Below are 72,089 nucleotides of genomic sequence, written 5' to 3'. Positions count from 1 at the left end.
GATATGATGTTAATCATCCTCCTGCATCTCAGCGTGCTGAACCAATGAATGTGTCGTCTCCTACTCTTCAACGTGCTGAGCCTCTAGATATACATCCTCTTTGTTATATTTCTCCTACCACGAATCCTTCTCAGAAGTCTACGGTCCCCCCACCTACTGCTCCAGTGAAGGGGAAATCCGCCAAAGGTGTTGCGTCGAAGGCTGATTCATCAAGAAATCCGCCAATCAAGAGGAAAGATTCGGATATGAGTCCCCCGAAGAGGCCATCGTCGGATAAAGTTGATGATTCTGACGCGGCCCCAGTTATACGAAGCATCTCGGTTGGTAGAAAGAAGGTTATTTTTAAACACATAGATCTCGAGGCTTTCAAGGTAAAGCATGAGCTCGAAGCTTTCGACGTTAAGTTTTATGCTCCTGATGAAGATCTCACTTATGAGTTGATTAAGAATTATAAGTACGATGACTTTCATTTGCTGACAAACGTGGGGGCCTTCGAGGCTGGCCTTATGTTGCCCATGTACAAGTTGGGTGACTCCTTTTATTACGACATCTTGGATCATCGTGAGGGCTCTACTCCACATACTCATTGTCGCTCGGTGGTACGCTGTCTGGGAATTACCTTCGGTCGCTTAAGGAGTGCTACCTTCGGAGTAAGGGGGAGACGATGATGACCTTCTACGTTCCTAACCCGGCTGAGAGAAATTGGTATACTCCTGAGAACTTCAATGCTTCCTTAGGTGACTATGTTAATAGTAGGAATCGTAAACCATGGAGCGTCGGTCTTCACATTATTCCTGCTTCCCAGGGTGAGGTTCGTCACTTGAGTGAGGTGAGTGGCTCGAAGCTTCGTTACGTCCCTGGTACTGAAGGAACTTCTCAGCGAAAACTTTTCCCTTCCCGAGAGCGGCTCAGGCGTGATCATGATTATGAGTGGCACGCCACCGTTATTGAGGTTGTCGGTCCTTGGGCTTATGGTTGGGTACCTGGTCAGCATGGATGGCGCCCTGTTGCTGGTAGTCATCCTCGTGATAGTGCCCCAGCTCGTTATGGTAACTTCTGCCCTTGGAAGTTAAATTTTGATGGTATGGAATTTGAGTATGCCTTCGATGCTGCCGATGTAGACGAAGAGGAAAGCTCCGATGCTACCCTTCCTCCGAAGGATGTTGCTAATGTCAAGGTATGACTCTTTGTAAGTTTATAATGTATATATTTTCCCCTTTTATTCTTAGTTTTATTTGGTCGTAGTACGGAGAAAATTGCCTTCTTGATAACACTGTACTATATCCTTAGATAACAAAGAAGAAAAAGATAGGTCCGGTTCAATCTTCCACCGCTGCTGTTGAGGAGACTGAAATTCCCGATGAGGTTACCATCCCAGTGAACGATGAGTTCGCTGAGGAGGAAGAGGAAGATACCGATGATGAAGAGCGTACAGGTAATTCTCCTCACAATTACGAGGAGGGTGAGAAAGAGATTGCCCCTAACGGTCAAGGAGATGCTGGCCGTGGAGCTAATGCAAAAGAGATTGCCCCTGGCGGACAAGGGGATATACCCGCTGACGAATATATATTCCCTCCTCCTCCGACTCAGAGGAACAAATATGTTGATCTTCAATCCACGATCCCCACTGGATTGGGTCCCGAATTCTCTTTTGGCAAGATCCACTCCTCTGGTGGGCGGGATGACCTTGGTGCTGCTATGGGGTTGGCTTCAGACTTCTTCCTGATCCCTCCAAATGATGAGCGGGACGTTCTTGGAGAGACTGGCGGAGAAAAATTAACTGAGATGGAAGAGAGTTCTGCAGGTGAAGATGCCGATGCCCAGGCTAAGAGGAATTCTGATGCTAGAAAGAACGATGTTGTTGATGAGGCTGCTGCTGAAGCGTCTTCGGAGGGTTTTGAGAGGGCCATGATGCAATATGGTTATGATGATACACTTGACTGGATGATGAAGAAGAATTTGATGTTCGTGTCAAACCCTGCTCCAGTGATCCCAATAGAGAAAAGTTCTGATGCTTTCACCCGTCAGAAGATGCAACTAACGTCCCATGATGAGGTTGCGGAGATCTGGGAGAAGGATTTGGGATCTACTTCAACTAGTCTTTTAGTCGATCCTCCGTCTTCTTTTGCTGATATGATGGCAATTGCCGATGGGTACCACTACGGTTTCCCTCAGCATCGGATTCTTGAGGTAAGGCGTTATAAATTCCCTATGAGCCAAGTGATCTAATGTTGTGGATTTTTTTACAGTTATAGCTTATCTTGATATTAATGAAGATGATGAGAAGCGAACATTGTAACCATACCTTGTACCATTTCTTCAAGGCGAAGGCCCTTAAGTTGGAGGCGAAGCTTCGTCACATAGAAGGTGAGTTGACCGCTGCTGAGGCGCTCATCGCTGCTAAGGACGAGGAGATATTGGAATTGAAGAAGCGGCTGAAGGGGAAAGAATGGCTTGGTGCTGAACAGGAGAAGCTTCGTAACAAGCTCGCACTGGTTCGTAGTGATTTGGAGAAGTCTCGTAATGACGTTTCGTCTTTCAAAGGTTTGTTTTCTCCTCTATTCTTTTCTTCGTTGCTCCCTTTCGTCTTCTTAGTATTCTGTCTGAGTCTCCCGGCCCTATCTTCAGCGGTCGATATTCGAGAATTAACCTGGCTTTGGAATGAGAAGACTCGTCAAGCTTCTCGAATTAGGGAACTAGTGGAGAAAATCAAAGATGAGGATGACAATTGGAATGCTCGGGAAGGTAAGCATAATGAATTTATGGCTCAGTATCGACAACGGCTGGAGAAGATGGTTGATATGCAGAATCGTTATAACTCTGATCGTCTTCAGTTTGATGGTGCTTTGTTGTGGAATCGTGAGAATCTACGTGAGGCTCGTGAGGGTATCTCTCGTTTAGAAACCAGGGTGGCGAGCTTGGAAGAGGAGATGCATCAAGCTCGTTCATCTCATGATCCTGAAGCTCGGGATTATATAGAGCGGCTCGTTCGGGAAAGGGATGATGCCAGAGCCGAGGCTCATGACCTTAGTAATGCTTTAGATGCTTCTCGGGCAGATGTCGCTCGTTTAGTGGACTCTGAGAAGGATCTTGAAATAAATATGTACATGCTTACTAAGGAGATAGAAGAGATGAGTAATGAAGTCAATCACCTTCGACATTTAGACTCCATGAAGCAGGTAGAGTTGGATGAGTGTCAGTTTGCCCTTACAAATCTTCGGTTGGATTATGAGAAAATTTCGGGCGAGTATGATTTTCTTGACGAAGCCCGGAAAGCTGTAGTTAATGAATATGAAATAGCTTCAGCTAGGGTCGAAGATATACACTTGTTCGGTCATGAATAGTCTTCGTAATTTAGATTTCTAACCCATTTGTGTTTTCTTTTTCAGATCTCGAGGGACAGCTTAACCTCGCAAATGAAAGGCTTGAAAAGGCTCAATCTTCCATAGCGTACCACGAGGGTCAAGCCAAGTATTTTGAAGGTCTAGCAGGATTTAGGGATGAAGCGGCGAAGGAATCAGCCAAGGAGGTGGCTCGACTGACATCTTTGTTGTCGCAATCTGAACTCAAAGCCACCGTTATTACTCATAAAGATCGTTGTCAGCTGGCCGAGGAGATTAACAAGACTTTGACTAAGATCGAACAGAACCTTCTGAAGGAACATGATATTGTTAAGAAGTATCCTCGTCGTCCTATACCTACGCCCTTGACTTACTCTTCAGGTCCTTCTTTGGGGGGAAGTGTTCCTTCATCTCAACCGAAGGATCCTGCTGATCGAGTCGAGTCTTCCAAGGGGAAGTATACTTTTATGTATGTTATATAAATTTGATCTTTGTTGATTACTTGGCTCCAGGCCATTTTTTGTTGTATCTTGATTTTCTTGTTGAATTCCTCGAACTTGTAATCAACTTTTATGGAATGGATCATCGTTTGTTGGGATATGTACAACTCTGCTTTTCCTGCATCATTAGTTTACTTGATTTTTAGGCAGTGAGTAAGTAAATATTGAAAATTAGGTAAATAATAAAAAGTGTTTGACGGCAGTAACGAAGGTATGCACCTTCGTTATTGACTTTGGACCTGTCACCCAGCTGGCTAACCCTTGGCCAGAGGATCACCGAACGGTGGGAGTTGATGCAGCGTTCCCGGATGTATGATGCGTTTATTAAAAATATTTACATGCACCCATTCCGCTGAACCGTTATATTATCGATCGTTTGGGTATCTCTTTCTGCTGCAAGCGTTCTCCATGGTCGGACACTTATAGACGCTAATAGGGGAGTCTCGAGAGATTGTACATGGTTACTTTCCCCAATAGAGTTATTTTGCAAAAAAATTTGTTCAATTGATAAGGTGAGGTCTGCTATTCCCCATCCATAGATAGAAACATGTCGAACGTGTACGCTGTCTTCTTCTTCTGATACTCTTCACGCAGATGCAGAACTGCGCTGCTTTATGGATAGTATGGCTTGAGATATTTAGCGTTCCATGGGTGACTGAGGACTTCTCCTTTCAGATTACGCAGGTAGTAAGATTCATTCCCGGCGATGTCGTGTATTATAAATGGTCCCCCCCATGTTGGTGCTAACTTTCCCCAGTTTTTCTCTCGCTGGTATTGTGGAATGGTTCTCAACACATATTGTCCTTCTACAAAGTTTCTAAGCTTAACCTTCTTGTTGTATTCTCTGGCTAGCCTCCGTTGGTAGTTCTTCATCCTTTGCAATGATGTCTCCCTCCTTTCTTCTAGATTTTCGAGCCTTTCTAGCATCATATCTGCCGTGAGATTATTCTCCCATGCTTCGGTCTTTGTGGTTGGCATCATAATTTCTGTCGGGATGACTGCTTAGGCTCCATAGGTGAGGAGGAACGGTGATTCACCCATGGCGGAACTTCGTGTTGTTCGGTATGCCCATAGTACGTTGTGTAATTGCTCGCACCATCGTCCTTTGTGTTCGTCCAATTGCTTCTTGAGGATAAGACCAAGGGTCTTATTTGTAGCTTCAGCCTGGCCGTTACTCTGTGGTAAATGGGGGTTGATTTGTTCTTACTAATCTTGAAAGTGTCAAAGAGCATGTCTATGTTTTCCCTTGTAATTTCTTTCCATTGTCAGAGACAATTTCTGCGGGAATGCCAAACCTGCAAATGATGTTCTGAAAGATGAATGTGAATAAGTCCACGTCTCGGATTCTAGCTAGGGATTTGGCCCCCACCCATTTGCTGAAGTAGTCTGTGGATACGATTAAGAATCGTCTTTTACCTGACCCTTCGATCAGGAGTCCAACGATGTCTATGCCCCATTTCGATAATGTCCAAGGACTATCTACAGAATCTAGCTTCGTCGCAGGAGCATGAATCTTCTTGGCAAACCGCTGGCATTCATCGCATATCCTGGACATCCTTGCGGCATCTTGTATCATCTGTGGCCAGTAGTACCCCTGCATTTTGCTTTATCCGCCAAAGATATCATTCCGTTGTGGTTACCTGCGTCCCCTCTATGGTTATCTTTCAAAATACGATGCCCTTCCTCTCTTGATAAACATCGTAGTAGTGGTCCGAGGAAGGATTTTTTGTACAGGACTCCATCACGAAGATCGTATATCTCTGCCTTTGATTGTATCTTTCTGGCTTGCTTCAGGTCTGCAGGTAGCGTACCTTCTTCAAGGTAGAGGTGAATCTCGGTTCTCCAGTATTCTTCGCTGCTAAAGTCCCCATCTTCTTTCGCCCTCGTCATGATATCATCTTCGATGAAATCTTCAGAAATATCCTCCCTTACGTTGCCGTCATCAATGTCCTCCCGTACATCGTCTTCACGATTCGTAGCGAAGGACTGTTGTGGGGTGATTGAAGGTTCATATACTCTTGTTACTTTTATGTCTTTAACGCTCTCATATTTCATCATGGATGATATGTATGCCAAGGCGTCAGCATGCCTGAGATATTTTCTACACAGGTGTCGGAACTTGATGCTTGATATCTGGGAGGCTAAGGTCTGAACCAAAGCCATGTATGCGGAGAGGGTGTCATCGTAGACGTTGTATTCTAGTTCTATTTGCCGAATGACCAACTGAGAATCACTTGTTAGGCGTACATCCGTTATCCCCATTTCTATTATTATTATCCGGAGGGAATGTACTATAGCTTCGTACTCTACGATGTTGTTGGTATGCCCCTTGAATTCCAATCTTATTGCATACACGTTCCTGTCTCCGGTGGGAGAGGTAATCACGATGCCTATGCCTGCGCCCTCTCTATTCCTCGACCCATCGATGAATATTTTCAATCTTCTTTGGCTTGAGGGTTCGAGTATATCGACTGGATCTTTCCCGTCCTCTCCTGCTTCTAGTATGTCTTTCACTTCTTTGTCGTTAACCAGAGGTAAGTCCGTCAAAAAATCCTCTAAGACTTGTGACTTTTGGGAAGTTTGGATCTCGTGGATAATGTTGAATTTATCCAGATGAGTGTTCCATTTTGCTATCCTTCCTAATTTCCCTGCGCTCTTGAGGAAAGCTTCCAACGGTGCTTTACATGGGACCCGAACATGATGAGTCAAGAAATAGGTTCTTAGCTTTTGGGTCGCCCATACTAATGCTAGTATGAGCTTCTCAATCTTCGTGTAATTTCTTTCCGCCGGGTTGAGAGTCTTGATGACGTAGTAGATTGACTGCTCAACCTTCGTGTTAGTTTTGACAAGGACCGCGTTGACCGCATCTTCGGTTGCTGCTATGTACATGGCCAATACCTCATCGGTATCGGACTTTTGGAGGATCGGGATCGTGTCAAGGTATTCTTTTATCTCCTGGAAGGATTCCTCGCATTCGGCGGTCCACTCGAATTTGCTTTTTTTTTTGAGAATGTTGAAGAAATGTTTGCATTTTTCTGATGACCTGGCGATGAATCTTCCCAGAACCGCTAGGGATCCGTTGAGCTTTTGGACTTCTTTCAGGTTCTTCGGGGATGACATTTCCACGATGGATTGGATCTTTGCGGGGTCCACTTTGATTCCCCTCTTCGTTACCAGATACCCGAGGAATATCCCTGAGGTGACGCCGAATGTGAATTTTTCTGGGTTTACCTTCATGTTGTGTTTCCTCATCGCTTCGAATATATCCCTAAAGTCTTCGTGGTGGTCCTTGCGCACCCTTCAACAGCTTCTACCAGCTGATCGATGCTTGGGAGGGGGTAACTATCCTTCGGACAAGCCTTATTGAGGTTGGTGAAGTCGATGCATATTCTTACTCCTCCATTCTTCTTCGGTACAATGACCATGTTCGAGATCCGTGTGGGGTATTTCACTTCCTTGATGAGACCTGCTTCTAACAGTTTGCGGAGCTCTTTCTCAATTGCCTGGTGATACTACGACACTAATTTTCGTACTTTCTGCCTGAAGGGGGGGGGGGGGGGGCGTGCCTGGATATATATGGAGTTCGTGCTGAATTATCTTCGGATCAATTCCTGTCATGTCTCCTAATTTCCACGCAAATATGTTTGTGTATTCCATGAGTAGCTTGATTAGAGCCACCTCTCTTTCTTTGTCCATTAAAGTCCATATTTCCGCTATTTGTCTACGACTTGTAATGTAAAGGGTTAAGATAAATTACCCAAATCCATTACTAAAAAGATCCTTGAAATTTAGTATAACTTAACCCCCATAGTTTCTGAGATGTTAATGTTGATTGAAAGGGTTGAAAGCAACAAGTTGCTGGAGATACAAAGGGAGTTTAAGTTTTGTAAGAAACTTGATAAAAATCTGATTGACTAATCAAGATAATAAGTGTTTAATTGATAATAATAAGATCTTCTTAAAACAAGAAGACATAACCTTTATACAGGCTTACGTGACTTGAATAGGTAAAGAAAACTAACTAAACCAGGAAAGCTAACTAAACTAGGAAATCAAAGACTTGAAAGACAAGTAATACTCTAATAAGAGTTTGAGAAACAAATTGTTAGGAAAATGTACTACATAAGTCCCCCCTTCTTGAGTAAAGCTCTCCCTAGAGTTAAGCAGAAAAAAAAAACTCATTCTCTCCATAAAACATGAAAATTTCTTGTACGTTGAAAATATTAGAAATATTACAATATGTTGGAAGATCAATGACACAAGCATTATCACTGATTTTCTTAAGTATCTTGAATGGTCCATATACTTTTTCATCTTTGTTTTGTTATAAATTCCAGTAGGAAAGCGTTCTTTTCTTAGATGAATCAACATTAGTTCTCCTTCTTTGAATGCCTTTATACGTCTATGTTGATTTGCATCTTCTTTGTACTTGTTGTTAGAATCTTCAAGCTTCGTTTTTACTTCTTGATGAATTTGTGAAGCTTTATCTAGCATATTATCTTCTTTTGCATTTGATTGCCGCAGTTTTGGAAGTACTACCAAATCTAAATATGGTTAGGAACCTTATAATACGTAATTTCAAAAGGTGTCTTACTTGTAGACCTATTAACTGAGGTGTTAAAAGCAAACTCCATATGTGGAAGGAGAGTGTCCCATTGTTTGTTTTTGCCTATAATAATCTTGGATCGAATCAGATTCCCTAAAGAACGATTTACAACCTCAGTTTGACCGTCAGTTTGGGGATGAGCAGTTGTGCTGTATCGCAACTTGGTTCCCAAACGCGTCCACAGTGATTTCCAAAAGTAACTCAAGAATTTAGTGTCTCGATCAGAAGTGATTGTCTTAGGAACTCCTTGTAAATGAACCACTTCCTTCAAAAATAGATGAGCAATATTTCAAGCATCTGTATTCTTCTTGCAAGCTATGAAATGATCCATTTTTGAATAACGATTTACTACAACCATAATAAAGTTATTACCTTTTGAAGTACGTGGTAAACCGAGTACAAAATCCATGCTAATATCAACCCAAGGAGCATCCGGAACTGGAAGAGGAGTGTGTTTTGGATAGTTCCCTTGGATTGTTGACAAACCATACCATTTTATACTTATTTATGAACATCTCGCTTTAGGGAAGGCCAAAAATAACGTTCTTCAACCAAAGTTATGGTTTTATCACGGCCAAAATGCCCACTAATTCCACTGCCATGTAATTCTTGAATCAAGTGAAGTCGTAAATAACATTGTGGTATACATAATTTATTCTCTTTGAAAAGAAAACCATCCCGAATGAGGTAATTATCTATACTGCCTATAAAAGAACCACACTTTTCGAAAAGTGACTGAAAATCCTTATCTTCACTATATATATCCTTCAAGAAATAAAAAGATAAACTATCATGTTTAAGAGTATAAAGAAGATGAGCTCGTCTACTCAAAGCGTCAACAACTTGATTGAGTTTACCACTCTTATGTCGAAAAGAAGATGTATACTGATTGATAGTACATAACCATCTATCATGCATTATGTTAACTTTTGCTGAAGTTTTCACAAACTTAAGAGCTTGATTATCAGTATTCACTATGAACTCACTATGAATAAGATAAGGATGCTATTGTTTCAGTGCTTGAACAAGTGCTATCAACTCTAATTAATATGTAGACCACTTCTTTCTGGTATATGAATTATTCTCACTATAATAGGAAACTGGATGATCTTCTTGAGACAACACAGCTCCTATACCAACAATATAAACATCACAATGAATTTCAAATGGTTTTTCAAAATTTGGCATAACAAGAACAGGTGCACTACAAACTTTTCTTTAAGAAGATTAAAGTTCTTATCAGCTTCTTCTGTCAATTCGAAATTGTTACGTTTCAAACAATTTGTAAGTCCAGCAGCAATGGTACTGAAATTCTTCACAAATCTCCTATAAAAATAAGCTAATCCATGAAAATCGCGTACTTCACGAATATAAGTAGGAGTAGGTCAATCAACAATTGCCTTAATTTTGGAATCATCCACAGAAATGCCAGTACTTGAAACTACAAGGAATGTAACTTTGTTGGTAAGGAATGTGCACTTCTTATTATTCACATATAGAACATTCTCTTGTAATGCTTTAAACACTTGAGATAAATTTTCAAGATGTTCTTCCTCATTAGGTTTGTAGATTAAGATATCATCAAAGTATACGGAGACAAATTTTCCCAGAAAAGGTTGCAAAACTTGGTTCATGAGACGCATAAACGTACTAAGAGAATTAGATGAACCAAACGGCATTACGAGCCACTCATATAAACCTTCACGAGTTTTAAATACAGTCTTCCATTCATATCCTATGCAGATACGTATTTAATAATATCCACTTTGTAGATCAAGTTTAATAAACACTTTAGCACCAGAAAGCATATCTATCATGTCATCTAGTCGAGGTACGGGAAATCTATATGGTATTGTTACTCTATTCAAAGCTCTACAATCTATACACATACGATGTCCACCATCTTTCTTGTCTACTAAAAAGGCTGGGCTAGCACAAGGACTTTTACTTAGTCTAATCAATCCTTTTTGTAGAAGGTCATAAACTTGTCCTTGTGATATTTCATGCTCTTTTGGACTTAATCTATAGTGATCCTGATTATGAAGAGAAGTTCCAGGTATAAAGTCTATTTGATGTTGTAAATCCCTTAATGAAGGTAAAATATTAGGTAATTCAGCAGATAATAAGTTTTGTACCTTGCCAGGAATCTCCACCATAAGTTTAGTAGCTTCATGAGAACTCAGATAATGAGTTTATTGTAAAGATCTAGCAATAGTAGCAACTAAAGTAGTTGTCTGCTCCTCTGAGTGCACTCTTACTAAAGTATATGATCGAAAAGTCCATAACACCTTTGTGAAACCATCATGAACGAAAGTGTATGTATTTTCATAGTAGTTATGAACAACACAAATGTTATACTGCCATGGTCTTTCCAAAAGTAGATTTGCTGCATTCATATTAATTACGTCATAAAGAGCATGATCTTCATATCCAGGGAATGAAAACTTTACCAAGCACTGGTGAGTTATCTTTTGATTAGAAGAGTTTTTTATCCATCCCACAGAATATGGATTTGGATGAAGTGTAACTGGTAATCCCAGTTTCTCGACTAACTTTGCAGCTACATAATTCTTTGTACCTCGACTGTCAATGATTATGCTACAATATTTTCTTTTAATAGCATACTGAGATTTGAAAATGCTATGTCTTTGTGAAAGACATGGTTCAGTAATCAATATTAGACGTATTACACCAAGAAAATATGCATCATAAGATTCATGCGCATGTTCATAATTTTGATCATCATCCTAAAATACATCTTCTTCTTTTGTTTTCTCTTGAGTTTCATTAATATATGCACGAAACTTGCGACAATCACTAGAAGTATGACCATTTTGGTTGCACTTATTACACCTTTCTCCTCTAAATTTGGAATAAGGATTAGGAGGCTTGGATATAGGAGGAAACTATTGCTGATATTTATTACCTCTAGCATATTTGTTTTTCCTATATATTTCACTGAGATATGTTTTTATGCTATTAGCTATTCCGTTGATTCTTCTCCAAACAGGAACCACCGATTTACAAATCTCATTAACCACAGAATTTAGTGAGCGGTCTGGAGTAATATCTCTATGTTTGGTAGCTTGAGGTGGTTTAGCAGGTGTGAAAAGACGAGGGTACCCAAATATACCTCAATCTAAAACTTTTCCTACCTATAAGTCCTTTGTCCGAAAGTGATTGTCTATGGACTGAGTCGAGACAATGCAACTAATCGGTTCACACTTCGTGTGATCGTCTATGGATACGAGATCGACACAATACAACAACAAAGTATGTTAACTTGATAAAAAGGTTCGGACTTAACAAAACACAATAGGATTAACTTATCAAGTAAATAGGAATTAACGTTTGTGTGATTTACTTTAATTATAATAAAACAATTATAATACGGAAAATAAAAGTAAATGACACAGCAAGATTTTGTTAACGAGGAAACCGCAAATGTAGAAAAACCCCGGGACCTTGTCCAGAATTGAATACTCCCAGGATTAAGCCGTGATGAGCACGCAAGTGTGACACATTTTCACCCATAACTACATTCGCTATGACTAATTTAATCACTAATAATCTTGTTTTAAGTCTTTTCAAGGAAATAAGCTCTTTTGGAAAAATAGCTCGAAAAAGTGTTAAAGGCAACCAGAGGAACTGATAAAGGCACCCATCATTTCAGATACGAGCACCCAACAAATGGATAGAGGCACCCTCTTCTTCTTCATTTGAAACAGATTCACATAATTTATGGGAGATCTCAAAGATTTAAGGAAAAGATATCTTATTGCCTATTATACAGGAAGTTTTCATATCTTGAAGTTAAAAGAGATAATATATTGATGAGTTTGTTTTTATTGAAAAGGAGAAAGAAAATTTGTGGTTTTATTTATAAATAAAAAAAGATAATATCTCCAGGATTTTATTCTAGCAAATAGAGGAAGATGTGTGATAAATGGAGAAAGAAATTATTCCTGGGATATCTTTCATTAAAGAGAAGATCTGGTGGAGTTATGGAAGAATATTTTGAAAAGATGTTTGAGTAATGGGTTGTTGTGTATAAATAAGGTGCTAATAGGACCAAACAGGTATCCGGAGAGGGGGGAGTTTTGGAAGAGAAAAATAGTTGCGTTTAATTTTTCTCCTTTTCTCTTCTTTGTAAACACCATTTGAGCAATAAAAATAAATTTTGAGTGTGTTTTCATCATGAGAAGCTAAACCCCATCACTGGGACGATGAAGAAAGCCGAATTTCATACATGGTAAAAAATTTACTCTCTATATGACTTTTGCACTTATTTTAAATTGATTTATGATTTGAATTAATTAGTTATTATTTTATTCGATGGGTCATGCTTGCTTAAATGTTTGATGTCCCATGCTTACGATTTATAACTAATGTTTTGAGAATCTACCTTGGCAAAAATAAGAGTCAGTATATTTTATTTATTGAGCGATAATTGTTGATAATGAATAATTGAGCCTTATGATATGAATTCGGTGGAATCCTAGTCCCAGTAGGTCTCTTTTATTATTTTCGTTAAACCTTTAAATTTAGTCTTCACAAATCTTAGAGTTCGAATCTTATATTACTACAACAACAATCAAAAATCTTACCATTTTGGCGCCGCCGACGCGGATTTATTTTTAGATTAATTTTTATTTATTTTGTAGAGTATTTTTATTTCATTTTAGATTATTTTTTTTCCTTTTATGCGTTTCTTTTCGTATTTGTTTTCAGGGACTTTTTGAGGATGACGACTTCTTCTGAGAAGACGTCACCTAAGATGACGCTGGCGGAATATAAGCTTAGAAAGTCAAATTATCAGGAAACCTCATCTGATATGACGCTTGTTGAATATAAGCGTAGGCAATGGTATGGAGTTTCTGCTCCACAAGAGGTAAGTGAAGAATCACCTTTAACAATATATGAGAAGTATTACAAACACACACCGCCTAGTTTGGGTTAAAGATTGAGAGTTATTGAATGTCAAAGATTATATGCTGATGAGGATGAATCTTGTAGCGACTCTCTGTTCCAAACAGAACATATAGATGACTCTGTGGATGATTGTGTGGATGATTGTGTGGATGATTCCATAGATGAACCCATCCCACAAGATAATTCACCCAACTTAGAGGTTGTTTCTAGATCCCTAGACTTCCAAAAGTTTCCAAATTTAGGGTTAGAATTGCGTGCTTCTAAAGTGTTGTTGGATTACTTTGCATCTAAGTACCCAGAGGACTTGCCTATTCCTGATATCGTGCATGAACCAATTGATATTTCCCCAGTCCCAATAGTATCCCCATATTTTGTTCTATACTCACTTCCATGTGAAGTAAAAATTAGGTTTGGGGGTAATCCTCTATTTCAGACAGTTTCGATGTCACCATATTTTCATAGCATAATTGTGAAGCTGTCGTTTGTTAATCTTTGGGGATCCATTTCTGTACATTCCAGTAGGTATATTTATTTTATTTTTATTTTAGTTTACTTTTTGCATTTCCCATCTTAATATTTGCGTTGGATGACTCAATTACATTGAGGACAATGTAATTTTTAAGTGTGGGGGAGAGGTTAACTTTTTACTTTATTTTTTCAGGAAATTCCTTGCAAATCATGACCAGCTGTGTAGTGGGTCTCTTTATCTTTATCTTATTATATGACCAGCTGTTTAGCGGGTCTAAAATATATATATATATATTATGATTGTTAGGGTTATGACCATCTATGAAGCGGGTCTTTTTCTTTTTTCTTGCGTGTTATGACCAGCTATTTAGCGGGTTATGATTGTTACGGTTATGACCAGCTGTGTAGCGGGTCTTTTTCTTTTTTTCTTGCATGTTATGATCAGCTGTTTAGGGGGTCTAAAAAAATAAAAAAATTGATATGACCAGCTGTGTAGCGGGTCTCTTTCTCTCTATCTTATTATATGACCAGCTGTATAGCGGGTCAATTTTCTGTTTTGCTCGAGGACTAGCAAAATGTAAGTGTGGGGGAATTTGATGAGCACGCAGGTGTGACGCATTTTCACCCATAACTCCATTCACTATGACTAATTCAATCACTAATAATCTTGTTTTAAGTCTTTTCAAGGAAATAAGCTCTTTTGGAAAAATAACTCGAAAAAGTGTTAAAGGCAACCGGAGGAATTGATAAAGACACCCATCATTTCAGATACGGGTACCCGACAAATGGATAGAGGCACCCTCTTCTTCTTCATTTGAAACAGATTCACATAATTTATCGGAGACCTCAAAGATTCAAGGAAAAGATATCTTCTTGCCTATTATACAGGAAGTTTTCATATCTTGAAGTTAAAAGAGATAATATATTGATGAGTTTGTTTTTATTGAAAAGGAGAAAGAAAATCTGTGGTTTTATTTATAAATAAAAAAAGATAATATCTCCAGGATTTTATTCTAGCAAATAGAGGAAGATGTGTGATAAATGGAGAAAGAAATTATTCCTGAGATATCTTTCATTAAAGAGAAGATCTGGTGGAGTTATGAAAGAATATTTTGAAAAATTGTTTGAGTAATGGGTTGTTGTGTATAATTAGGGTGCTAATAGGACCAAACAGGTATCCGGAGAGGGGGGAGTTTTGGAAGAGAAAAATAGTTGCGTTTAATTTTTCTCATTTTCTCTTCTTTGTAAACACCATTTGAGCAATAAAAATAAATTTTGAGTGTGTTTTCATCATGAGAAGCTAAACCCCATCACTGAGACGACGGAGGAAGCCGAATTTCATATATGGTAAAATTATTTTACTCTCTATATGACTTTTGCACTTATTTTAAATTGATTTATGATTTGAATTAATTAGTTATTATTTTATTCAATGGTACATGCTTGCTTAAATGTTTGATGTCTCATGCTTACGATTTATAACTAATGTTTTGAGAATCTACCTTGGCAAAAATAAGAGTTAGTATATTTTATTTATTGAGTGATAATTGTTGAGAATGAATAATTGAGCCTTATGATATGAATTCGGTGGAATCCTAGTCCCAGTAGCTCTCTTTTATTATTTTTGTTAAACCTTTAAATTTAATCTTCACAAGTCTTAGAGTTCGAATCTTATATTACTACAAAAACAATCAAAAATCTTACCAAGCCGCTACACAAAATTAAACCAACTTCGTATAGTTGAGACCAGGCAACTAAACCTATAGTTCACCTAGTTCCGTATGTATTCCCACGCCTCCAACTTATAAATAAGTCGCGTACTTGGAACAATTCCTTTGGTTCGTATTCCTTTGGTTCGTATTCCAAACATTAAAGGAACAACAAATCTGGTTGGTATCAACTCTCTTCAACCAAGTGATATGAGTCGGACAAAGTCTCTTCTGTTTATCTTAACATAAAGTCCTTCTTCAGGTCCTTAGATCTATCTTATGTTCAATTACCAAAGTAACCGTTAAGATTTTGCAATCAACACTATTAATCACAAAGAATTGTGTTGATGCCGATCTACTCAATTAATCAATCCAATTCTATCACAAGGATAAAACCGATTATTAATTGGATCCTCTTTTTATCGAAACAAGTATTGTGTAAGACTATGAACCCATAAATCAGAAATCTTCAATATCTTTTTCGTCTTCAAATCTTTCTTAGATCTTCAATAAACACCTGCACAAAATTGCTTGAATCTCTTGTGATCAATCACGCACAGAACGGAGTCTGTTAACAATGGATCATCACAAGATCGTCTTTAAAACTACAAACAGTCTAAAGATCTCTGCCGAAACTCTGAACTAGTTTGAGTGAATCTTATATCATAAGAGAAGATTCTCAAGCATAAACAAACTAGGTGCAATCAAAGTTCAACCACCGTTAGTCAATAAAATCAATGAAAACAAAAGATAAACCACAATTATCTAGTTTCCCACCAATAGTACTAATAGAGCTTCTCAATCCCAAAGAAGAAGGTTACTCTCCTCTCCAAATAGGTTGCTTCACCAGTAGCAGCACAAAAAGAGGTAGTTTGTTGTTACGAAGGATTAGTTTGCTAGAAATGCAAACTTCAAGTATTTATATACTAGGAAGTTTGGACACCAAGGAATTTCCAAAACCGAAAATATTCTCAAGATATTCATTAAAGCACAAAAATTCGGTTTCCATAATTCCTGGAAATGCTCTGTCCAAAAATAATGACCGAAAACTCTCAGAAAATATTTAAATAGTAAATGCACATTACTAATTCTTATTTTCCTAAAAATGAAATTAATAACCTTAATTAAAAGATTCTTAACTTATTTGTGTTTCGGTCCTGGGATTCTCTTCCCTTAGCTATTAAGGAATAACTTTGAACAATTAAATAATAAACATTCACAGCACGTGTTCAAAGTATGTCGAAATCCTAACTTTGTAAGTTCTCTTTTATACTTACAACTTTGAAACCGATTTGCCACACTTTCAAACAAGTTTAGAATTGGTTCATCTGACTTTCAAGAGCTATGCGATTGATCAAATAACATTCAATTACAAATCATGGGTGTAACGGTTCTACCAAAAAAAGTTTCGGTTCTACCTCCATGTTAGCACTGTGCATAGTCACACTATCTTTCCAAAATTCGGTTGACTAGGTACTAGGATCGGTTCCCCACATATATATGGTATTTAACTTGAATTTGTTGCACATGTCCACAGGATCGGTTCCCCTTTGCCTAAAAACGTGTTGTACATGTCCATAGGATCGATTCACCTTTCTGCTATAAAACCGCTGCATCCTATACAAGGATCGGTTCCCCTTTGTGATGTACTGCACCTCTTACTAGGATCGGTTCCCTTTTTCCCAGTTTTGATCAGACATAAAATCACAAACCCGATCATACCATCTCAGGTGATTACTGAAGATCGGTTTCACTAATAAAAGTCATACCAATACATAAGTCAGGCCTTTGTGAATAGTTTTACCAAGAACACAACAAGTCATGAGCGGTTCTACTAATCACACATATTGGTTTTTTATAAGATAAGCAATGAATAACAAAACCAATACCACCTTGCGATTTACTTTTTGATTCACAAACCAAGTTCATGAATTTACTTCCTTAGAACACATGTAAACATTGTTCCCTAGGATGAAATCCTCACCTCATACCCATACACAATCACAATAGCATTTAAATGATTAAGGCGATGTCTTATCTACAAAGTTTAATGGTTAAGCAATAAATCTCGTATTGTATTCCTTAATACTATGTCTATCTAGAGTTCAAATATGCTTCGCAGTTTTGTTTTCAATATGAACGATTTGAAAGATACGTCAGGAAATGAAACAATTCAAGTCAAATGTCACTAAACTCAAGCGGAAGGATGATTGTTATCATTGTAGCTCCTTGCTTCTTCACATCTTTAAGTCTTCGCAATACTTGTAATATCTCATATCCTAATACTTTCAAGCTAATCTATACGAAGTTGACTCTAGTACATAATCAAGCGACTCTTAACATGAGTTTTGATTCACTAAAATGTGACAACCAAACTTGACATACCAACGCTTGGTGAGTTCAACCGAGCTATGCTCTAACAAGGTGGAACATCAATTAATGATGATTTTTTTTGTAGGGAGAGGTGTTTGGTTGTATGAAAAGTTTGTCACTGGTGTTTGTTGACTGGGTCGACTATAACTCCTTTCTTGAGCATAATAAGAACTATCTTGGCCGCCATAATAATGATTATATTGTTTTGGAATCATGTTATAGCGTTGATAACGATTTTGACGTGGTTATGCCTGGCTAGAAGTACTAAGCACACGTCTCTCAATCTTAATAGCTTGTTGAATAGCCTCAACCATCGTATTGAGTCATTCCTTGTTGTATAAGACGATTTAATACTTCTATAAAACATAAAACTAAGTGTTCTTCAGACTCATTCAGTTGATTACGTGCAATTAAACTATAAAATTCAGCCACATACTCCTCAACAAGCCTAGATCCTTGTCGATAATTTTGAAGTTTGACAAATAGTTGTTGTCTAAAGTCTCTAGGTAAAAACTTATCTTTAATTAAGCTTATCATCCCAAGTACATATAGGCGGCTTACCATATTTAAGTTGATCTTCACTGAATTTTTCCCATCAAGCTGCAACTCCACCTTTAAGTTTATAAGCCACCAATTTCACCTTAGAAGAATTAGGTACCTCCATGAATTTTAAAAACGCCTCTACTTCATAGAACCAATCCATCAGCTCTTGAATCCGTAGACCACCATGGAAATTAGGAATATGTGCTTTCAACTTGTATTCTGGTAGAGTCCCATAAGGATTCAAACCAGATTTCAATCTTCTATCTTCAGTCCATCTTTTCTCTTGTTCTTCTTCTACCTTATCATTTTCATCACGATCAAGATTCAAAACTACTAGTTTTTTGCTTGGATTGTCTAGGAAACTCTCAAAATGTTTCTTTTGTTTAAGTTCACGTAGAATCTCCTCAGGAGCATCAGTATTGCAAAGAAAAGAATTTTTCTTAAAGTTTTTTTGTTTCATATTCTTTATTCTTTTTTTTTTTCTCCTTCTAACTCGGGCATGGTTTCATCTTTAAAACCAATGTGTTTCCATAATTTGAGTATGAACTCTTCATGTATTCCAAGCTTTGTCCCGGGAGTAATTTTACTTATTTCAAACTATGTTTTAAGCTCTGTCATGATAATAGCTTTAAGTTTGGTTGTGATATTATTTTCAAGCTCAACAAGATCAGCTTTTGTAAGAGGTTGACCTGCCATTGAATTCTCTGGAAAATAAAAACTAAGGTTGTTGAGAAAGTTTTTTTTTTAGGGTTTGAGTTGCGGAAGCGATTTATGGATCGGTTTATAGATAAGAATCTAAAAACGTTGGATGTGGTACCAATTAATGTAGATTTACACGGTTGAAAGCAACAAGTTGCCGGAGATACGAATGGATTTTAAGTTCAAAGAATATCGGTAATTCTTAGCCCATAAAAATTTCACTTATTTTTGAATATATGCAGGTTATTGTGATGTTGAAACTTGGTATGAAGAATGAGTTAAAAGATTGTTATGTAATCTTATATCTTTATCTTTTAATTCATGTATTCTTCATATGTATTAGAGTTTTGTCACTAAAACTGACAAAGGGGAGACTGTCAGAGCATTGCTCGGTTGAACCCGCCAAGCATTGGTATGTCAAAGTTGGTTGTCATATTTTAGTATCAAAAATCAAAATTCGCTTGATTAGATTACTAGAGTCAACTTCGTTAGATTAGACTAGGAAGTCTAAAAATGTTGAGACATACAAGTATTACTTTGAAGACCTGAAGATTCTGAAAACGTATCGAGATCAACAAACACATCATACTTTTACTTGAATTTAGTAATACAAGACTTGACTTGTTTTCATTTCTATATCATTACTTTCAAGTCGTTTAGATTGAAAAAATAACATGCGAAGTTATATACATGAAACTCTAATATTAGAGACTTGATCATCTTATTATGATCAAAATGTCAAGGAAGAATATACATGTTTTTTTATAACTTGGTATATTGAATTACGAAGTACAACATTTATCTTTTGAATTTCGTAACTGCGACATAGACATAATCTTGTAACTTGTTATTAGATTGTGTAATGAACTTAGGATTGATTTCATGCCTATGTTTGATTACATGAGTTTAAGGATGTAGACTTACGAACTTGTTCCTAGTTGAAATAAATCAAATGGATTGGTGGTCCGGTTTTTATTGAAGATCTAAGGCAGGACGGACATATATTGGGAGTCATGGTAGAAGCAATCCTTACTTATATTAAGAACCATGGTAGAACCGATCCTTACCTATATGGGGAACTAAGGTAGAACCGATCCCTACCTACATTGCGAACTAAGGTAGAACTAATCCCCATAAGCAAAATCGATTTATACTGTCACATATACTTTAGGGTTTGTGTGATTTTGGAAAATGGGTTTGCAAAATAGGAAAGTTCAAGATGCCAAAATATTAAGCAATTTGAACATGTGCACAAATCTTATATTTTATTATTCAAAAATATTCCCAGATACTCAAGGTGACATCCCAAACCAAAACGTTTGAGAATTTTTTTATTAAAATTTCTAATATATACGTTTTATTTTTCTATCAAGCAAAACATATCTCTGGAAGATATATTAATTATCTTATATGCTAGATAATTTGAGTTGTAATCCAAAAGGGATTTCGGTATGACAGTGGTCGGAATTAGACAAAACTGAATTTAGGTGCTTATTGCATATCTTGAGAATATTTTTCAGTTATGGAAATTCCTTGGTGTCCAAGGTACCCTGGTCTATAAATAGTGAAGTTTGTTCTTCTTACAAACTTATTCTGAGGCAGACACTTCATTTTGTAGTCACTGTTGTATCCGACTAATAATATTACTTGTAATAATATCTTGAATAAGAGAGTAACCTAAGTAGACGAAATCTCTTACGTCTGCCAGTTTAAAGACTTCTTTTGTAACACCCCGTGTTTTTAGCACGGCGCATGCGCAAAGATGCGTCATGGCAAGCTCCGTTTGCGTGTTAAGAAAATATGGCGCCAAGTAAGGCTTATTGTGAAGATATATTGGCCAAGGGCAAATATCACACCAAGAGAGTACAAGTTGTAAGCTGTATTGGCCAAGAGCCAATCTCGCACCAAAGGTGCTTCAGTCCAGTTGGGTGGCTGGCCTAGAAAAAATTAGCATCAGAGTGGCGCATCAGTGAAGTTATGGACTGCAAGCCCAGGCGCGTGAGGAGAAATTCTCCGGTCTGTCACAGTTCGTATCAGATCAAGTTACGAGATAACTCTAGGGACTGTGCGGGAATGGCTTGTCAGCAAGTATTTTCCTTAATGGAAAACTTTAAGTTGGAGAGTAGGCCAACTTTTGCACGGAAAGAGTTTGTAACTGCTATCTTAGTTACTTTGCAAATCAGTTGAGCTTGTCTAAGTACTGTGAGTTTGCCTGGCCTAAGTGGCACCCCACTTACGAGTGGATATCCGGAAGACCGTTCGGAACGGTAGGCAGACAATAGGACTGATCATCCCCACATGTTGGAAACTGGCCAACAGTGTGCATTGTCAGGCCGGATAGCATCTCACTCACGAGTGACAACCTGGATGACCGTCAGGGACGGTGGACAACTAGATTTTGTTCCATATAGTACTGCACTAAAAGCTTGTCATTTCGATGACATTTTCAACTTTGTGAACTTTAGGGACTCATGGGTGGTGGTATGGGACGCCACCTAGGATATCTTGTTGAGATATCCTTTTAGCAACTGGCCAATTGAGATTCTTGGTAAAGTTGTAGACTTTTTTTGGATTCCTGAGTATGTGGTATGGAACGTTTGCTCAGAAGGTCCTAATTGATTTTCCATGAAAAACTGAAGTAACCTTGCGAGTTTTCTGAGCACATGGTATGTGACCTTTGCTTAGGAATCCAAATCGAAGAGCTTGTCCTCAATAGTTTTTGTTTTGAATTTCGGGAACAAAATTATTTAAAAGGGTGGATATTGTAACACCCCGTGTTTTTAGCATGGCGCATGCACAAAGATGCGTCATGGAAAGCTCTGTTGCGTGTTAAGTCAATATGGCACCAAGTAAGGCGCATTGTGAAGATATATTGGCCAAAGGCCAATATCACACCAAGAGGGTACAAGTTGTAAGATGTATTGGCCAAGAGCCAATGTCGCACCAAAGTTGCTTCAGGCCAGTTGGGTGGCTATCCTAGAACAAAGTTGAATCAGAGTGGCGCATCGGTGAAGTTATGGACTGCGCACCAGGCGGGCCAGGCGAAATTCCCCGGTCTGTCACATCTTTGGGATCAAGAAGCGTCTCCGTTGGTGGGAAATTAGAATCTGCATTGTTATATTAGTTTTCGGTTATTGATTTGATTGATTAATGGTTGTTAAACCATGATTGCTCCTAGTTTGATTGTTCTTGAGAGCCTTCTCTTCTAACATAAAGTCTTTCATACTAGATCAAGGGATTAACTGTAATTCAGATCTGTCTTTAGATATGATGTTGACTAGTGATCATCCATTGTTAACAAATTCTGTTTTTGCGTGTGATCGATCATAAGTTGGAATCAAGTTTGGTTGTGCAGGTATAAAAGAAGACATTGAAAATTTGAAGACAAGAAGACTTTTTATTGGTTTCGTATGTTTGTGCTTTAACTTCGTGCACAAACTTGATTGGCTGGGATCGACTATATCTTGTTTATCTTTGATAGACAATGATGGATAATCGTATTAGATCGACAAGCTATCATTTTGTGGTATTCTTCAGTATCCGAGTTTGATAGTTTGCATACCTAAATCTGGTTATTTCGGTAATCTAAATCTTGGTAGATCTTTCCCAACAAAGGAGTACATTAGATTAAACGAAAGATCCTTTGCTGAACTCAAAAAAAAAATCTCTGATTTACTTCTTGATATTGGAAGAGTACCGAACAAATTACTCTTTTATTGTTTAGGAATACGATCCAAAGGAGTTGAGTGCTTGAATTCTTCATAGTGTCTGAAGTAATTTAACATAGTTGACTCTGTCTTAAGATTCACACGCATTAGCCAGATTGGTTGTAGGCGCAGGGATCCTGAGGAAACTAGGTAACTAGGGGTAGTTTACTTTGTCTCAACTATATGAAGTTGGTAATGTTCTTTGTATAGTTGCTTAATTCTGAGAGTATTCAAAATTGGACTAGGCCCCGAGTTTTTTTTTGCATTTGCGGTTTCCTCGTTAACAAATCTTGTTGTGTATTTACTTTTACTTTCCGCAATTATAATTATTATTTTACTTATAATTAAAAGTAAATATTTTATACATTAATCCAACACTTGGTTTGATCCCTATGGTTGCGTTCACTTTCGAACAAATACTACATATTAAGTGTATATCTTGTGGTTTGGTATCTTCTTGATAGTCTTTATTTATATTAGATCATATAAGGCATCAGACTTATAAGTTGATATCGAAAAAATCATGATGTACTTAGTATTTTCGTTATTTCAGATTTGTTTGGAAATCGAGTAGCAATAAAACTTACATATTCTGACTTCTATATATATTTCAGCCATGAACCTCGAGTATTTCCTCGTTTATATATGAAAATAACGGTCCGCGAGTTATAACCGCAAAGGTGTTCTATCCATACACAAAAACTCCAACAAAACAAATTGTTCACAAAAACCCCATTTAATATAAACTGTCTATATTACCCTTCTAGTTTAAATCACCCCAACAAAAACAAAAACCAACCTCACTTTAATTCTTATTATATTGTCACCCCCAACAAGTAACAAACCACCACCAACAAGCAACACCACCAAACACCACCACTGTCACCGCCACCTTCCACCACCGCCACCGACCGCCACCACCGCCAACGCCACCGACCACCACCGCCACCGCTACCACCACCTTCCACCACCCCCACCGACCACCACCGCCGCCATCTCCGACCACCACCACCGACCACCACCACCGCCGCCACCGACCACCACCACCACTTCCGACCACCGCCACCGACCACCGCCGCCACCGTCGTCGCCACCTCTGACCACCACCACCACCAATACTGCGCAATTGCACCACCACTGTCGACCACCACCGACCAAAACCAGCACCACCGCCAACACCCTCCGTATCGCCATCAGCACCACGACCGCCCACCACCACCACCACCACCACCGACCAAAAATTAGATGAAACCAATTTTTGGTTTCATCATAAATACGATGAAACCGATTTTGGTTTTATCATAAATAAGATGAAACCATAATTGGTTTCGTGAGAATTCAACTGCAAGAAAAATTATAAGAGGTATTATACATGTTCATTAATAGAAAGACATCGCTGAAATGTCAATATTGACATGGTTTTGAATCCTCAGGACCAACAAAGAGATATCCTAAAGAACGCCGACCTCCTCCATAACTGACTCCACGACCCATTATCTGAAGCACCAACAAGATTGGTTTCGTCGACATAAAATATAGAAAAAAAATCACATATTAGATGAAATAAAAACTTCATTCAAACCTCAGCAACATCATTAGTTACAGCTAGAATTCAAACCACACAACTGCCTAAACATTATCACAGGTAATTCAGTTTCATAACATTTTGTAAAGCACCCACCAACAACATTTTGTAACTCAATTTTTTTGTTTCAGACTTAACCTAAACACAAACACCATTTCTTTGATTCAAAGCACATAATCTCCATCACAGCTAGCGTTGTAAATCCTAATCTATAGATATCAAACACAACAACAATTCAAACTCATAAAAAAATCAATTTAAGTAAGGATAAGGTTAGATGAAACCAATTTTTGTTTCATCATAAATACGATGAAATAATAATTGGTTTCATCATAAATAATATGAAACTATAATTGTATTTACCTGTTTCCAATTATCAAATCTAATTTATCCACTCATTATATCAGCTCTTGTTGTATGACTTCACACTGTAATAATGTAATCTGCAAATTATCAACATGGATATTTAAGCGAATATAACGGTAATTGTATTAAAAACTAGAACAATGAAACATATGTATTATTAAGTACCCCATCACTATATTTGATGTATGCTAAATTATAACAAGTTGAATCCATTAGTTCTTACACTTTTGTTCCTGGTTCTTCTGCACAACATAAACATACTTCTGCATAATATAAACATAACAGTTCGTCGATAAAAATTAGCAAAAATTAGATGAAACCAATTTTGGTTTCATCGTATAATATGAAACCATAATTGGATTCGTGCAAAATGTCGATTCAACTACAAGAAAAATTACAAAAGTTACTTATTAAACAAAACGACAACCTATATAAATCGAAAATGGTTAATGTGTAAGAATTTATTACCTTTTTTGTTGTTATCTTGATATCAAAAGTATGTAGCTGCAAATGCAAACAATAAAAGTTAAATTCAGATAAAAAATAAATGATAATACATGTTTACCAGTACTATAAAACAAGTTTAAAAAATTGATTATACAAGTCTAATGTCATCAAATGTTACATTTTTTCCACTTTGTACTACGATTCTCGTCCCCTAATCCAGAGACAGGTTCCAAAATATATAAAGTTAATATATATCATTACGGAAATACCTCTACCCATGAATTACAAAAACGTATGGTACACAATTTATAAGTTTTACTGCAATCTAAGTTTATGGATCAGTGTCTCTTAAAGATAACCATCTCGCAAACCCAAAAATCCCACGACCGAACTTGCAATTTAAACAAATCATGAAATCAAATGCGACTGTCCATCTGCACTGGTAATCAGGTTTCATGATTTATAACATTCAATCAAAATTACACAATGCCTATAGTTGTCAGAAATGCAATTGGTGCAATGTTTCTGAATTCCCCAAACAATTATGAAAAATCAAATAATATGGAGCAACACTACCATTTTTACCAAGAAACCATTGTTTAACATTTGACAAATAAAATAGTGTAATAAGTTTTAAGAATACTTAGCTAGCTTATGATTATTCAAATGAGAATGATTTCATTCACTCACCTGCCAGTATCCCTTTTCACTAATTATAGTGCTTTGGGTCTACACCTCCAAAAGACTATATTGCCTTTATCCTCGTCCTTGGCATATCGATTTAACTAAAATATCTTCACGTACTAGACCTTGAGCAACCATGTTGTGCCTACACAATCAAAAGAATCTTGTTAGGAACAAATCCATTTTTAGCCTCAAGAACTGAAAGTTTTCTTCTTTTTGAAATCGACAAAAATTAGATGAAACCAATTTTGGTTTCATCATAAATAAGATGAAACACTGTTTCCAAGAACTTGCAATCATTGGATATAAATGGATACACATACGAACATAATAACTACATCAGGAAAATTATTTATCCCACTATGCAACTGTCCTTTCCAACACTTTGTTGGTGAAAAAGAGTGTTAAGCAAGTGTTACTTAAAACACATACACAATAAGATAGGGGCGTACAGAGACAAATGATTACCAGTGGCCGGTATTTAAGATAAGAATATCATGGAATCTTGGAGCCTCTACCCATGCGGCATCTGGAACATCGACTCTGAATCCTTTTTTATATCCAAGAGATTCTAGCATAACACCATTTTCATTGGCCTGCCACCTGTACAGAACACACATGAAGGTAGTAGTGATAACCATGATATCTATATCAACTCAACGTCCTCACTCTATCATGAAACAACAACAAAGCACATAATTTAAGAACTAAAAAAGAAAAATAAGCCTTCTACATCACATGAAGACATTCATGTTCAAGTTAAGGAGAGTTTGTGTGTGTGAGCTAGAGAAAATGCAACTTGATTAGAAATATCAAATGCAAACATCATAAATTAGAATCCCACTTTGTGCGACCTGACGCTAGTCAGATCCATGCCTAAGGGATGTACTTTTTTAGTTTTTTCATGAAAGTGCACATTGTAATGTCTCCACTGCACTACAAATAAATGGTAGTCAATCGGAGGATAAAATGTCACAATCTCAACAACCTATGGGAAAACAAAAACAAGATGGACCATGAAATGTTGCCGTACAGGATCAAGCTGATGATATCAAAAGAATGATCTCCACTTGCAATTAAAACAGAACTGCTATAGAAGTAGCAATGTAAGTGAAATATTCATCTGGATGATGACCACAAAATTTAAAATCCTTGTGGAAAGCACAATGTTAATCCAGGTTGCAAAGGTGCTGGTGCAGTTGTCAGACAGAAAAATGAATCATTTTTTTGCTGTAACCTTAAACTTGACTAAATCTCCAATACTACTACATCTAAAATGGAGTATAGCAAAGGAAAACATACACAATAAGAATTTAGAAAGCAAGAAAAAATTGAGAAATTTTTTCAATTAGGGCTTGGAATTGACCCATTGTGAAGTAGTTCTAACCAATGTCTTTAAAGATTCATCCAGTTCCTTAAAAATCTGAAGGTACACATATGCTATATGAAAACGAAATTAGTATTAATTGAAATCAAACCAAAGTTGGTGTGAAGACCATTTTGACAAATCCAGTTTCAGTTCATACCAATTTTCTGTTTCATTTTCAGTTGTCTGTAACGGTGTTGCTTGTTATTAGTGGTGGTGAAGAAGGAGGGTGGTGGTGACAATGACAGGAGGCAAGATTAAAGTAAATTTAGGGCATGAAATTGAAAAAAATTGTTGGATCCAATTCCTCAGACCCTTGTTAGGAACATCACCACTTCATCATCCCTTCCTTGAAAATCGATCTCAATCATCAGTTCGTCACCAACCCATCTCTTTTCTTCTTGTTCTTCAACTACAGTTACATTCGCAACCCTAATTTCAACAATTTCTTCATCTAATCTTACAAAAACATCACAACATCACCAGATCCACCTATATTTCCTTTTGAATTTGAAGATGAAACTATGGTTAAGGTTTTTATTATGGTTGTTGTGACGTTGAGAGGAGTTTGGGGTGGTGATGTTTACGGTGGTGGTAATGGTGCTTGGTGGTGAAGAAATTGAAGGAGGCGGAGGAGGGTTGTGGTAGTAGTGAGATACGAAGGTGCAGTAGTGTGGTCGGAGGAGAATAAAGTTGCTGCTGGTGTTCGTGGAGATCTATTGTTGCTGCTGGTGGTGATTGTGGTGGGGAGAAGGAGACGGAAGAAAGAAGAAGAAAAGAAATGAGAGAAGAAGAAGAATGTAAAAGGATATATTTGGTTTTTGTTCTAAATAACAAACAATAAATTTGCTCATTATTATTTGATTTGGTGTTTTTGTGCCACTTTTTAATGAACTTGTTTTACTTTATTAAAAATAATATGGCTGGATTTTTTATACCACAAAGTTAGCCATAGGTGTTTTGTCCCTAGTATTGTTGGAATAATTTTACCTCTATTTACAATCCGAAAAGGAAGGAAATCAAGATAAGGTTGCTTGGCCTAAACATCAAGATCAAGAAGGACCCTACTGATTGACGCTGGTTGCTCTCCTACATGGGGTGATGCCCATTTGATGGTCTAGTCTGTAAAGGTGTTTCACAGGAAGGGATCAGGATTTGCGGGACTTGGACACTTCTATGGGTCTCTTCAGAAAGCAGCTCACAGCTGTATTGTTCTGCCCAACAAAATCATTATTGGATCTTCATGGGCCGTTGGAGTAAAACAGAACTTCCTCCGGAATGAGCATGTACGATGGTGCACCATGGGGTCTATCAACAGTTGTCTATCTACCCCACTTCTGACTCCCAAGAAGCGAGAATGCTCCAAAATAGATGCATCAATTTTATGTGTCAGACACCGTTGGTCGACCAATGCTCATTAGTCGTCTATTTCATGTGATTTTTGGCATTAACACGTTTTGGAGTTTGGGTACCTCGTGGATGTTCCAGACAAACTTGTTGTGTTTCATGGTCCAAGTCAAGGACAGTTAGCAGCTGACTGTTTGGACCAAATGGTTTAACATAGGTGAAGTGTTTTTGCTCACCCACGTTATAACCATGTCCAACTACAAGCACTGTGTCAGTTAATTCAAACTTCAAACGTAGCTCCTTGTAGATTTTGACCCTTCATTTGATATCTGCTTGTACGGTGAGACCATTTCTGTTAGGTATGGTACGGACTACGGAGTAATATTCTCTTTTGGAAAGAGGAGGAGCCATTAGTCAAAGATCACCCATAACAGTTTGAAAATGAAGGTCGGTCTATTTCTTAACCACACAAAAAACTAGCCCCATTATCTGCCAACTTTAATACAACCCCCTACCGTTGATAGCTCATAAAACTAGTTCACTTCCAACTAGTATGCTTGTATTTTTGTTCCTTAGAACTAAATCCTTAATAACCTTGACTCCAATTGCATGCTCGCAAGGACAATCTGCTCACTGTTTTACTCTTCCAGGCATTTTAGTATAACAACATACACAAGATTTTGTATAACCTTGAGTGCATATGCAGTAGGATATAGGTCAAGTATCTTTGACCGATAATACACATAACTCAACTTAATCGAAAAACATTCTTTTTCTTTTTATATAGAAAGAATACTCGATAGTACAGTACTTGTTATCAAATTAAGATATGGAATGAAGAAATTATCCAGTTTTCAATCAATAATACTGTTGAGTCCACAAGTTCATGCTCCATAATATATTGTGTACCACCGACCACCGTTCCTCCAACGACTAAGACGGATTAACTATGGATAATCAACTGCAAAAACGGAAAGAACAATAATGCGTACAACACGGGTCAAGCTCCATCGATCTTTATATTCAACAGAAGCGAAAAGTATATTATCGAGTTTTGACTTGTTATCCGCCTTACGTGCATAATATATACCCCTCTATTCAACGTTCTTCATTCTAATACTAAAGCACAACAAGACTTCAAAAGCCGGAAGATTTTGGTTTGACAAGTTGTTTGTATATAAACTATATGGCCCATTAGGACCCTGCAAGATATATACAACAAATTGTCTTTGGATTGATTTCCAAGATATCGAGAAAAGCATTTGCGCATTATCGTATCCATCGTCCTTATGTGACTCGGTCATTTTCTATATCATACACATGGATTAAAGTTGTAGGATATATGCAAAACATATATAGGACCAGAGACAATTTTATGACCTTCTAGTTATAGCTAGTTTGAAAGTAAGATTGCATAATAATATGTGGGATCTGATCAATACTAAAGATATGGTGGTATACTAGAAGCTAGTGGCAATATATATAATGCAAACTAAAAAATTTACTTAGCCTAATCCCTACGCGAAAACAAGTTGTGTTAGTGGCGTTGTTAACCCTGATCAAAAGTTATATACTTTTTGTACCGATTAAGATCGTTCGTTCGAGTATAATCAATTAAAGAACATGAACCAACATGGCTAGATACCTGAATATCATTTTTCTAACTAAAAGTACCCCTACAAAAGAACTGATCAAAGAATAGCAATGAGTAAAAGGAGATACAAAAGAAAGACAAACCTCTCTGACCAGAGCTTCTATCTTGGAACAACATAAACTATATAAATTAGTCCGTCCGTCGATCATTGCGAGCTATAGCATATATCTTGAGCATCAGTATACATACATGCGCGTTCCTACATATCTTCACGTCTTAGCTTGTTTAGAAGAGCTGTAATGAGTGCATCCCTCTTCTCTGCTCTAGCTTCTTCTCTCATCCTTCTTTGCTCTTCTCGCTCTCTCCAATTTCTATCCATTAGTAACCTCTCTTTCTCTAACTCTTCCATTCTTTGTCTCCATTCCATCTCCCTCATCCTTCTCTCCTTTTCTCGAAATTCAACGGTTTCTCTCCATTGCGCTTCCATTTGCACTTGTTGTCTCATGAACTCCTCCAGAATATGTTGCAAGTTACTATTATCTGCATTACCAGCGGATGTGCTGGTTGTACTTGCCCCCTTTCCCTTTCTCATTTTCTTTTTAACAACTAATTTTTCTTCATCACTTTCTTCATTATCATCATCGTCATCCGAAGATAATCTAGACCCTTTCTTTCTCATACCACTACTGATCGGTCCACCTTCAGCTTCAAGCCATAACATCCTCTGCATCCTAGCTGAGAAGATGGTTTGGAGCTCATTATAAAATGGGAATTGTTGCCGCATACTTTCTGGCTCAATGGTTTCACAACCCTGTAGAATAATCAAACACATGACATGACCTTATTAATCATTTGATTGTTAGTCCCTTAATTAGTTGATATACTAGATCAAATCACACAATCATATCGGCCGAACAATGAAAATCCCCGTACTTTGTCATTTCATAATGATAGAAATTGGGAATTGAACTTGTTTATAGCTCCAACGCTTAGAGATAGAGAGCTAGGCACCAGAACTCAGCATACATAAAATCACATTATCATTCATTTTCTATTCTAGCTATAATCTTACTAGATCACTGATACTAATCAAACCCTAGCTAATTTGTTTCTAAATCGACCATAACTACTTGGAAATTTGGTAGATGTGTCATGCATATACAGTGGTTTTATTATGTGTTTGCATGCATGTTATCAATAAGAGAAGATTGAAATTTTAGACGAAAGAAAGAAATTAAAGAAGAATAAATACCTTGTATCGGGTAACAAGATTCTTCCACTTGCACTTGCACTGATCCGAGCTACGAAGATAACCCTTTTCTTTCATCTTATTAGAAATGACTTCCCAGAGAAGCTTGTTACGTTTTGTCTCCATGAATGTTTGATCCAACTCTGCTCTTATAACCAAAAACTCCTTCGTTTCTTGAAAACTCCATTGAGGTACCCTACTATCTCCTTGTTCCATACTAGTCATACTATGGTGCTGCTGCTGTTGTTGTTGTTGTTGATGTTGATGATGATGCCCCCCCTCCATGGATCACATCCACCCACACCTAGCTATCACAAGAGATATCAGAAAGAGAAAAGAAGAAGAAAAGGAAAGGAAAGAGTTAAACAAGTATATAAGTTGTTTCTGATCAGGGTATGTATGGTGTGACTGTTAGAGAAGACTATCTATCTAGGGTTTGAAACTTGAAAAAGGAATAATTTTGGTTGTGGGTTTTGAGGTTTAGGGTTTGATGATGGAGCAGGTTTAATATTATTATTAATCTAGTTCTAAGCTTTCTTTTTTATATCTCCAGATGAAATCTAGCGTGTCAAGTGTGAACCCAAGGTGTGAAGATGAGGTCTTGTTCAATAGAGTTTATCAATTTGATCTCTCCTTTTTACCTTATAGCTTTTTATTCTCTCCAAGGCTAAAATAAGTTAGTTGTACAAAACAAAATCTAACAGGCAAAGAAAGGAAAGTGAGGAGAAGAGAACAACAAATTTTATTTGTTGTTGAAATATAAACAAAATCTAAGGGAATCGAATTCTGATTTTCATTTCTCTCTAAAGAGTTTAATGAGAAAGAGAAAGAGAAAACAGTGTGTTTTGGTGGTACAACAAGGCTGTGTGTTGTGTGTCGGAAATTATCTGTCAAAAAAACGCGTTTCTCTCTTTTTGTTGTATTTTCTTTTATAAAAAATTAAAAAAATAATAAAGTTTTCTGATCCACATTTGTTCTCACTACGCTGGTGTGACATCAGGGTTATGTCAGGAGAATCGTGTATTGCAAGTCAAATGTACAGTTGGAGTCCAACTAATGGCAAGATATCGACATATAATGGTTTTTTCTAATCAAAAAAGTGAAAATGACTAAGCTATGAGAGGTATACAGGAAGCTATTGAATGCTTCTTGGCGTTGTCTAACTTGAGGATTAAGTTTCTCTAAGTTATGTCGGTTTCTAGATTATGCGTTTTGAACTTCACTGCTGCGGTAATTGCTTGCTGTTGTTATGTCAATATATTATACTCCCTCCATTCTTTTTTAACAGGCTGGTTTTGTTTAATCATTGAAAATGGTTATTATGACACTTGTCAATAAAAGAAGTGAAGTGAAATGGTGCCCATGACACTTATGTGAAGTGAAATGGTCCACGTGACACTTGTCATCAAAAGAAATTTAAAGAAAAGTGGTCCAAAAAATTAAAGTAATATTTGACTTTCCTAATTACGAAATCAGCCTATTTTTTTGAAACATTTATTTATAGAAACCAGCCTACTAAAAAGAAACGAAGGAAATATCTGATTGTGATGCTTTCGGATCAAATTTCAACCAGTATGAAATTCATTAAAGAAAATTTACAACCCAAGGGGTAAATGATGCCGCAGCAGTTAAATTTGATGATATTACCTCTGTTGTGAAAACTAGGACCTAGAATTGCCAAAACATGGTCCGACAAACGCTTTCACCATCGTGTGCGTGCATCCGCAAGTTCGGCACAATATGAACGCCTTTATATGAACTTACTTGTACGCGGAAATGTGATGATGATCATGGCCCCACGTGATGCGGAGTTGACATTTCGTCCACGTGTCGCACATGCGAGGGAACATTCAAAAGCTGAACACAGCAAACAAAAGCCCACTGATGATGGGGTGTGGCGTGGGTTTTAGGATTAGCACGACCCATTAACAGAATGAAGAGTCGATATGGTCCTACCATTCTTTGTCCGTATTTCCTAAAGAGAGCGACTCTAGGATTAATTGGAAGGATATTGATTAATGCCAGGTAATTGGTGAGTATTAAGCCCATCAGGTGTTTTCCCTGGAGCAGCTTGTGGTATTTTCATTTGTCGACCTCGGTTTTATCCAGGAGATTAAGTGCATCCGGTACAATTCTTCTGTCGGGTTGCATCGATTGGGTAGAACCAGAGGATCGTAAGCACAGTAACAGCCGCACACAGACTGAAACAAAAATCCAAATTACGGGGGAATTGAGGGAGGTACTGAACTCGGTTGAAGAGTCTTACGTGGTCTGCCTTGGCATCGCTTACTTGGACGCTAAATTTCTTTTTACTTGGTATCCGCGCTATGTATGAGCATTCCGTACTTGTATCAGTCGTGAAAAAGTGATAGGATAACTTGAGGACCTCCCCTAATTTTAGACAGGTCGTTTTTGTTTTTCGCCGCGGTTCATTGCCGTTGTCGCACTCTAGGCCTTTCTTCTTCTTCTTCTTTTTTTTTTTTTTTTTGTAAGTTAAAAATGTGTTAGGAATCCTTACATCTTTAATAGTAGAGTTTAGATATGATGTTTGTCCCTTGTATTAGATTTATCTACTTCTAAGTTTTGCAAAATACAATTAGGTGGACTATTGTCCCAATTTATGAAATTAACAAAAGTTTTTGCTTCCTTAGCAAGTGTATCAGCCACTTGATTTGCAAGTCTAGGAATATAAAAGAAACCCAATTTTTTTTTGCATTTGTTGAAATCACATTTTACTTCATCCATAAGTGCTTGATTCTGCCATTCAGTTTGTGAGGATTCCCCATTCAAGTGGTCAAACAGATTTTTGCAATCTCCTTCAACATCGAAATTGGACCATCCTTTATCCAATGCCCATTTAGCTCCCTGCAACAATTCTATGGCTTACGCTTCTTCAGGGGTAGCTGCTGTGAAAGAACCTGCTCTACCTTGTTCAAAATCTCCTGCATCATTCCTAAGAATTGAAAAAAAAAAACTGCAGGCAAAGCACTAGAAATCCAGGCAGCATCTATGTTGAGTTTCAATTGGGTTCTCCTAGGTGGGATCCATTTAGGGATTTCAATTGTATTTGTTAATGCATGACTAAGAGAATGGTTATTGTTGATACATGAAAAATAATTTCCCTTAACTAGGCTGGGGTGCCCCAAATAGGGGAAAGGCCACACACAAAACATGGGGACTAAGGCCGAAATCCACCAAAGAAGTATCCATAAGATGGAAGGGACAATGAAGGTATTTAACAAGAAAGAAGAAGGTTGTATTAGAAAAAAGGATGGCATTAATAGTAAATAAGGAGGTTTAGGACACATGACAAGATGTCATAAAAAGAAGGGGCTTTTGGAAAGTCTATATAAGAAAGGACAAGGTACAATGGAAAGACAACTCTCTCTGATATTATTCTAAGAAAAGTGAGGTCATCTTGGTACACTAGGACGGGTAGAACCTAACGAGAATTCCGGTATTAACATTTGGCGACCACACCCGGAGGCTCGTGCCTAGTCCACCATGATGCATCCAAATATAAGTAATCCTGGTGCGGCAGGAAATCAACCAGCCAACCGCCCCGTCGACCTCGACGAGGTCATCATATAAGAAGGGGATAGCGAGGAAGAAACACCACATGAAAGCGCAGACAAACAGTTTGAAGATGCTCACCAAAATGGAGAAACAAATACCACGCACAAAGAAGACGTACAAATAGTTCGACAATCAAAGCCTGCAACCTCGAGCATGCAAAGTATTCATAAAGAATTAGAAGAACGATTGCAAAAGAGGCAAGCATTGGAAGAATGGATAGCACAAGATGTTATTGCGGGCCAAAGTTCCCTTAGGGAAGCAGCCGAATCGGAAAAACATCAGAATACCAAGGCCGCAGTATCACACAGGAGGAAATGGCGGAGTACCTGGAGCATAGGTATCATATCACGAAGCAAGACAACCACCATCAAACGAACAACCCGTATCCTTTAAGTGTCTTGGAATATCAGTACCCCGGGAACTATGTTTCTCCCAAGTTTAAGACTTACGATGGACAGGAAAATGCGCGGGAACATGTCAACCATTTTCTCTCATCCATGAACGATAGAATCTCCGATGAGAAACTGTGTTTGAGAGAATTCCCCAAATCATTGGCAGGAACAACCTTTACTTGGTACGATAACCTAAAGGCAGAGAGCGTAGACTCTTGGCCCATTATGTACTCGATGTTTATGGGTAAATTCTATTCAGCCAAGCGGAAAGTTACGTCCATATACCTGAGCAGAAGCGGACAGAGGACAGGTGAAGAAATAGGGACATATATAGCAAGGTTCCGACGGACGGTACTGGATTTCCATGAAGACATTAGTGAAGAAGCACTCGTGGAAATATGCTTACGGGGAATGATTCAGTCCTTCAAAGGGAGTTTGATCAACTTCAGATTACAAACCTTCGTCGAACTAGAGGAAGCTGCTGAAAGAATTGCTGACTGCATGGAAGAATTACCGGTAGACGTTAACTGGCGTCATACTGTAAGTACCACATCCGTAGTCCCCTACAAGCCTAATAACAAAGAGGGAAACGGAAGCCGACAACAAGGGGGGACCTCATACAAAGGAAAAACAAATGGATTAGAAAGGATTCAAGACCATCTCCTCCTCTACTACCGTATGGAAGAGAACAGACTGTTCGGCTCCTCAACCAATGGGTAGTCAAGGGAGAGGTTCAATTCCGCCAAGGTTTGTGGATGTCAACAAAATGAATAAGGACGCTGCAAGGTATTGCTAATATCATAGGAGAATGGGACATCCGACAGTAGAATGTCTCGTGATAAGAAGCATATTTGAAAGAAAACGCGAGTCTGGAGGGCTTGAGGCAGCAAGACAAATGATCGATCAAGACCCTTTCCCGTGTCATTAAGAACAAAGGAAATCGATGAGCTAAATGTAAAAACACGACAACGAACAACGGGTAAAGAAAAATATAATCTATAATGTCTTTCCCTTAAAAATAATTTCAAAAAAAAATCTCTCTAGAGTTGATTACAAAAAAAGAGGGGGGGAGTTGCGGGAAAGCCAATGGCGCCCGATCGACTAACAAAAGGTTGCGGAACGTTATTGACGTCCGATCTACTGACAAAAGGTTGCGGTAAAGCCAATGGCGCCCGATCGACTGACAATAGGTTGCGGAACGTTAATGACGTCCGATCGGCTGACAAAAGGTTGCGGGAAGCCAATGGCGCCTGATCGACTGAAAAAAGTTTGCGGAACGTTAATGACGTCCGATCGACTGACAAAAGGTTGCGGGAAAGCCAATGGCGCCCGATCGGCTGACAAAAGGTTGCGGGAAAGCCAATGGCGCCCGATCGACTGAAAAAAGGTTGCGGAACATTGATGACGTCCGATCGACTGACAAAAAATTGCGGCAAAGCCAATGGCTCCCGATCGACTGACAAAAGGTTGCGGAACGTTAATGATGTCCGATCGACTGAAAAAAGGTTGCGGGAAAGCCAATGGCGCCCGATCGACTGACAAAAGGTGACGGAACGTTAATGACGTCCGATCGACTGACAAAAGGTTGCGGGAAAACCAATGGCGCCCGATCGACTGACAAAAGGTTGTGAAATGTTAATGACGTCCGATCGACTGACAAAAGGTTGCGGGAAATCCAATGACGCCCGATCGACTGACAAAAGGTTGTGGAACGTTAATGATGTCCGATCGACTGACAAATGGTTTCGGGAAAGCCAATGGCACCCGATCGACTGAAAAAAGATTGTGGAATGTCAATAACGTCCGATCGATTTACTAAAAGTTGCGGGAACGCCAATGGCACCCGATCGACTTACAAAAGGTTGCGGAACGTTAATGACGTCCGATCGACTGACAAAAGGTTGCGGGAACGTCAATGGCACCCGATCGACTTACAAAAGATTGCGGAATGTCAATGACGTCTGATCAATTTACTAAAAGTTGAGGGAACGCCAATGGCACCCGATCGACTGACTAAAAAACCGCGGGAATGCCAAAGGCACCCGATCGGCTGGTAAATTTACTAAAATACGGGGATGCCGATGGCGCCCAATCGACTGAAAATTTGAAGGAACGCCAATGGCGTCCGATTGACTGATGAAAGGTAGTAGGAATGATACAGGAGTATCGTAGTAGTAGTTGAGCCTTGTTAAGGCTAGAGAGGAGTGTCTAGAAGATACTAGAAGTTGGTCGACAATTGTTGTTTGATCAACAAGTTTTGAGGTTTCCTAATTTAGGTAGGATTCCTAGTTTAGATGAGTTTAAAACTCATAGTTTTATTACTTTTCTAGCAAGTTTACACTCCTATAAAACGAGGAGAATTTTAGATTAAAATGAGTGAAAATCTCCGAGAGAACAACAAATTTAAGGTTTGTAGTATAGTATTTTCTTTCACAGTTAATAGAAGAAGAAGTTAGCAGTAATCATCGTATTCTTTTCTTTTGTTATTCTATTCTTATGATTCTTCCAATCTTTTTCCCAAGCAGTACTGACTCTAGGTACCACTGATCGATTACGTATCGAGTGGTATCAGAGCCACGTTCTGACTTCTAGGGTTAGTTGTGGTGCATGGTCTCAACACGAAATCAGTATACGCGATCAGGAGAAGATATTGTCGTTCTGCCAGACACAAGGAGACCTTTTAAGTAGAAATAGATGCTTCGAATTATGCTTTAGGGGCAATATTGTTGCAAGATGGAAAACCAGTCGCATATCACTCAGAAATGTTCACCGGACCAGTTCAAAACTATCCTACGTACGATAAAGAGTTATATGCAATGCATCAAGCTTTGAAGCATTGGAGATCATATCTGCTGGGAAAACAATTCGTGGTTCATACGGATCACAAACCTTTACAATATCTACAGACTCAGTCTAAGTTGCAACAAGCTCGACATATGAAATGGGCCTCCTACTTGGAACAGTTCGGTATTCACGTCAAGTATAAGCAAGGGGTAATAAATAAGTTAGCAGAAATGTTGTGAAGACCACCTCATAATATGTCTTTACTTGTAGGAATGCAGTCTCAACCATTATTAGGGGGTATTGAGGGAGGTACTGAACTCGGTTGAAGAGTCTTACGTGGTCTGCCTTGGCATCGCTTACTTGGACGCTAAATTTCTTTTTTCTTGGTATTCGCGCTATGTATGAGCATTCAGTACTTGTATCAGCCGTGAAAAAGTGATAGGATCACTTGAGGACCTCCCCTAATTTTAGATAGGTCCTTTTTGTTTTTCGCCGCGGTTCATTGTCGTTGTCGCACTCTAGGCTTTATTTTTTCTTTCTTTTTTGCGTGACGCAGACAAGGTGGTCCCAGTACAACCAAAAAACCGATCACAGGTGTTGATATCTCAAGCTTGTTGTCAAATTTAGTTGTCAAAACTATATCTTGATTTCTAGTATACAATTGGTTAAGTCTCGGATTAAAATAGAAGTGCAGTTGAGAATCGGATATCATTGTGTACTACCGTTTGAAGTCGAATATCAACCGAAGCTTTTGGAGAACTTCTTCAACAAAAGGTAAGTGAAGACTAACCACATATTTCTCAAGTTATATTCATCTTTTTATCTATAAGACGTTGTCGCATAACTAATTAGACCATTGCAAGCATATCAAGAATTTCGAGTCAAGTTTATCTTGATAATTAGTTCTCGAAATATAGTTGACTAAGATTAATGAACATTTGTTCATACTTGATGAATTTCGATTAAGAACAATTTATTGTTCATAATCTAAATGGTGATTCAAGATTATCATTTGAAAATAGCCAAGAACAATGATTTGTGTCATTGATTTTATTTGGAAATGTTTCGAATTGATTTAGAGAGAAATATAGAACTACTGTAAATTTGGGTACATAATAGTATGCATACCAGTTTTACAAACTGGGAAAACTGTTATAGGTCTGGAGATGTAGTACATGTACCCAGTACAGTACCGGAGTAGCTATATATCGACAATGACTTTTTGGAATGCATACCCGGTATCAGTAACACAAAAAGTATGTGAACTCGTGAACTGGATTAGTACACATACCTAGTATGCATACGGGAAAAGAACCGTGGTTCTGAAACCGGTGTGGTATCCATACCCGGTACACAAAAAGGAAAAGTTATGTATACACCGGAACTTATATCTGTCTTAAGGGTACACATACCTGGTACGTGTACCGGCAGATGGGGCAAAACGGCTTGTTGGTTTTTTAGGAAAGTGAAGAAACGACGGTTCGGAAGAGACTCCTCAACCGAGCAAACTGCTTAACCTCACACAGATGCACTGCACGGGAGTGCTTTGAGTTCGAGAGATCAATATGTAGGACTCCGGCCTAAACCAAGTCAATGATTGTTCCAGAGTCAATTCAGTCATAAAGAAGGAGATGGGTTGATCTGTAGGAGGGAATCTGAGAAGTGTGTGAGATCAATGATGATCAAGGATTATGGATGTGTTGTGGGTTTCTGCAAATTGATGAACTGCTAAGTTCTGGAAATAAGTTTCAATCGAGAATTGTCTGTGTAGACGAATGTTATCCACAGTCATCAATTTTAGACTTATTTATATTGTCAGAATAGTAAACACAGTGATCCCAGTAAGTGTGACGGTTTCTTAAGTGAAAGAAATGGGGAAGTGGGAGATCGTGGTAAAGTCAGTTCCATGTCGTGTGGAGACTTGGTCGATCGTCCACCCACTACTTTGCTAACTCCCTCAACTGTTTCCACGACTTACTCACATTTCTCATCGTGGATGAACACACGTGATGTATGCTGCCATACCAAAACCTTAATTGATGTCCCCCATATGCCGTGATTCATGTCTCACAAATCGTGGAGACTGCAAAGCAGACGTGTATTTGACTAGTCAGTCGTTGACTTGATTAGACAGTGAGTCTAAGTTTTGTTGAATTGAGCATGATTGGCGAATGCTCGGTGATTCATGGATGAACATGTTATAGTTCTTGAATGATGTTGATATTGCTCTTCTGAGCAAATATTGTAAATTCGATGTATTGTTGAATATTGAGTTGAATCAGTATTCGACAGTAAATTACTGAGTATTGATAGTTAGATCAATATTCGAGCATTTGAGCGAGTATTGCTCATTCGATGAATTACTGAATATTGATAGTTGGATCAATATTCGAGCAACTGAGCAAGTATTGCTCATTCGATGAATTATTGAATATTGATAGTTGGATCAATATTCGAGCAACTGAGCAAGTATTGCTCAATTCGATAAATTACTGAATATTTAATAGTTGGATAAACATTCGAGCAATTGAGCAAGTATTGCTCATTTGATGAATTATTAGTAACTTGACCCAATAATATATTAATTAAAATATTAGTAGCCTACCAAATATTACGTAATTAATCCATATGTTGATTGATGGATCAACCATAAAATGATTAGTGTTTGAACTTTCTCAGAGTGATGATTTGTGGAACGTTTGTTCGACACCCTAATTTGATCAATTGCTGAAAATAGGTCACTGAGTGAAGGAGGGACAGACCACATGGGATGATGGATGACCATGTGGTGACAATGTGGTGACCAAGTGCTCGAGTGAGCGTGTACCAGAGTCCTTAGTTGAACGGTTGGTGAAAGAATGATCAAATATTGGTGTTGATCATTTATTATAATAGTGATCGTCTGAGCATTAGGTGATAAAACCTAATTATGGAGAAGTGAGGGACCGGCCAAGGGATGATCGGTTGTCAATCGACAAATATAATTTCACTTCCTTACTCAACTACAATAATGTAGAAAGTGGTAGGAAAGAGTTCGTATCCACAGGAAGGCCTTTGTTGTTATGCAATTTTTTGGTTTCTAAGATAACCAAGAGTGATTTCTTTTTGTTGTTTTAGTAGAAATAAAGTAAAGCAAAGTAAATAATTGGAATAATCAATAAAGAGAAGACATTGGTCATGGGATAGTATCATTCACAAGCATGTATTGTTCATCATTGAATAGAATTGATAATTTAATCTCTTATTTATTAAAAGTCCTAGAATACCTTGATCGCAAGAGTATCCCGCTAATTCCCTAATTTCATCACAACCACATTAAAAGATGCATATGTGAATTCTTCCTAGAAAGCAATCCAAAGTGTAAAAGCACAATTAAGTTAACTCCCTAAAAGCTTTAAGATTTATGAAATAAGACTAATCAAAGCAAACAAACGTGTAAGAGCACTAATTTGTTTTAACCAAGGTTATGATTCATATATGACTAGTAGGATATATCACTACAAGCACTAACCACAATTATGCTACTTAAAATCAGGGACAAACAACTTTTACGTATTGAAAACACTAATATAGCTCTAGAGATGAAAGCAAATCGGATTGATTCCGGACTCAACCAATCAAACAATCAAATCCTAAAAAACTATAAACCATGAATCATAAACAATAAAGTTGAGACACAACTAATCCATAGAATCAAATAACATGCATTGAGAAATCAACTTTTATCCCATAACCAACAAGTGTATTTAGTTACTCATAATAATGGAGTTCATCATCAACATGATCAATAAAATAATAAAGAAGATGAAAGCAAAGCAAACCCTAGAAGTAGTTTTCTCCAAAGCTCCAAGAAGAATAATAAAAATAAAAAAATCCCAAAAGTTGTAGAAGTCTTCCTTTTATATCCCTTTGCTTTCCAAAATTAGGTCTAGTCTTCAAAGTCCATTAGATGAAAATCCGCATGGCCCAAGAGTGACAAAAAAACATGTAGAAACTCTGCCAAATTAGTCGCCGAAAAGTGGACGGAAGTTGGCCGGAGGGTCGTCGGAAATCGGCCATAAAAATGTTCAGGTGACCGGCAAAGTCCGCCCGGTCACCGGTCAACGGGTTAACTTGGTCAAGAAGTTAATCAATACGGTCAATGACCGATTCAAATCAGCTGACCCCTCAGTCAGAACCGAGTCAGCTAGTCAAGTAGCTAACTGGGCTGACTTGTCTGAGTTAGTGTTGGCCAAGGCCATTGCATAGGCCTTAACCTTGTGTTGCACCATCTTGGCCGGCCATAGCTTCTACCAACACCACTGCAACTCCACAAACCCCATCATCTTGTAATCTTCCAGCTCAAAGCACAACAACAAGTTAATACCCAACCTATCCACAACTTCTTTGAACACAACCATTCTTTCCATAATTCACAAGACTCATGTGCATATCCACCTTCAACAACACCAACTTCTCTTCCCTACTATCTTCACTGAATTTCACTCTTCTCAGCTCAAGACACCAGTTGCAACATCGTGGATTGTAACTCAGCAGAACCACAACAACTGATACTCCTTTCTTCTTGCCATCTCAGTTGCAACCACCAGCTCAGCCTTTCCTCCTTGAACTGCACTGCTGCAGCCAGCACATTCTCCTTTCTTGCTGGTTAACAACCGTTCCAGCCAACAACTACTTGCTTGCAGTCCCAATCTTTCACAGCCATACAAACCACTGTTTCACCCTTGAAAACACACTCACACAGTACCCATTGCATACCAATCTCTATTTACTCACCATCATTATATCTTCACCATCTGAGACAACAGCAGTATCTACTCCTCTTCCTAAACCTTCAGGCATATGGTACCCATGAAGACAACATTAATCTTCACCAGAACTGTACCTGCAACAGCTACAGCTGCATCTTACTTTTTCAATTTTCTGCATATTCTCAATTACCACCATCTCCAATCTCATTCTATTACTGCCTTCATCTTCCATTTCATCTTCTACTCTCACTGGCAGCAACATCAATCTATAGCATACCCATCCATCTAATTCCTCCAGTCTAGCCACAATTTCTGCAACATTAACTCAGACCAAACCAAACCCTGATTCATTTTTATCTCACAAATTCATCAGCTGTGGCTCTTTTTTCATCTGCTATTGTAGTGACAATACAATCGACTCGGCACCGAGTTGCATCAGCTACACTTCATACCTCCCCTGCATCTGGTGGCTTCATCATTCCACATTCTTTACAGCAACAACGCCATTGTGACCATGGCAGTAACACCCATCTCTCACTGTTGCATCCTCTTCCTGTAACTTGAATCCAACACATACCCATGACCATCAGCACTTTCAGCTCAGGCCTAATTTCAAGAATCCTAAATTCAATTTCAACAACAATCCACCATTACATGTTCTCTATAAAAGACTCAAACTCAAATTCTAACCAAAACCAAGATTCTAGTTCTTCATTTGGGATTCAAATCACTCACAAAACTCGATTTTAAGTGAATCCTTGTTGATTCATTCTCTGCAGTGTTTCTCTCAGATTAAATCTCTGAATTTCCCTCTGTGTCATTGATGAACAGCACTTTCCACTCTCTGAGATCGACAACAATTAATCATTTTCTTCTTGATCTTGTAATAACAGCAGCAGCAACGAGATTACTCTCAATTTCAGGTGATAAAACAGCGGCAGCGGCTGCTTCTTTCTCTTCTCAGTTTTAGGAACAAATGATTGACCGAGAGAAAGAGAACTCTCGATTTAGGGTTGATGGGGATTGAGCTAATGATACCCGGTTGCCTCTGATAAGGGATAACCATATGGAAGCCCCTTAATCTTGAACTCAACTGGTTTTAGTATTCCTCCATTTCCTTGACCTACCAGTAGCAGCGGATGCATCTCAGTTCTTCTCACAATAAACCTTCTTCCTCTCTGTAATTTCTCGTGTAATATATATATTTAATTCGAACCAGTATTCACCACCGCTTCCATCATCTCCGATCAAAACTTCATGGATCTCTCAATTACTCTCGACTGCGCCTCTATTTCCTCAAGTCTCTCAGTTTCAGACAGACACAATAAGGATGATAATTCTCTAGGTTTTAGGGCTGTAATGAATAAAATTGATATTGGCACCCTGCACTCCTTGATAAGGGCCACAAAGTGATATTTGGCTTGTCAGTTTTAGAGGACTGACTGCCCACTCTGTTTTCTTGCTTAATTGTCAGTTGCACGGAATTGACCGATATTCTTCACCTCTTTTGCTGCATCCCTTTAGTTGGCTCCAAGTATCACTCGCCGTGAATTGACCTTTTTGCCTTTTAAGTTCCAAATGTACGATTTCTTTCTCTTTTGCTCAAAAGGACTCCACTGTACCTAATAACTCAAAACTAAACATAAGAGATGCAATTCACAAAGATAATAACAAAGAAAGCATAAATACTAAATATAAAATTAGGTGTTTTACAACACCTATCAAATTCCCCCACACTTAGACTTTTCTAGTCCTCGATCAAATCAAACAAAATAATTCTAAAATACATACAACTCCGTGTCGTCGAGGCTACAGTCACTTTTAGCATAAATAACAAGCCTTTTGAACCCCTAGGTGTCCCTAGTGGACGATTTATAGTCTCGTGAAGGTTTACAAGAGGTATGCCTACAAAACCTACTTTTCCAACTTACTAGTTCTCCGAAAAGATAGTATCCAACGCGCTAAGAAGACATAGAAATTCTGCACACTAGCAATAAGATGTTAGACACATAAATGAACACAATCTCATCCTTAAAAGTTGAGAGAGAAATAACCATCCCTTCTCGAGAGAAAATCGGGTTCGGAGTGATCAAAAGTCTCGACTCTGCCTCGCAAGAAAGGGTTTTATGATATTGCCCTCAATAAAAAATAACTCTTTATGGGTCACACATGTGTCCAGGTAGGACTGAAGAGAAAATCCTGCGACACCTTGAATGGTAGGAAGGTAAAAACCCTCCGAAGTATTTTGAAAACCCACATCTTTTATCATTTTGAAAACCATTTTTTCTGACGATCTCTTAGAAAGGAAATCAACCACTTAACGAAGGTGCGAATATGCTTACTTACCTTGTTATCCGTTCGGCGTGCAGTTAGCACCACTCTCACAACATCCATAGAAACGTCTTCGGTCTTCAATCCTTTTCTTCATCTTCGTCTTCGGTCTTCAACACTTGATGATAACTCTTAAACTTCGTAGAATCTTGACAATGTGATTCTTTCCTCTAATTCCTTGTTGCTTGAAACTTCATTATGGATATTTCTTCTTCCATTGGCTTTATTGAATGAATACAAAACCAAAAATGAACTAAACAAACCAAAATATAATACAATGGATTTTTTTTTTCTTTTTTTTTTAAATTTTTTTTTCGAGACATCAAAATAAAATAAAACTAAAGATGAACCTAATAATTTATTTATTTTTTTGAGAAAATAAAATACAAACTAACAAATGAAAATGCAAAGGCCATGGTATGAGTAATTTACCACTCAATTCTTCACAACTTGTATGTCTTGATATCATACTTCTTGAATTCTCATCTTGATAATCTTCACTCTTGTACAATAGTCTTCGACTTGTAAAAAATTTGCTCCTTGTCTAGTTGCTTTACTTGAATCTGAAAATATGCTCATTTCTGTACCGTTGCTCATAAACCTTGAACATCTTCAACTTTCCTTCGAATTTTTGATGCTCTTCTTGTTGATGATGATGGTGTTTCTATGGACCCGTTGGTGTAGAGAGAGATAAAGTGGAAGGTGCTAACTGCGAACAAGATTAAAGTGGTATATAAGTTAGCAATTCGATGTAACCATTCATGATTGATAAAAATAGCACTCAAGAGATCAAAATTGTTCTTTTATGGTCGGAGGTTGGGTAGCTCACCATTCTACCCGGAGTTTACGTACGGTGACACACACTCTAAAAGCACATATTTAGACAGGTACAAAGAATTGAAGGTCGGTGCCTCTCATAATGTGATATGGGTAGTCTCCACTATAGGGGATCATAAATCTAATACCGAATTCAATCTGCACCTCATTTGTCACTGGGATGGTTAAATCCAACTTTAACTCTCATACAAGTAAGAAACCCGATCACGTTCTCTGTCATCTCTAAGTTCAGTCACTCTTATGAGATTCTCGATGTAATCTTAGCGACATGTATACTATGTGACTCTAAACTAACAACAAGTTGGAGTTTCTTATTCACTAATTTACAAAAAAGTTGAAAATTTGCCTGAAAAAGGTACAAAGCAAAAGCTTAATCACTCCCCCACACTTAAACTTTACATTGTCCTCAATGTAAATTGAATCATCCAAAGTAAGTCAAGGTGGGAAAGTCAAGACAATAAAAAGCTAAAAACAAGACAAGAATACTTAAAAAATAAAAAGATAACGGTAAAGATACAAAACCGGTGGGGTGCCTCCCACTTAGCGCTTGGTTTAAAGTCGTCAGCCCAACTATCTCCTTGCTCTCTATGACTTCTCCAGAGGGAGTGCATCCACAAAATTAACTCCTTCCACCACTTCGGAAGAGAAGTTCTCATAGTATGGTTTCAACCGGTGCCCATTAACTTTAAACTCCTTGCCTGTAGCAATACTACGAATTTCGACTGCACCATGAGAAAACACATTAGTAACAACAAAAGGTCCAATCCATCGTGACCTTAATTTACCCGGAAATAATTGCAAGCGAGAATTAAACAAAAGCACTTTCTGCCCAACACAAAATTGTTTTCTAGAAATCATATTATCATGAAATGCCTTAGTTTTCTCCTTGTAAATGCGTGAGCTTTCAAATGCATCATTGCGAAGCTCCTCTAGCTCTTGGAGTTGTAACTTCCTTTGCTTTCCTGCCCCATCCATCTCCATAGTGCATTACTTGATAGACCAAAAAGCTTTATGCTCAATCTCCACGGGTAAGTGACAAGGTTTACCATACACAAGCCTAAAAGGAGATATCCCAATAGGTGTCTTGTATGCGGTTCTATAAGCCTACAAAGCATCATTAAGTCGCATGCTTCAATCCTTCCTTGTTGGATTCACCGTATTTTCAAGTATGGACTTCACCTCTCGGTTGGAAACTTCGGCTTGTCCATTCGTTTGTGGATGATAAAGTGTTGCAATCTTATACAACACATTGTACTTCCTTAACAAGCTTTGCAAGAACCTGTTTTTGAAGTGAGAACCTCCATCGCTAATTACGACCCTTGGAATTCCAAACCTTGCAAAAATATTTGCTTGCACAAAATCTGAAACCACTTTAGAATCATTAGTTGGGGTGGCCTTAGCTTCCACCCATTTCGACACATAATCAACAGAAAGTAAGATGTAAAAATTCCCATGAGAGTTGACAAAAGGACCCATAAAATCAATACCCCATACATCAAAAACTTCAATAAATTGAATAAAAGTTTGTGGCATTTGATTTCAAGCACCTAGATTGCATGTTCTTTGGCACCTATCACAAGTTGTGCAAAATTTATGTGCATCCTTAAACAAGGTTGGCCAATAGAAACCGCTTTCAAGCACCTTGTGAGCGGTTTTCTTACTCCCAAAATGTCCTCCGTAAGCATAAGAGTGACTAAAAGACAATATAGAATTAAATTCAGATTCGGGAATGCACCTACGTAATACTTGGTCACTACCTTGTTTCCACAAATAAGGGTCATCCCATATGTATTGGTTACCTAACCTTTTAAGTTTGTCCCTCTCAGCACGAGACAAGTCCTTTGGGATTTGTTTAGAAACTAAGTAATTAACAATATCCGCATACCATGGTTCTCCAAGGGCAATTGAGAATAGTTGCTCATCCGGGAAGCTTTCACGTAATGGGATAACTTCCTTGTCCACAGAAAGTCGGCTCAAATGATCCGCAACGGTGTTCTCAATTCCTTTCTTGTCTTTGATTTCAAGATCAAACTCTTGCAAGAGCAAAATACATCATATGAGCCTCGGTTTCGCCTCTTTCTTTGTAAGCAAGTATCTAAGTGTTGCATGATCAGAAAACAACAACTTTTGTACCAATTAGATAAGAGCGAAACTTTTCTAAAGCAAAAACAATGGATAATAACTCTTTTTCAGTGGTTGTGTAGTTTTGTTGGGCCTCATTTAACGTTCTAGAAGCATAATAAATGGCATGAGGAAACTTCCCCACACGCTGCCCAAGCACCGCACCAATCACATAGTCACTTGCATCACACATGAGCTCAAAAGGCTTGCTCCAATCCGGTGGTTTAATGATAGGGGCTGAAATCAAAAGCTCTTTCAAGCGATTGAATGCCTCCATACACTTTTCATCAAAGTTAAAAACCACATCCTTTTGCAATAAGTTACAAAGTGGTGATGCTATCTTGGAAAAGTCCTTTATGAACCTACGATAAAAAACTGCATGTCCAAGAAAAGAACGTATCTCCCTCACCGTAGTGGGAGGGGTTAGAGCGCGAGTAAGGTCAATCTTAGATTTATCAACTTCCAAGCCTTTAGAAGATATTACATGGCCTAAAACTATGCCATGAGTTACCATAAAATGGCACTTCTCCCAATTTAGCACAAGGTTTGTTTCAACACATCGTTCAAGGATTAAAGACAAGTTGTCCAAGCAAAGGTCAAATGAATCACCAAATACACTAAAATCGTCAATGAACACTTCGATTATGTTTTCAACATATTCTGAAAAAATACTCACCATACACCTTTGAAAAGTAGCTGGAGCATTGCACAAGCCAAAAGGCATCCTTCTATAAGCAAAAGTACCGAAAGGACAAGTGAAAGTGGTTTTCTCTTGGTCCTCCGGTTCTATCACAATTTGATTATAACCTGAATAGCCATCAAGGAAACAATAGTAAGAGTGTCCAGCTAAACGTTCAAGCATTTGATCAATAAAAGGTAAAGGAAAGTGATCTTTTCTAGTAGTGGCATTCAATTTCCTATAATCAATACAAACCCTCCAACCGGTTTGCACACAAGTTGGGACAAGTTCATTCTTATCATTCTCCGCCACCGTCACACCTGATTTCTTTGGTACCACTTGTACCGGGACTTGCTGTCGGATATGGGGTATATAACACCCACTTCCAAAAGCTTGAGTATCTCCTTTTTCACAACTTCCATCATGGGAGGGTTCAAATGATGTTGCACTTCCCTTGTAGGCTTTGCATCATCCTCCAAACGAATCTTATGCATACAAACAGCATGGCGTATACCCTTGATATCAGCGATTGTCCATCCAATGGACGTTTTGTACTTCCTTAGCACCCTTAGAAGTTGTTGCTCATGTAATTCACTAAGCTCGTTAGGAACAATCACAGGTAACTCTTCCTTGTCACCCAAGTACAAGTAATTTAAGTGACTTGGAAGAGGTTTCAATTCTAATTTTGGGGATTTAACAATAGATGGTAAAAGTTTTTCATCACTTCATGGTAAAGAAATAAAAGAGATATTATGAGTTTCCGGACATCCTTGTAGTGAACTAAGATCACTAAGGGCTTCCTTGACTTCATTACCACACTCTACACCATTATCCATGGATGTAGTTAAAACGGTTTCCAAAGCATTGCCACCATTCAATTAAAACACTTGTTGTGCTAATGTATCCATAACATCAATAGAGAAACAAGAGTGGATGTCACTAGGATATCTCATCATCTCAAAAATGTTGAAACGTATTATTTCTCCATCAAACTCCATAGTTAGCGTTCCCTTATCCACATCAATAATGGTTTTCGCCGTTTTCATGAAGGGACGCCCAAGTAGCAATGGAAGAGATGAGTCTGGTGAACCTTCATTCATCTCTAACACACAAAAGTCAGCTGGAAATACAAGTTGATTAACCTGCACAAGAACATCCTCAACAATACCCATTGGGTAAACATTAGAGCGATCGGCTAATTGCAAAACAATTCCAGACTTTTTAAGAGGACCAAGATCAAGTGAATTATATATGGACGCAGGCATAACATTAACGGATGCACCTAAATCTAACATTGCTTTGTTCAATATAGTGTTACCAACAGTGACGGGAATGTCAAATCTACCCGGATCCTTGCATTTCAGTGGGAGTTTATGTTGTAAGATTGCCGAAGAATTCTCTCCCACACTTAGCACTTCATTACCTTGGAGCTTTTTCTTATTGGTACACAAGTCCTTTAACACCTTTGCATACTTTGGCATTTGCTTTATAGCATCTATGAGGGGTATGTTCACATGAATCTTCCTTAACACGTCCAAAATCTCCTTTTCTAGTTCCTCCATTTTGGACTTTGCAAATCTGCGAGGGAAAGGTAAAGGAGGAACATAAGTAGGAATAGGAGTTTTAGAGTTAGGAATCGTACCTCGGTTGTTTGGGGAATTTCATCCCTCTTTTCATCCAACATCGGCTCCTTGGGTGTTTCCACCTTGCCCGAATCAGTAACTTCGGGTTGCAAAAGTTGTGTACCGCTTCTCAACGTAATTGCATTGACACCCTCTGTTGGGTTAATAGGTTGAGAAGGGAGTTTCCCACTATTTTGTGCTTTCAATTTGTTTATCTCAATCCCTATGGATCCCATTTGTGTCTGCAACTCCTTAATAGCGCTCTTAGTCTCTTGTTGGCTCTCTTGAAACATGGTACCAATGCCTTGCATCATCTTTTGAAGTTTTGCATCAATATCCGAACCTTGACCTTGCATTGATTGTTGTGGTTGCTGAAATTGTTGTTGTTGTGGTTGAAATCCACTTGGACGGTTGAAAGTAGGTTGTTGAACCGCTCCTTGCTTGTCGGCATAGCTAAAATTGGGGTGGTCTCTCCATCCCGGATTATAAGTGTTGGAGTAGGGATCATACCGTCTTTGCTGATTTGGGAAGATCACATTAGCTTGTTCATTGGAGTCTTCATACCCTTGAGAAGAATTTGGTATCACCGCGGCTGCAACTTGTTGCAACATTGCTGTCACGTTACCCATTTGTTGACGAAGTTCCTCTACCTATCTAACTTCATTTACTCTCCTTAAGAGCACGTCCGAACCATGACTCAAGAATTGTTGGGAGTTTGCTGCCATGTTCTCAATCAACTCTCTAGCTTGTGCCACCGTTTTGTTCACTAGTGCACCACCACCCGCAGCGTCAAGAAGATTCCTATCACTTGAATTGAGTCCTTCATAGAAGTATTGGATGATCATTGCATCGCTGAATTGATGGTGAGGACAGCTTTCCATCAATCTCTTGTATCGTTCCCAACATTCATATAAGGATTCTCCCACATTTTGCTTCATCCCGCAAATCTCCTTGCAAATTTGAGTAGCCTTGGATGCTGGAAAATACCTCTCTATAAAGAGTTTCTTCAACCCATTCCATGTTGTGATACTTCCGGGAGGTAAATAACACAACCAATCCTTAGCATTATCCATCAAAGAGAATCCAAAACTTTCAACATTGCACCATCCGCTGGAACCATGGCCGTGACAATGGTGTGGAAGTCCATAAGATGCTTGTTTGGGTCTTCATTCACCATGCCATGGAACTTTGGTAATTCTCTAAGCAACCCCGGCTTGATCTCAAAAGTAGAATTTGATTGAATACACCCTTGTTGTGTATCCAACTTGTGAGAAGCCAAGTCCTTGAGTGTACGATTTGCATCACCCATTGCTTCTTCTTATTCTTCAAAAGGTGGTTCTTGTTCAACCGGTACCTCTTGTTGTAACTCTGCTTCCACTGCTAGCTCTTGTTCTTCCGTTGTACCTTGACTTGGTTGGAGTATTGTGCCTCTTCGAGTGGCTATTCCGCACCTTAGATAGTTCCAATATTTAGAAGCCAGGGATTAGGTACCTGAAAACAATTCTCACAAACAAGTAAGAAACAAGACAAGAAACAAAAACCAAATATGGAAGCAAAAATACTGAAAAAGAAACTAAAAACTTAATAACAAGCTGATGCCTCCCCGGCAGCGGCGCCTAAATTTGATCGGTTGTCAATCGACAAATATAATTTCACTTCCTTACTCAACTACAATAATGTAGAAAGTGGTAAGAAAGAGTTCATATCCACAGGGAGGCCTTTGTTGTTCTGCAAATTTTTGGTTTCTAAGATAGCCAAGAGTGATTTTTTTTAGTAGAAATAAAGTAAAGCAAAGTAAATAATTGGAATAATCAATAAAGAGAAGACATTAGTCATGGGATAGTATCATTCACAAGCATGTATTTTTCATCATTGAATAGAATTGATAATCTAATCTCTTATTTATTAAAAGTCCTAGAATACCTTGATCGCAAGAGTATCCCTCTAATTCCCTAATTTCATCACAACCACATTAAAAGATGCATATGTGAATTCTTCCTAGAAAGCAACCCAAAGTGTAAAAGCACAATTAAGTTTAACTCCCTAAAAGCTTTAAGATTTATGGAATAAGACTAATCAAAGCAAACAAACGTGTAAGAGCACTAATTTGTTTTAATCAAGGTTATGATTCATATGTGACTAGTAGGATATATCACTACAAGCACTAACCACAATTATACTACTTAAAATCATGGACAAACAACTTTTACGTATTGAAAACCCTAATATAGCTCTAGAGATGAAAGCAAATCGAATTGATTCCGGACTCAACTAATCAAACAATCAAATCTTAAAACACTATAAATCATGAATCATAAACAATAAAGTTGAGACAAAACTAATCCATAGAATCAAATAACATGCATTGAGAAATCAACTTTTATCCCATAACCAACAAGTGTATTTAGTTACTCATAATAATGGAGTTCATCATTATCATGATCAATAAAATAATAAAGAAGATGAAAGCAAAGCAAACCCTAGAAGTAGTTTTCTCCAAAGCTCCAAGAAGAATAATAAAAATAAAAAAATCCCAAAAGTTGTAGAAGTATTCCTTTTATATCCCTTTGCTTTCCAAAATTAGGTCTAGTCTTCAAAGTCCATTAGATGAAAATCCGCATGGCCAAAAAGTGATAAAAAAACATGTAGAAACTCTGCCAAATTAGTCGCCGAAAAGTGGATGGAAGTTGGTCGGAGGGTCGCCGGAAATCGGCCGGAAAAATGTTTAGGTGACCGGCAAAGTCCGCCCGGTCACCGGTCAACGGGTTAACTTTGTCTAGGAGTTAATCAATACGGTCAACGACCGATTCAAATCAGCTGACCCCTCAGTCAGAACCGAGTCAGCTAGTCAAGTAGCTAACTGGGCTGACTTGTCTGAGTTAGTGTTGGCCAAGGCCATTGCATAGGCCTTAACCTTGTGTTGCACCATCTTGGACGGCCATAGCTTCTACCAACACCACTGCAACTCCACAAATCACATCATCTTGTAATCTTCCAGCTCAAAGCACAACAACAAGTTAAGACCAAACCCATCCACAACTTCTTTGAACACAACCATTCTTTTCATAATTCACAAGACTCATGTGCATATCCACCTTCAACAACACCAACTTCTCTTCCCTGCTATCTTCACTGAATTTCACTTTTCTCAGCTCAAGCCACCAGTTGCAACATCATGGCTTGTAACTCAGCAGAACCACAACAACTGATACTCCTTTCTTCTTGCCATCTCAGTTGCAACCACCAGCTCAGCCTTTCCTCCTTGAACTGCACTGATGCAGCCAGCACATTCTCCTTTCTTGCTGGTTAACAACCGTTCCATCCAACAACTACTTGCTTGCAGTCCCAATCTTTCACAGCCATACAAAGCACTGTTTCACCCTTGAAAACACACCCACACAGTACCCATTGCAGACCAATCCCCATTTACTCACCATCATTATAGCTTCACCATCTGAGACAACAGCAGTAGCTCCTCCTCTTCCTAAACCTTCAGGTATATGGTACCCATGCAGACAACATTAATCTTCACCAGAACTGTACCTGCAACAGCTGCAGCTGCATCTCACTTAATCCATCACCTGCATATTCTCAACTACTACCATCTCCAATCTCATTCTATTACTTCCTGCATCTTCCATTTCAGCTTCTACTCTCACTGGCAACAACATCAATCTGTAGCATACCCATCCATCTAATTCCTCCAGTCTAGCTACAATTTCTGCAACATTAACTCAGACCAAACCAAACCCTGATTCATTCTTATCTCACAAATTCATCAGCTGTATCTCTTTCTTCATCTGCTATTGTAGTGACAACACAATCGACTCGGAACCGAGATGCATCAGCTACACTTCATACCTCCCCTGCATCTGGTGGCTTCATCATTCCACATTCTTTACAGCAACAACGCCATTGTGACCATGGCAGTAACACCCATCTCTCACTATTGCATCCTCTCCCTGTAACTTGAATCCAACACATACCCATGACCATCAGCACTTTCAGCTCAGGCCTAATTTCAGGAATCTTAAATTCAATTTCAACAGCAATCCACCATTACATGTTCTCTGTAAAAGACTCAAACTCAAATTCTAACCAAAACCAAGATTCTAGTTCTTCATTTGGGATTCAAATCACTCACAAAACTCGATTTTAAGTGAACCCTTGTTGATTCATTCTCTGCAGTGTTTCTCTCAGATTAAATCTCTGAATTTTCTTCTGTGTCATCGATGAACAACACTTTCCACTCTCTGAGATCGACGATAATTTATCATTTTTTCTTGATCTTGTAATAACAGCAGCAGCAACGAGATTACTCTCAATTTCAGGTGATAAAACAGCGGCAGCTGCTGCTTCTTTATCTTCTCAGTTTTAGGAACAAATGATTGACCGAGAGAAAGAGAACTCTCGATTTAGGGTTGATGGGGATTGATCTAATGATACCCGGTTTCCTCTAGTAAAGGATAACCATATGGCAGCCCCTTAATCGTGAACTCAACTGGTTTTAGTATTCCTCCATTTCCTTGACCTACCAGTAGCAACAGATTCATCTCAGTTCTTCTCACAATAAACCATCTTCCTCTCTGTAATTGCTCAGAATCACCACCACACTCTTCTCGTGTAATATATAGAGTTAAGTCGAACCAGTATTCACCACCGCTTCCATCATCTCCGATCAAAACTTCATGGATCTCTCAATTACTCTCGACTGCGCCTCTATTTCCTCAAGTCTCTCAGTTTCAGACAAACACAATAATGAGGAGAATTCTCTAGGTTTTAGGGCTTTAATGAATAAAATTGATATTGGCACCCTGCACTCCTTGATAAGGGCCACAAAGTGATATTTTGCTTATCAGTTTTAGAGGACTGATTTCCCACTCTGTTTTCTTGCTTAATTGTCAGTTGCACGGAATTTACGGATATTCTTCACCTCTTTTGCTGCATCACTTTAGCTGTCTCCAAGTATCACTCGCCGTGAATTGACCTTTTTTCCTTTTACGTTCCAAATGTACGATTTCTTTCTCTTTTGCTCAAAAGGACTCCATTGCACCTAATAACTCAAAACTAAACATAAGAGATGCAATTCACAAAGATAATAACAAAGAAAGCATAAATACTAAATATAAAATTAGTTGTTTTACAACACCTATCAAGGGAGAATAGAACCGGCCCTTGGTGGTGTGGGACCAGCTGATGGTCGATTGAGCAAATTCCAAGTTGGTTGGAAAGAGTTTGGACCCAATATGACCAATTGAGCAAATTAGGTCAGAATTGTAAAGATGTGTGGGATCGGATGCTTGCAAGCCTTAGGGCCGGCCTTGGCCTGTCAAGGAAGATTTCCCGTGTCACCGCGATGTCCGTGTCTCGGTCTCGAGAGTTTTGTTATTTTCTGATATGCGTTTGAGCAATATTTTGGATTTTCAGAAGAGTTTGAGCAATATTTTGGATTTTCAGAAGAGTTTGATCTTTGATTGAAATCCTTGATTTTGCTCGAATGAGCAAGTAGAACTTTGCTCGTTTGATCAAAACTTTGAGTCTATTAAAATAATAATATTTCAACGTTTTTCGTGAATAGCCTAGTCGGTCATGTGACAATTTGACTCTTTGGATTTTTCATGGTTTGAGCAATATTTGAGAAAATATGAAGAAACCATGATTTTTGCTCAAAAGGAGGAGTTTCATGAGATGAAGGAAATAATAATTATGAAAACAAAGGATTGCAATGTGTGGGACCGGCCACGGCTAGGGCATGGCCGGGCTGCTAGGTATCCCTGTCCCACGACACCTTTCCTATTTTTATTATTTTTCATGAAACCGTGAAAATATGGAGAAACCGTGAGTTTTGCTCAAACAAGGAAAATTGCTCGAATAAAGGAGTCTTCATGAGTTCATGAAAATAACAAAATAAGAAAAAAAATAAAGGAAGAGCGTGGGGGACCGGCCACGACGGCATGACCGGCAGGCCGGTGGGCCCGGTCCCTAGGCGCTTCTTTTATATTTTTATTATTATTTTATCTCTCCTATTTTGTGTAGGATTCCTCGTTTGTCTATACTTTCAAATGCTCGTTCGTGCATTTGGATGCTCATTCGTGCATCATCGTTGAGTACACTTGCACCATTTTCTTGGGGCTTACTCGGTGATAGTCCGGATGCCCGATTGTTGAGTAATTATTACTAATTCATGAAATTCAGCGGAGAATGATTCATGAAACGAAGTAATAAAAAAGAATTGAGTATCTATCACTAATCCATGAATCCAGCCGGGGAATTCAGGGAACAGAGTAATGAGATAAAATGGTTATCTATTACTAATCCATGGAATCAGCCGGGGATAGCCATGGAACGGAGTAATGAGATAAAGTAGATAATTTTCTATGAATTCTGTCGGTGAATGTCACGGTAGAATTAATCTATTAAAGAAGAGATAGGATATAGTTGAAGCATCATACTCATTCTGAAGAGTGCATAGTCAGGAAACAACGTGCAACGTCGATGTCCTGAAGGCTTTTAGACCTCCAGCAAACAATTATGTCTAGAAAGACGCCTGAATCTATACACGGTCTCTCTACATAATCAGGGAAAATCGAGTATCGCCGACGTCCTGAAGGCGTTAAGCCCTCTGACAAACAATTATGTACAGAGAACCGCCCAATCGTTCTTCTATGTACAAGGGGGTCTCTCTATGTAGTCGAGGAACAACGAGTATCGCCGACGTCCTGAATGTTTTAAGCCCTCTAACAAACAATTATGTCTAGAGGACCGCCCAATCGTTCTTCTACATAGAGGGCACGATGAAATACGTAGCATCAACGCTCAGCTAGTGGGAGGCCTTTCTAGAAACATATTTATCATGGCTCTGAGAGGAATGCTCACTCAGTCAGAGATTGTGAAACGGTTCATGGATCGTAAATCATGAATCATCACATGCGTTCCTGAAGTCGGGTCAGAAACGTGTTGTATCATGATTTTACGATTTTGACCTTTATAGAAAATCCACCATCAACAGTAAGTCCCCTGCTTAGTGAGGGATAGTCATATTCCGCAGTAAGCATTAAATGGTGATTTTCTAGTTGACGAGATAAGCAGTTAAACTCGTTCGTACAAAGGTATTTTCAGAATCCCTGATTTTCTCCAATGATGTCATGTACGAGCAAATGCTCAGGTAAGGACCCTGATGGCATAATAGAGTTTCATCCCATGATCATGGAGAGATGAAACACTGCTCATTTGAACGATCAGGCGCCCAGTTTTGGTCGGTTTAGCATTTACAGGACGGAGCCCAGAAAAGAAAATCCTTGTGTAGATGGGGAAAAACGGTTTGCTGGTTTTTGGGAAAGTGGAGAGTCGAATGTGCTGTCGAGACTCCTCAACCGAGCGAACTGCTGAACCTCACACATATGCACCGCTGCAAAGGGGGTGCTTAGATTCGGGAAATCAATCTGTATGACTCCGGCCTAAACCTAGACAATGACCGTTCCAGAGTCAATTCGGTCACAAAGAGGGAGATGGGTTGATCTGTAGGAGGGAAGCTGAGAGTTGTGTGGGATCAGTGATGATCAAGGATTATGGGTGTGTTGAAAGTTTCTGCAATATTGCTGAACCGCTGAAGTTGAGTTCTGTGAATAAGTTTATATCGAGTTGTTGACGGATAACGATGATAATCGATGATTGATGATATCCTGATGTCCTCGATTTAGACTTATTTATATTGCAAGAATGATGTACCACTGATCCCTGTAAGTGTGACGGTTTCTTGAGTGAAAGAGTGGGAAAGTGGGAGATCGTGGTAAAGTCAGTTCCATGTCGTGCGGAGACTTGACTGATCGTGCACCTACTACTTTGCTAACTCCTTCAACCGTTTACACGACTTACGCACATTTCTCGTTGTGGATAAATCCACGTGCCGTAGACCGACAGACCAAAACCGTAAGTGATATCCCCTCATTTGTGACATGATTGATATTTCACGGATCGTGGAGTCTGCAAGGCAGACGTGTATTAGTTAGTCAGTTGTTGACTGATTTAGACCGTGAGTCTAGTTTCGTTGAATCGAGCATAAGTGGTGAATGCTCAGTGATTCATGGATTGAACATGTAGTTCTCTGAGATGTTAATGAATTAATGACTAGATCGACTGAGCAATTATTGCTCAACTCGACGAATTGCTGAATATTGAGAGTTTGTCGAGCAATTGAGAAAGTATTGCTCAATTCGACGAATTTGATAATTTTGGCGTGCAACTGAGCAAGTGTTGCTCAATTCAACAAAATACTGAATATTGATAATTTGACGTGCAATTGAGCAAGTGTTGCTCAATTCGACAAACTACTGATGAATTACTGAACATTGATGGTTGGATCAATATTCGAGCAAGTATTGCTCAATTCGACGAATTATTTACTGGTGCCGTGACCCAATAAAATATTAATCAAAAATATTGGTGAATTACCGAATATTATTAATTTGGATGTTGATTGCTGAATCAACATTATTTTGTGTTTGAACTTGCTCATAATGGTGATTCGTGGAGCGTTTGTTCGAAACCCTAATTTTATCAATCCTTCATCAATTGGTGAATTGCTGAAAATTGGTCATGACTGAGGAGGGACCGACCACATGGAATGATGAGAGTCCATGGGTGCCCAGTGCTCGAGTGAGCACGCACCAGGGTTCTCAATTTGAGAGTTGGTGAAAAAACGATGATTAAATGCAGGATTCATTATTTATTGAAATATTGCTGGATTCAGCATGAGGTGATAAAACCTAGGTGTGAGAGATGAGGACCTAACAATAGGAGCATGGGACCGGCTCTTGGTGGTCACGGGACCAGTTGTTGGTCATTAGGAGAATCCCTCAGTTGGTTGGAGAGAGTTCGGGCCCAGTATGAGCAATTGAGCAAATTAGGTCAGAATTATGAAAACGTGTGGGACCGGCCTTGTGCAAGCCCTAGGAATGAACCTGGTCGGTCATGAAGGCGTGCACGTGTTGCCGTGGTGTCCGTGTTTCCATACTGAGGGTTTCAGTATTTTCTGATGCGCGTCCGAGCAATATCGTGAATTTTCAGAAGAGTTTCGTCTTGACTGAGAATTCTCGTTTTTTGTTGGAATGAGCATGTATGCTCAATTCATCAATATTTTGAAAATATTAAAATAAAAGTGTTTTAATATTTAAAATTATCGTGAGAGGCTAGCCAGTCGTGTGACTATGTTGGCTTTTGGTTTTTCGTGATTTGAGCAATACTTGAGAAAATATGGAGAAATCGTGGATTTTGCTCAAACCCAGGAGTTTCATGAATTGAGGAAAATAATAATTATGCAAGATTATGGATTGCAAGGTGTGGGACCGAACATGGCTAGGGCATGGCCGGCCGGCTAGGTTGTCCGGTCCCACACACCTTTTCCTATTTTATTATTTTTCATGAATCCTTGAAGTTATGGAGAATCCTTGAAGTCATGGAGAATCCATGAGTTTTTGTTGAAACGGAGGAGTTTCGTGAGATTAGGGAATAATAATTATGAAATCTAAGGATTGTGAGGTGTGGGACCGACCACGGCTCGGGCATGGCCGGCCGGCTGGGTTTCCCCGTCCCTCACACCTCTCCTTATTTTATAATATTATTTTGTGAATCCACGAAGTTATGGAGAATTCACGGGTTTTGCAAAAATAAGGAAAGTTGCTAAAACCAAGGAGTTTTCGTGAGTTCACGAAATAACAAAAAATAAGTAAAATAATGCGAGAGGCACGAACCGACCATGGTTAGGGCACGGCCAGCCGGACTGCTGGAGGTCCCGGCCTTAGGCACCTCTTATTATTTTATTAATATTTATTGTTTTCTCCTGTTTTGCGAAGGATTCCTCATTATTTCATATTTTTGGACACTCGTTCGTGCATCATTGTCGAGTACACTCGCACCATTTTTGTGGGGCTTACTCAGTGATGATCCAGATGCCCGGTTGTTGAGTATCTATTACTAATCTATGAATTCAGTGGAGAATAATCCATGAAACTGAGTAATAAAAATAAATAGTTGTTCATTATTAACTCGCAGGATCAGCTGTGGATTCGACTATGAAATCTGAATAATAAAACAAGCATTACCATGGGATCGTGGATTCGACCATAGAATCGGAGTAATTAAGATTATCTATTACCATTTCATGAGATCAGTGGATTCGATCATGAAATCTGAGTAATGAGATAGCACAGTTGTTTTATTGCCATTCTATGAGATCAGGCCGTGTATTTGACCATGGAATAGGAACAATTGTTATTTCCATTCCACGGGATCAGGCCGTGGATTTGACCATGGAATAGGAGAAATAATAGATTATTCTGGGAATTCAGTAATTAATGTCATGGCAGGATTAATCTATTGCAGAAAAGATATTAGCCAGTTAAAGCGTCACATCTATTCTAAATGGTGCATAATCAGGGAGTCACGATGTTGTTTACGACCTGAAGGCGTTAGTGTTCTCAATCTACGGAGAACTGACTGAATCTATGCACAGTCTCTCCACATAATCAGGGAACGATGAGTGTCACCGACATCCCGAAGACATCCGCCGCTCAACTATTCTTCTATGTGGAGGTGGGTATCTCTCCTGCAGTCAGGGAACAGTGAGTATCACCGACGTCCTGAAGGCGTTAAGCTCTAAATTTACGGAGAACCGCCCAAATACTTTATTCTACATAGAGGTCACGACGAAATTTCAGGGATCGAACGCTCAGCTGGTGGAGGCTTTTCAAAAACATATTCATCATGGTTTCGTAAAATATGAATCGTTGCATGCTTAAAAGACTTGTCAAAAACATGCCTCATGATTTTACGTTTTTCCCTTTGTTGAAAATCCACCATCTACATTAAGTCTCCTGCTTAGTGAGGAGCAGTCATGTTCCGCAGTAAGCATTAAATGGTGATTTTCAGTCGACGAGATCAGTGGTTGAACTCGGTCTACAAAGGTATCGTCAGAATACTCGATTTGCTCCAATGGTGTCATGTACCAGCAAATGTTTGGGTGAGGACCCTGGTGGTATGATAGAGTGTGATTCCGTGAGAACGAAGATGAAGCATCGCTGATTTGGTCTGTTGCAAGTCCAGTATTGGTCAGTTTAGTGTTTATGGGCTCGGCCAAAAAAAGGAAATCCTTGTTTTAGGAACAGACGTTCGTTCGTTAGTTTAAGAAACAAACAAAATAGACCCGAGTCTAATGACATAAAATTTTGTCTATGAGCTTTCATGAAAATTTATATTTTTGAAAATATGCTCTTGTTTCAAATACGGATACTCGCACAAGGGAGCAAAATATATATTTTCAAATTTATGTGAGCTTCACGTTAAAAATATTTTCTGTAAAATCAATGTTTTGATTTTGAACAACTGTTGAAAGTAGAGAATCATACATGGTGAAATAATGTCTGAGTTTTCACAATTATAGAATGGACGTTTGTCCAATTTTGGAAAATCAGTGGATGTTCACACAGTAAAATTTACGTGGGTTGTTCACGGTTTTATGACAATCAATTTATTATTTTTGAGCAATTGCTGAAAGCAAACAATTATATATGTGATGAAATAATTTATGTATGAGTTTGGTAATTTTATAGTGTATGCACACATGTAGAAAATCAGCGAGTATTCACATGAAAGGTTATGTGAAATATTCATAGTTTTGTGAAAAGTCAATGTTGACTCTAGAATGATAAGTTTTGCTCGTCTTCGCAGGTTTGAAGGAGTGAGCAAGTTTTCGAAGTTTCGTGTCATCACTAAAGTCTAGTGAAATCGTAAAATAGGTAAGAGTTGGGGATTACCATTTTGCAGACACTGATGTGAGCATCTCTATTCCATGATTCATTGTTTTGTTGAATCCTGCGCTTTGTATGAATGATGCGCTGAATGTTATGCATCTGTCACAACCACTTTGCAAGAATGACTGGCTCCCATGATGACACTTTCAAAGACGATGTTTCCAGGGATGACATCTCTGCGGATGAAACTTTAAGAAATGGTACTCCTGGGACCTCTGAGTGATGGTGAGAGATCCTTCATACCGAGTTATACTTCTGGTTATTTTATTAGCTTTACTGCAGGATGATCGTATAGTGAAATCCCGGATCAATGTAGACTCCACGGAAATGGAAGAAAGTCTACGGGAGCGGAGAACCCATAAGTAAGGACTACAAGAGGTTAGCAAATGACGTGCAGTCCCCAGCCATTTCTTTGGTGAGTTGTTAGCGCTCCTTGTGTAATGAATTTGACCGTGCAAGTAGGATCACGAAACCAAGATTTGTTATTTCTTTTCAGACTTTTTCTCCATCGATTGACGGTCTTCAACTTGTTCCCGGGAAAAATTCAGGAATCCAGCACTGATGAAGAAGTCGATGTAAGTATCTTTTTTGTGCGCATCTCCTTGAATGAAATAATAATAATTGTTGTTGATGAATCCAGGAAGAACTCATTGTAGATAAGCAGCATGTTGATGAAGCGTGCTCTTCTTTGGGACATGGGAATATGGAGAATTCCCGAACCGAATGGAGATAACGGCGTTGCCAATGGAGATCCCGGTATTTCCGAGCCTTCAAATGATTTAGAGACTCCCTTAGTAAGTATATCTCCTGTAATTTCTTCATAGAAGTACGAAATGGTTGATTTGTGAATGAATGAATGAATGAGAATCCATGTAAATTTATGGATAACTTTGCCGAAATACGTCACCAGAAAATTTCAGACTTTAGATTTTACTAGAAACGCTGTAGAATCCTCGTCCGAAGTCGTATTTTCGCGGTCTGCATATGTATCTTCAAGCCCAGGAAATTTACAAGCTTTTTTGAGAAGATTTTTGAATTTTGAGCATTTTTAGGGCCTGAAAAAGGCGAAATAGTGAACTTCCAGGAGACCTTCAGAACTTTTCCAGGTTGCATGTTGTCCGATGTTTTGGCCACATATGTTATCTCGTTCATCTGATTGCTATGAAATTTTGATATGCTGTATAAAATATCCATATGAAGAGAATGGTATATGACCAAACCTTAAATTCCTTACCAATTTCTCCCAGTTCATCGTTTAATATAGGGCAGTGTAGAATCTCTTCAGATGAGCTTGTCTGAAAAACGTGTTTCATGGCTTCTACACTATTTGCTCATGTTTTAGATGCATAGTAAAGAACTTAGATGATGTTAGTTCACTTACATGCTGGATTTTATGGTTGTGTTGGGTTTCCACGCTTGAATCATTCTAATCCCATGTAATCTTCACATTAGCTGCCAAATGCTGAAGTTAGGAATAATGGATCCAACAATGATGACTTGAGAAACCATGGAGCCGTTGATAATGAGATATCCATCCCTGTACCTCAAGGTCATGTAACACTTGTTTTTGATTCCTTGGAGGTGACTGAAACTCCAATTATGCGTGAGATGGTGGAACCCTAATCGAGAATGGAAGAAGCTGCTCCAACCAAAGTTGTTCCTATGATTCCTGACGATGTTCCAACGACTGAGAACCGGATAATAGTGCATGAGTATCCCAATGCAGGGACTTATTTTACTCCTCCATTTGGTGAGAACTCCCATATCACAGGTTTTTTTGTGGATTTAGCGTTCCCATTGGATATGATGCTATGTACAAGAAACTGTGGAAGATGTATGGGCACATCGTCGTTACCAAGGATCCGGAGCATAGCTATTTCTTGACGAGGCAAGTAGAAGTTATCATGCATGTTATAAATGATACCTGTATCACAGCTATAAATACTGTCATCCGGGATGTACTCTTTGATTGGGAGTAGAACTTGAAGAAAGCTGAAGAACTTGGCTTCAATATGAAGTGGCTTCGTCAAAAAATTGATGCTATCAGGAAAACAGTGGAAGGTGACACTAATTTCACCACCAGTGATGCCGTGTTGAAGAAGATGGATGAAGCTGCTGAGCTGACCAAGAAGCTGGAGGCGGAGAAAGCTGCTTTGCAAGTCTTGGAGGATGCAGAAAAGCAGAAATCTTATTTTGCTGTCTTTCTTTAGTTTTCTTTCCATGATATCTTGAACCTTGGACTTATGAGAGATGCGAGGTTTTATTTTGGTTTTGATTTCTTGATTGGTTTTGGATTGTGAAATCGATCGTCTTGACCAGTGGACCGTCAGTCCCCAGTATTTTGTTAAGTCTCTCCCTTTCGTTTTCCCTTCTTCTGGTGAGACCTAGATAGAGGACCCATGTAGAAAAATTGATGTAAAGACCTAGGTGGTCGAAGTTGGAGGTACCTTGATGAAGGATTTAGCGGAAGGACCTGGTGGACATCGATCGACTGTGGAGGTTATGAATCCCGTCTAAGAATTTCTGCTTGCATGTTGTATGCTCTAGAAGCTGTAGGAACCTCATACGACGTCGGAATTCGATTCTTGACCCCAAATTTTGAAGCTAAGAGACTGAGTTATCACATGAGCAAAGAATCACTCAATTTGGAGTTGCAGAGGTCAGCCAACTAAGCGTGCACATTTGTAATTTGTAATCCCGTATAAATTTTTCAGATGTCGTAGACCTGACGGTGAAGGCCATATCTTTCAGCTCATATGCCCGATTGATTCTCTCTTTTGGTATGTTGTATCTATCTTACAAAAACAAATGTCTTTTTGGTCATCTGACGGCTCTGCTTAGACCTTTTACGGCGATCGATTGCTCCCATTGTTCACAAAATGCAAGAAAGTGTAGGAGACAAATCATGGCTCAGAATGTATCCCTTTATTACGCCTTCATCCAACGTCCCAAATTTGAGTTCGCTGTCTCATACATTTCCATACGTTACGTGCATAATGACATAAAGGTGGAGTTACCCAAAGATAAGCACTGAATCTGCGATTCAATGCCGTATATATCAATTGTCAAAGAAGAACTTACCGTTCAACCTAATCTGCGTCAATCGTTCATACAAATGTCTTTTTGGTCATCTGACGACTCTGCTTAGACCTTTTACAGCGATCGATTGCTCCCATTGTTCACAAAATGCAAGAAAGTGTAGGAGACAAATCATGGCTCAGAATGTATCCCTTTATTACGCTTGCATCCAACGTCCCAAATTTGAGTTCACTGTCTCATAAATTTCCATACGTTACGTGCATAATGATATAAAGGTGGAGTTACCCAAAGATAAGCACTGAATCTGTGATTCAATGCCGTATATATCAATTTCCAAAGAGGAACTTACTGTTCAACCTAATCTGCGTCAATCGTTCATACGCTATAAAATAAAATTCCAATTAACTGTTCCAGTATTTCCTCCAATCAATCCCTCTAGAGATGTTCAACTACATGATAGACACATTTTTGTATCCAATTTTTCTCGATTCTATATATTGTTAGAGCTCATTTTTGTACTTATTATGGTGTTTTATTTATTTGTAGGTATTTTTGGCTAATAAACATTTTTGGAAAAAAATTGGCTCGAAAAAGTGGTAAAAGCGCCCGGAGGACACTTGCTATTCGGACTTTCACTATGGATAAGTGGTACCCAAATTACTAAGAGGACACCCCAAGGCAGGTGCTATCAGCACCCCCACTTTGGTTAGGGAGCTATCCTTCTTTATCGTTCAAATTTCAGGATTGGCGGGAATCTGGTGTACAGGCTGCGAATTTTCCTGGGAAGAGCTGGATTAAATTCTGTTGAGTTTTTCTCGGTGTTTGACGCTGGAATGGATTGGTACCACCCTGTTACGACTAAACAGGGTTGGTAGGTCTTCTAAATTCGAAAATATAGGGCGTTATGTGGAGTTAGGGATGAACAGAGGAGATGGAAATATTATCGGATTTTCTGAAATTCCGTGAAGTATTGGAGAGGTTTCTTACATGGAGATGAGTTGGGATGTACATAATGAGTCAGAACTGAGATTGTAGGTGGCACAGATTTGAAAAAATAGGCATCAATCTTCGGTTTGGATAAAACAGGGCACTGGTTATTCGTCGAAGTTTCATTGGTTATATTTGTGGAAGTTTGGTGTTGTGAACGAAGGATTTACTCTCTGGGATTTGTATCTTTCAGTTTTAGGAAGTTTTATAACTCAAAAACCGCATAAAGAAGATTTGGAAAAAAAAGAAAATTCCGAGTATTACTGCTGAAGAAAATAGTTATTTTTGGGACTTCACTTGCTTTATACGGGACCTTCCGTGTATATATATGAGGCTAGGGAGTCACAGAAGAGGGTACGCAACCTTAAGAGAAGTTTAGAACCCAATAGAGAAGAATCAGTCGAGTTGCAAAGCGAGTTACACCAACAGGAGAAGAAGAAGAAGCTGAAGAACAAAAACCATTCAAAACATTCATTTTTTCAGTCTTAATATCTCAACACTTAGGCGTCTCAATTTGTAACACTGCTACAGTAACCAGCAGGTCTCTGTAACAGTTCGTCGTTTGTAACAGCTTCTTTGTAGCGCCAATACAACGTTGCAAACTGTCTGTTTTATTGTCTTCCTTCCTTTTAATCAACTTTTGAACCATAAACCAATATTTTAAGCAAGTGATTAATATGAGGAGCTAAACCCCATTGCTGAGGCGATAGAGGAAGCTATTTTCCCAACAAAAAGTGGTATATTCTATTTTATCTTTTTATTTGCAATAATTATATGCTTATTTGCCTTGAACTATTATTGAATATGATTTTTATTTGAGTGTTTGTGATTTATTTTGATGGAGTATGCTTAGTTTTAAGACTTTTGATGCTTCATACTTGGTATTTACAATTATTACTTTTGAAAATCTACTTATTGCAATACTTTAGAATCAAATTAAACGAGAAAATTGCATAAATATAAGTATTGGTTTAATCACTTTGAACTTGGAAAATAGTGGAATCTTAGCCTCAATGTTTCTTTTAATATTGATATCATCTTTGTTTGAGTTTGCTATAATTTTTATTGTGTTTTCTATTTTAGTTTTGAATTTAAGTCTAAAAGAAAATCCTTCACAAGTCTGAGAAACGACACTCTTTTTACCACTATCTACAAATAACATCAATTTTTGGCGCCGCCGACGCGGACTTGTTTTTAGGGTTTTAGATTTATTTTATTTTATTTTTATTATTTTTTTTATTATTATTTTTTTCCTTTTTTATGTATTTGGGTATTTATCTTGTGTCTACAGGTTCTGGACCATAAAGAAAAATTGAGCCAAAGAGTTTGGTGATTTCATAAAGACTTGGAGCTAAAGATTAAAGCAAAAAGAACAGAAAAGAAGACAATTTTATTTTAGACAATTTTAGTTTAGGGTTTGTTTATTTTCTTTTAAAAAAAAAACTGTATTAGGGTTTATTATTTTTGTAATTTTTCTTTACTTTTTGGACTTTTGGACTTTTGGACTTTGGGACATTATTTTTTTTATTACCCTACGGAAGGGTACTTTAAATATAAACTGTTTGCAGAGAAGGAGGACAATTACGATATTGTCTCTGCACCTTGGGTTCGTACACTAGACATCGGAGTCAGTGGCCCGAGTCGACTACAACCGATTCATCCCCCGTCTGGAAAGGGAGGTAAGATTCTAAACACTCGTGAATCCCCTGTCAGCGAGTTACTGGACTCCTTCGTATGCATATATGTTGAGAACTGAATACGTACATTTATTTTTCTAGTAAAGGGCAAGGCCTGGCCATACAAGATAAGGTTTCGGATTTCATCACCGTTCTCTTCTTGCCCGCTTTAGGAACACGTAACCTACGTGAACCTAAGCCTAAAATTTTGATTAGAACGAGACTCATAGGGTAACGAGCTTAACAGGTTAGTCATTCGAAAAATATTGGTTACTCTTTTAAGCATACTTCAAAGTTCTTGACGGTTTCTGTAAGTTGAATCCGTGACTGCGCCGCCTTGTAATACCGGTGAGGCCTTGGGTATCAAAGCTCCACCGAGCTTCCCTCGCCTCTATTCAACTTACGTTAACTCGGATTGATTCCAGAAAGGTTTGCTTAAATTGTAACGAATTACCGTTCGAAGGATTAGAAGCTGGTCTAGAAACAATCTAAGTGGAGCCATTATGCTTTTTGTTTGCTAGAAATCAATAGGTTTGATTTGGTTGAGTCGGCCTTGATCTGTGTTTGCTTACCCTTCCAATTTAGAAAATTCTATTGTATGCCTGAACGTAAAAGAGACGCACTAGGTAGATTTGTTAAAGAGAAACCTAGTAGTTCGAAGCGTCTCGATTACCTTAATGTAGAAAGTCCGACTTTTGAAGAGTCTGTTTTTGAACGTCCTTTGACTGAGGAGAGAATCCCTGTTGCTCCGATAGCGCCAAAAATGGCAACTTTGAAAGCTTTGTTGAATCCAACTAGGACTACTCGTCCTTCGTGTATTAAATTAGCTGAAACGGAGGCACCCTATGAACTGAAACCTGGGACCTTACATATGCTCCCAATCTTTTTAGGGAAAGAAAATGAAAACCCTTATTACCATGTTAGGGATTTTGAGGAAATTTGTAGTACTCTAAGAATTAGAGGCTTAGATGATGATGCTTTGAAACTTAGGTTATTCCCATTTTCCCTGAAAGATAAGGCCAAGTCGTGGCTGTATAGTTTGGACTCCGAGTCAAGTGAGACATATGAACAACTTACATCTGCCTTTTTCATTAAGTTTTTCCCTAGGCACAAAACATCGTCTATTAGGACGCAAATATGCACATTTTCACAACAAGGGGGAGAATCTTTATAGGTATTTGGAAAGGTTCAATGATTTATTATCCCAGTGTCCTCATCATGGTTTAGAAAAGGTTAGGCTAGTTCAGATCCTTTATGAGGGTTTAGATTATTCCACAACGACCATGGTTGAGTCTCTATGCACTGGTGGATTTGAAAACCAAACTGTTGATGCGGCGATGGAATTTTTTAATGAAATCGCCGAAAAAACCCAGCAATGGGAAAATAGTAGGGCACCCCAGAAAACAATTCTTTTAAGTAGAGGAAACGTTAATAGGGTAGAAGGAGGCTATGAATCAGATGCCAAAATTGCTGCTATAGCAAAAAGGTTAGAAGCCTTAGAAGTGGGCCAGACTAGTGGTAGAGTGGAGCCTTTTTGGGAAGGCCAGAATATTGAAGAGCAGCCAATGCTCTTTATAATAACACTAGATTTGATAACCGTCAAAAGATTGACCCATATTCAGAAACCTATAATCCTGGTTGGAGAAACCATCCGAACCTTTCGTGGTCTAAGGGCCAAAGTCAAGGTCAGTTTAGTAATTCTAATGCTCCCCCAGGTTTTGGCTATACTAAGAATCCTTCAGGACTAGCTCAGTTTCAGAATCAGTCAGATAAGAAAATCCTAAGTTTAGAGGAATCTCTCGCCTTGTTAACTCAGCAAACTGCAAAATTCAGTTATCCGTAGAACAGAGTCTACAAGCTAGTAACAGGATAGGACAAGAAAATAGTCAGGCTATTTCCGAGTTAAAAACCCAGGTTGGTCTGATAAGTGATTCTTTGAGAGAAAAGGTAAGTTTCCTAGTCAAACACAACCCAACCCTAGAGGAGTTCATGAATTAGGTGCAAAACCATCGAATCAATTGAATGCTGTTAGAACCCTTAGTAGTGGTAGAGTTGTAGACAATAAGGTAACCATGCCCGATAGTGAACATACTGTAGTTCACCCCTCAGGATCTCACCTCTCAGGACCAGTAGCTGAAGAGACTGATAAAGTTTCTGATGATGTGAATTCGGTTCCTGAAAGGTCTGATTTTAGGCCTAGAGCCCCATTTCCTCAGCTATTAGTACCAACAAAGAAGGAATCGAACTTTAATGACATAGTGGAGGTTTTTAAGCAAGTTACCATAAACCTTCCCTTATTAGATGCAATTAGGAAAATTCCTGCTTATGCCAAGTTCCTTAAGGATATGTGTACGCGAAAGCGAAAACTTAGCGTCCATAAGAAAGCCTTTTTAGCTAGTCACGTAAGTTCAATCATTCAGAACACCACAACTCCAAAGTACAAAGACCCAGGTTCTCCTACCATTGCTTGCACAATAGGTAAATTCCGGGTAGAAAAAGTTTTACTTGACTTAGGAGCCAGTGTGAACTTACTGCCATTCCATGTATACTTACAGCTAGGACTTGGTAAAATGAAACCTACTCAGATGACACTGCAGTTAGCTGATAGGTCTGTTAAAATCCCTCGAGGTGTTATCGAGGATGTTCTTATTGAGGTAGACAAGTTTATTTATCCAGTGGATTTCGTGGTCTTAGATACGCAACCTGTCCCTGACCCAGAGAACCAGATACCTGTGATTTTAGGTCGCCCATTTTTAGTTACGTCTAATGCGATCATTAACTGTCGAAATGGTATGATGAGTTTATCTTTTGGTAATATGACTATGGAGATGAACATTTTTAATTTCAGTAAGCAACCTCATGAGCTAGATGACACATGTGTTGAAGAGGTGAACATGATAGAAGCCTTAGTTCAGAAGTCATTACCAAACATTTTGTCTGAAGATCCATTAGAAAGTTGTCTATCTCATTTTGGTTTAGATTTTGACGACGATAGCACCATTGAACAGGTGAATGCTCTATTAGATTTTACCCCTGTGTTAGACACTGATAGATGGAAAGCTAGGTTCGGACCGCTACAGTTCTGAGATACCTAAATCCTTCTTAGAAAATCCCCCGAAGTTGGACCGAAACCACTACCCGATACTCTAAGTATTTTTTTTAGGCCCATCTGAGATTTTACCTGTGATGATGTAGCTTCCGATTTGGATAGTGATCAGGAAAGTAGGCTAGTAAATGTACTTCAAGACAATAAGGAAGCTTTAGGGTGGACTATAGCAGACATTAAGGGTATAAGTCCTACTGTGTGTATGCATCAGATTCATTTAGAGGAAGACTCCAAACCTTCTAGGGAGATGCAACGTCGAATGAACCCTAACATGAAAGAGGTAGTTCGAAAAGAGGTGCTTAAGTTGTTAGATGATAGACACATTTTTGTGTTTAATTTGATCTCAATACTATATATTGTTGGCACTCGAGTTTGTATTAATTTTGGTGTTTTATGTGTTTGTAGGCACCTTTGGAAAATAAACATTTTTTGGAAAATTCGGCTCGAAAAGTTGGTAAAAGCCTCGGAGGACACGTGTTATTCGGACTCTCACCGTTTGATAAGGGGCACCTCAATTACTAAGGGGCACCCCAAGTCACCCCAAAAGGCATCTGCTATTCGCCAGTACAGGATTAGGGGGAGGTCATCTTCTCCATTTGAATTTTGTTTTTGGCGGGAAAATGGAGAACACTTCTGCAGATTTTTGATCGAATTGTTGAACGTGTTCTAGGGAGATTCAATGGCTGATTTTTGGTAGATAGTTGTGATATGGCCTATTAAACACACTTTGGGCGTTTGGTTTGACCAGAATTGGCTAGAATCAGCTAAAAAATTCACGGGTTGAAAACATGGCAGTTCGTGTATATCACGGGTTTCACGTGATTTGGAGAAGATTCAACGTGTTTTGTGCGTGCATGGAAGACCC

The 72,089-nt window shown here is 38.6% G+C and overlaps 2 protein-coding genes, 1 long non-coding RNA gene and 1 other non-coding gene across 8 annotated transcripts; 1 reads left to right on the top strand and 3 right to left on the bottom strand.

Annotated features, from left to right (window-relative positions):
* Positions 1–5,413: 5,413 nt before the first annotated feature.
* LOC113324984 lies at positions 5,414–6,730 on the bottom strand. The gene has a single exon (XM_026573237.1). It carries the CDS (start codon positions 6,728–6,730, stop codon positions 5,414–5,416), a length of 1,317 nt encoding a protein of 438 aa, XP_026429022.1.
* Positions 6,731–24,197: 17,467 nt separating this feature from the next.
* On the bottom strand, positions 24,198–28,090 carry LOC113321617. Of its 4 annotated transcripts, XR_003346804.1 has the most exons (6): positions 26,429–28,090; positions 25,967–26,105; positions 25,298–25,333; positions 25,053–25,092; positions 24,827–24,906; positions 24,198–24,672 (listed from the first exon to the last, which is right to left on the bottom strand). It is a non-coding gene; the product is annotated as an uncharacterized LOC113321617 (long non-coding RNA). The 4 variants fall into 4 exon arrangements; XR_003346802.1 differs by having other exon boundaries at positions 24,827–25,333; positions 26,429–26,563; positions 27,487–28,090; XR_003346801.1 differs by having other exon boundaries at positions 24,827–25,333.
* Positions 28,091–29,426: 1,336 nt separating this feature from the next.
* Positions 29,427–32,379, bottom strand: LOC113324342 (trihelix transcription factor GT-3b-like). Of its 2 annotated transcripts, none has more exons than XR_003347925.1 (3): positions 31,520–32,148; positions 30,411–31,078; positions 29,427–29,634 (listed from the first exon to the last, which is right to left on the bottom strand). XR_003347925.1 is itself a non-coding variant. In XM_026572657.1 (3 exons), the coding sequence occupies exons 2-3, from the start codon at positions 31,799–31,801 to the stop codon at positions 30,527–30,529; spliced, it is 834 nt and encodes a 277-aa protein (XP_026428442.1). In that variant the 5' UTR covers positions 31,802–31,820; positions 32,158–32,379; the 3' UTR covers positions 30,254–30,526. The 2 variants fall into 2 exon arrangements, 1 of the variants encoding a protein (XP_026428442.1); XM_026572657.1 differs by lacking the exon at positions 29,427–29,634 and adding an exon at positions 32,158–32,379 and having other exon boundaries at positions 30,254–31,078; positions 31,520–31,820.
* A 19,085-nt stretch (positions 32,380–51,464) lies between these two features.
* On the top strand, positions 51,465–51,569 carry LOC113325570. Its single transcript, XR_003348049.1, has one exon. It is a non-coding gene; the product is annotated as a small nucleolar RNA R71 (small nucleolar RNA).
* Positions 51,570–72,089: the final 20,520 nt, after the last annotated feature.

Source organism: Papaver somniferum, chromosome 11 (genome assembly GCF_003573695.1).
Source record: "Papaver somniferum cultivar HN1 chromosome 11, ASM357369v1, whole genome shotgun sequence".
Classification (NCBI taxonomy): domain Eukaryota; kingdom Viridiplantae; phylum Streptophyta; class Magnoliopsida; order Ranunculales; family Papaveraceae; genus Papaver; species Papaver somniferum.
Note: the sequence above shows the minus strand (reverse complement) of the source record. Positions and strands in the feature narration are given on the sequence as shown.

Bases quoted from the DNA above. Each gene is read 5' to 3' on its own strand.
- LOC113324984 (XM_026573237.1), bottom strand. From the start codon at position 6,730: ATGTACATAGCAGCAACCGAAGATGCGGTCAACGCGGTCCTTGTCAAA.
- LOC113324342 (XM_026572657.1), bottom strand. From the start codon at position 31,801: ATGGAGGGGGGGCATCATCATCAACATCAACAACAACAACAACAGCAG. The intron at 31,079-31,519 runs GTATTTATTCTT...ATTATTCTACAG, and splicing joins ATCTTGTTACCCGATACAAG to GGTTGTGAAACCATTGAGCC.